This window comes from Gymnodraco acuticeps, unplaced genomic scaffold (genome assembly GCF_902827175.1).
Source record: "Gymnodraco acuticeps unplaced genomic scaffold, fGymAcu1.1, whole genome shotgun sequence".
Lineage (NCBI taxonomy): Eukaryota > Metazoa > Chordata > Actinopteri > Perciformes > Bathydraconidae > Gymnodraco > Gymnodraco acuticeps.
In genome coordinates, this window is record NW_022990097.1 from 58,572 (window position 1) to 130,660 (window position 72,089).

A 72,089-nucleotide genomic window follows, 5' to 3' on the forward strand; every position below is an offset into this window, starting at 1 on the left:
AAAGTCGGTCATGTTCCTTAAGGCAAATCCCTCAGGGGCCAATTATAGAGTTCCACAACAATGCACCTGCTCACCCTGCAATGGAGGTTTTGTGATTTATGTTTGAGCTGGTAATCCTCCTGCTCATCAAGTATGCAACAGTGGCAGTCTCACTTCCTGTTGATAGGAGGATGTAGGATCTGGCACACATCTTGAGTTTGAATGCACACAATGATGGTTCCAATCAAGAATTCTCTGACGAATGCTTCTCAAATGAACTTACTTATGCAAACACTCGGTCCCAGTGCGGTAAGTTCTAAGTTTCTGGGTAATGAGTACAGACATTCTTTATATGCAAACCAAGTATACAGCCAAAATTCCACAATCCTGAATCTATTTGGCTTCATGAAGGTATGATTAATGATAACAAAGATAATCGGATCAGTTTGAAGTCCAATTCCTGATAAGTTATCCCTGTGACCTCTAACAACTTCTGACCGCTTGTCTGGCCGTGCATTTGAACTTGGCATTCATCCTGAGTCTAAAAAAAAACACTTTAAATGTTGTGCATTTTTGCAATCCACCACGAGGCTTAAAACTGAGGCTGAACTTCAATGTTGGAGAGTTGTGAGGGTCTTCTTTAATAATAATAATAATAAAGCAACTTTTCATACAACACATGCAACTCAAAGCGCTTTACAAAATGACGCATCACAAGAATAAACAACAATAAATCCCCCTCAGATTATTTGTTAAGAACTTTAAAGGTACATGCCGCAAAATATAACATTTTATCAGGTTAATAGACACAAGGAGGTAAAAGGTATGATAATACAAATAAAATAAATAATGGTTTCTCTCCGACAGATAAGACACAAGACACCTGAGTCCATGCAACAATATAAAATATAAAACCCCATAAAACAAAGTGAACATATCGGGACAACAGAAATACAAATACAATAATAATAAAAATGCCATAATTCTAATTTAATTTAATAATTCTAAGTTAAACGATTAAAAAATAAAAAAGACCAACAGAAAAATAAATATTGCTATTGAAGCATTCATCAAATAAGATAAAATCCATTAAGACCTATAAAATAAATAAAACAATATAAAAGGTAGGTAAATAATAAAGACTAAAAGAACATTTACGGTGGGGGGTTGCTAATAATAGAGATAATCTAAAAAGATGTGTCTTTAGCGTCCACTGAGTTGGCCTCTGATATTTCCTTTTTTTGCCTGAAGTATCATGTAGGCCTAGCTGTGTTCATATGTGTATCATATTCCCAACTACTGTCACAGAGGAGCTGAATCCAGATGAAAAGTGTTTTACATGAGTTTGTACTTATATGTTAGCTTGTTAAACTGCGGGATATTGCTAGGGGCATTAGGATCTTTCACACCAACTACTTTTCCCAGGAATAGTCCCCTGGGGCCTCTTTTATAAAGGGACATACGCTCAAAAAATGGCGTACGCCTGTTTCTACGCAATGTTTGCGATTTATAAAATACTAACTTGACGGGAAAACGTGCGGTCCTCCACGCAAACTCTAACCCATGCGTACGCACTAAGCACAACAACGGGAGAGACGAGAAACTGCGACACCGTTGGCAGAAGGAAGAATGGAGAGAAATATGTGGAAATAATACCATAAATAAAATGTTACCTCTCATTTATCATATATGAAGAATTCATTTTCAAACATTGATTAAAGCCAATCTTAAAATGATTAAACACACGCCTGTTTGCGACTCCTCAGTGCACACAAACACATAACGTGGAGAAATAAATAAATACGGATTTGTTATTTAAAACCACCTCGAATATGTTGTGTTAATGTTATGAAATGTTTTCTCATAAATTATGCGGTAAGCAGGAGGACAGAATTACGTCTAAACTGACGCCGTGTTGCATTTCTATAGGTTGTAGATACGAGCACGGTTTTATATACACTATCATGTTTAATCGTGTTTTATGCCGTTTGCCAAGACTTGACAAGTCGCTCGTAAAACACAGGAGGTGGAAGCTAAGAACACCATAAAATGGTGGTAAATTGTACAGCTGATATAACACAACACATTAGTTGTATCTGGTGGATTATGGATATATAGTTGCTGATCGACAGCTGGGACACAAACCACCAAATACAAAACAATAATTCAGATCCAGTCGTCATGACTCCACTCCGGAGGGATTCCCCGATCATTTCTTACAGTCTCTCATCAAGGGGGGTCTCCTGTCCCCGGTACAAACACACTGCCTGAGGAAGGCCTTTTTCGGACCACTTATTTATTTATTTTGGTGACGATCCGACCTCCATGCTGCGACTCTGGTTCAAACGGCATCCACCAAACAATATGATTTATCTCGACCTCCCCAAAATAACCAAAATCTGACACGGTGTGAGATGTCTTTTTGAGCTGTTCTGTCGTCATTTCCTGCGTTCTCCTTCATGCAGTCAGTCAGAATGAATGAATGAATGAATGGGCGTTTCTTTGACTATTTATAGGCAAATATGGGCGTTACGTGAAGCCCGCAAAAGCTGCACCGCATTTCGAGTCGATTGTGATTTATAAAGGGAAACTGGCGTAGAAAGTGCTGTACGCACTTTCCTCGCCGGTACGCAATGTTTGGTGAATCGGAAAATGTCGGAACATTACTGTACCTATTTTTTTGCTTTGTACTACGTAAGCAACCTTCCCACGTGAATACTACGCACGGCGTTATACATGAGGCCCCAGAACTCTTTCATTCCTGAACTATCTAGTAGATCGCGTTCACACTGGAATAAGTCCCTGAGGGAGGATTAGTCAAATGAAGCCGCTGACATCACTTCTTCTTCTTCTGCTTTGAGTTTACTGGCAGGCCGCAAACAACTTCACGGCGTATACTGCAACCCGAAATCCTGGAGCACCCCCGGGGATCGGGTGGCAGTACATCTCCAGCCGCAGTCCCGAGTAAATCGCCAGAAGCGCCGGCACCTCCTCATCACTCCACCGCTCCGACGTTTTATTTTGTGTTGCCATAAGTTAGTCTCTCTCCTTTGGTACGCTGGGCTAATGCTAACGCTAATAATGCTAATATGAGAAAATTAAATGGCGGCTTCACAAGACGTTTGAGTTTTACGGGGCGTGGTTTGCAATTCGCCCAACCAATCAGAAATTGAAACAGTTTCCTCCCATGAAAGTACCACCTCTCTAGCAGGGACTGAAAAGGGGTGAAAAGGTTCCCGATAACTAAGTTCTAGTTCCAGATATTTTTGGTGTGAACGCAGAATCCCAGGAACTATCGGAACTATTCCTGGGAAAAGTACTCCGGTGTGAAAGCGCCTGAAGAAATTGTCAAATATTTTACTTTAGTGGGTGTCAAGTTTCCTGGGTTTATGGTGTATATTCCCCACTTGAAAGGGATTAGGCGTCTACCGGATTTTGGGAACAGGATTTCACTCCAGTGACACAGATTATTTTCAATACTTTTATTTTTATTTAGAAGTTCACTTTATGCAGGTGAAAAACCTTTGAAAACGAAAGAGAACATTTTAGAATGTGTAAGTTTATCACATAAATCATGTAAATAAAGCAGATTCTTTTAACTTTTTACTGGAAATGTTAACAAATTAATTATTTTTAAATAAGAAACTATTATTTCCTCCTTTAACAGAGGTATTCAATGAAATGAATAAGACTTCACTATTAACGCTTCTACTAAATCAAATGAATTATTTTAACAAGAAAGATTATTGTCTCCCCTTTTTAGCAGGAATCTTCAGTGGAATAAATTAACCGGATTGTATTAGAAAGGTTTTTAGTAAATCAAAATGTCTACTTTCTAAGATAAATAAACAGCGCGTCTAAGCTTTGAATGTGCCGCACAATTAACGCACCACATTGAAACCACACATACAAACAATGCTGCGCAGAGCTCTAACAAACCACGTGGCACACACGCAAACAATTTAACAGAACATTCACCAGCGGCTCTGCGGAGCTCTCACAGCATGATGGATGCGATTATACCGGCTGCCTGTCCTGACTCGGTAGAAATGCCTCCGGTCTACCAGCATCGCACACAGCAACTATTTAAATTCCTTCTTGAGGATGCAGCACTGAGCTCTGTAATTAGGGTGATTACACCCAGCTTGCCAGAGGAGGCAGGACCGCGATCATTTACACACTGGGTCTTCCCTATTAATTGGTGGTTTGTATTTAAACGAAACATATTTGTAGCGCTCATGATTTAAATTCTGAATAAAGTTAAGATATTTTGTTATTCTATGTATCCATATATTATTTTTCGACTTGAAATCTGTTTTTTATTCTATATTTTTTTAAAGCCTTAGGCTCTGTTTGACTTTACAGTGGGCCTTATTATGCTTTTTGGGGCTTTTTCTTTCCTGCATTCTGTTATATAAGTTTTAGTGCATGTAAATGGTATTCAAAGGCTAACATCAAACCACCTGACCTTACGATTGGAAGCCGACCACACTATCTCATAGTCACAATATTAGCTTGAAATAATTCTTTAAGTACCAAAAGTTAAAGTACTCCTCATGCAGAATGGCCCATACATGTATCTCCAAATTAAATGTATTATCAGTGGATTATAATTGTTTATGCATTTATTGTCTATGACTTTACTTATATTATTTGTTCATTAAGGTTGAAACAGCTATGGGTGGAGCTGATTTAAACTACATTATACTTAGTACAACGCCCTTCATGCGGTGATTTATATTTTGTATAAATAATCTGAAACTGCACAGTAAATAGGAACCAATGTTGTCAGATAGATGTAAAAGTACAATATTTACCTCATATAGTCAACATATAGTCCTATACACTGATTGCCTTTTACTCTGTTAAATTGTATTGTTAGTCTTGTATGTGTTTAACAGAGACAAATGTTAATGATTTACATTTCAGGAGGGCAAAAGGAAGTAAAAGGTGGATTTGCAAATGGTTATGGACGAGAGGGTTTTATGGTTTAATGATGGGATGGACCAGTTGTTTTCTTTTCATGAATATATAGTGTGTCTGTAAGCAAGGCAAGTTTATTTATATAGCACCTTTCAACACAAGGCAATTCAAAGTGCTTTACAAAAAATGAAAGACATTAAGAAAATGGCATTTAAAATCAGTCATTAAAAAGAAAAGATAATAAAATAAACATTAAAAAAAAAATACATGGATAAAAGTTACAGTGCAGTTTAAGATGTGAATAGTTCAATGAAAAGCAGCGGCAAAAAGAAAAGTCTTCAGTCTGGATTTAAAAGTAGTCAGAGTTGCAGCGGACCTGCAGGTTTCTGGGAGTTTGTTCCAGATATTTGGAGCATAATAACTGAACGCTGCTTCTCCATGTTTAGTTCTGACTCTGGGGACAGAAAGCTGACCAGTCCCTGAAGACCTGAGAGATCTGGATGGTTCATAATTTAGCAGGAGGTCAGAAATGTATTTTGGGCCTAAACCATTCAGTGCTTTATAAACCAGCAGCAGTATTTTGAAATCTATTCTTTGACACACAGGAAGCCAGTGTAAAGACTTCAGAACAGGAGTGATGTGATCCACTTTCTTAGTGTTAGTGAGGACTCGAGCAGCGGCGTTCTGAATCAGCTGCAGCTTCCTAATAGATTTTTTAGTGAGACCTGTGAAGACACCATTGCAGTAGTCGAGTCTACTGAAGATAAAAGCATGGACACGTTTTTCCAAATCCTGCTGTGACATTAGTCTTTTAATCCTAGATATATTCTTTAGGTGATAGTAGGCTGATTTAGTAACTGTTTTAATGTGACTGTTGAAACTCAGGTCAGAGTCCACTACACCTAAATTTCTGGCTTCATCTGTTGTTTTGAACATTGCAGACTGAAGCTCAGCGCTAACTTTTATACGTTCTGCCTTGGCTCCAAAAACCATTACCTCAGTTTTATCTTTGTTTAATTGGAGAAAGTTCTGACACATCCAGTCATTGATTTGTTCAACGCACTTACTCAGTGTTTGAATTGGAGAAAAAGATTACATAAACTCCTTAAATCAGAGACCAACCTCCACCATGGGATTCATTGTATGTAAGATGTCATGTGAGGATTTTTCATTTTACAAGCCGACATGCTGGCGGAGTGGAGACTAAGAGATGCATTCAGGGAACCCCTCTAATGAATGGGGATGTTCAGTTTCTATCCAGAGAATCTTGCTTAATCCTGCAGATGTGTTTTATCAGAGACTGTCTGTGATCATATTTGTGACTTTGTGTGTCTGGTGCTCTTAGTTAGCAGGGCGCCTACGAGACCTAATGACCTACAAAAGAACAGATAAGGACCTTTATGTAAAAAGACACCACTTGCTGGCAGTGACTGCGGTCTCTTATCTTCCGTGTAATAAATTCAGATAATTTTTTTTAGTTAAATCTCCAACATGTCTTCAATGTGGATGTAATTACAACATCCATTAGTGCAGTTAGCGGTTTCCCCCCAAAAATATGACTTTGTCAAGAACTTTGAGGCAGCCGACTGAATGAGAACCACGCAAAAACACCAGATTCTCTATGTGAGAAAATAAGAATTTCAGGAAACAATAAGATAAAGAATGTTGCTGTGTACAGGTTTTATGGGGTAACGGGTTCAATGTAACACGATAATGTTAACCAGGATATATAAAAAGGTAACCCTTACATATTCCCTTTGTTACATACAAAATAACAGGATTACTGGTGTATTTTTTAAATGGGGATTACTCGCAGGATTACGAAAAATAAAGATTGATTCATTATAAGTAGATACACTGCCTGACTTCTCTTTTAGTTTTTCATTATTTTTTAATGCGGTAGGTGGACACATGATTCATTAAACAATAATACTGTGTTTTCTGTCATTCATGTATTTAACTAACACAGCATTTGCAAACTATACTATTCTGCAGGCTAGCCTATAATTTAAAAATACATTTTTTATACTAAATACGTTGGTCTAAACAAAAACTAAGGTTACGTAATACATTGTTCTGTTGTCTTATATAAGTAAATACAGCTTAATGATATTTATGTTATCTTGTCTTTATTTGAATTGCATTTTATATAGAGGTAATCCAAATGTAACAGAAAGTGATCAGGTTACTTTCACATTGTGATACTCATATTGGATTACTGACTACATTTTTTACAGGTAACTCTCGCTGGCGGTGTCTAATGTGTCACTTCAGAGATAAATACTTGCAGGTGTGTTCATGAAGCTTTTGAGCCGCTGTGCACTGAAGCTCGATATTCACGCTGACATTTTAAACGTTGTGTTTTCAAGCATATAATTTGAAAGAAAGTGCACACCTTGAGGGCCAATATACTGTAGCCTATTCCTCAAAGTTCAAACACTGACATTGTTTAACTTTAGTATTGGATTACAAACCGATTGAGAAGTTGGTTGAAAACATTTAAATATTGCTACAGTACAAATAATTCTTGCTGTGAAAATCCCAAACTAATTATAAAAGTATTGGCAGTGGAACAGACTCCAATACAGAGGTTGCGCTCGACTTTTTCGCTGCCCGTCAAAATCCAGAATTACCTGTCAGCCTTTCCACAACTCTGGGGGGGGGGAAGAAGAGAAGCATGCTCGTGAACTGTCAACGGGGGGAAGAGTTCACATGCGCCGTGTTATGCATGCCTGCTGCACCTCGCGGGAGCGTGCACAGCGTAAAGACAAAACTCACAGACATTTCAATGATTCGTACGGCACAGTTAGGTTTGGAAACGGTATGATTTCCTTTTTGGAGGGCATGCATAACACGGCATAACACCGGAGCCTCGCTGCGGGGGAACTTTGGCGCTGTTCCGAGTTTGTTCTAATCTGTCAAAATGACGGACTGCTTTCAAATTTGTCCGTCATTGTTAAAAAAAATCCATCATAGACGGAAAATATTCGGTTAACGCGACCTCTGCGAGTCCAATATAAAAGTTAATCAACGTAACAGGTCCCTTTCGGGATGGATATTCATTTATACAGGTATATGTATATGCTACCTGGATACTAATTCATTGAGATGGTGGGGGGTTCATATAGAGCTAATAGGAGAATGAAAATTAGTAGGCTACATAAGCGTGAGATATACACGATATAAACAAAAGTATTGGGACACGCCTCTTAATCATTGAATTCAGGTGTTTCATTCAGTCCCATTGCCACAGGTGTATAAACTCAAGCACCTAGCCATGCAGTCTGCCTTTACAAACATTTGTGAAATAATGGGTCGTTCTAAAGAGTTCACTGAATTCGACACGCCCTACTCAGATTGGTGTGTCCCGCACCGTTGTGTCTTTTCAACCGTGCTGACGCCTTTTCGGCCGAAAACCCACCGATTCAACTTGTCGAACCGGTGGGCAGTCGGCAAAATAAATCACTCTGATTGGCTGATGGCAAGAAGGCAAATCTGAGATTTCATTGAACTCCAGCTCTCGACACAGGTTCGGGAAAGCCCCGTGAGCTTCTCCTTGTAGAGTGAAATTGGAACGCACACACTATTTGTTGTTTGTTTATATCATGCAGTCTGTTCTTCTTCTCTCGGTTATCACGCAGTCTGTCTTCCGGTTGTTGCCTCTTTTGAATGACGAATACACACTACCGCCGCCTGCTGGTAAGGAGAGTTGTTGCCACTCACTCATGCGCAGTTCGCACGTGCTTCTTGGCCGTCGGCTGAAGTCTTTGCGGTTCCAGTGCGACACATGGCCAAGACGCAGAGACGCGAGGTCACAGTCGCGGGTTGTCTGTGTCAGTTCTTTGGTGTCAGCTTGGTGTGTCCGGGCCTTTAGATGAAAATAAGGAGCCCCTCCCCACGCCATGGATGTATAATAAGAACTGGATACAGCGTGGGAGGCGGGGCCTCATTAATTCCTATGAGAGTTGTTCAATGGCGCATGATGACAAAATGGCCCAACTTTTGAGAGAGCGAAACGTCACAGATTACCCATCATGCCTGAGAAGTACCCGTACAGTATGTGCACTCATAAGAGGCTTCTCAATACTCAAATGTCCCCTCCTCGACTGCTCGACTCCTCGGTCCTCCGGTAGTGACCCGGAAATGAATTTCAGAGCACCATTTTGAAGGACGTCTCATTTCTCTAAATGCACACCGAGGACCGAGCATCGAGCGTCGAGGAGGCTCTCTGGAGGAGCTATAACCGAGGATACACTGATGGTTCCTCCACGGCTCCTCCACGGATGCATTTCCGGGAACGGTGGAGGCGTGACGCACGGCCGGACTTATCTCAGCCAATGACAGCTATGCATGCATCCCCTGGATATTATTTTTGAAACTGCTCTCATCGCGTCGCGATGTTTCCAGAGAGAACAGCTGTAAGGTCCGTGCAGAAAGCAGAGCAGTGTGTATAATATATATCACTCAGTATAACAGGCCTACTCTCTTTATTTGCTTTAGTTTAGTAGATATCTACAAACAAAGAGTCGATATTTTTCTAAGACCATTGCTTCACATAATAAAATACACAACGGCTTATGCTTTAGGTGCTGTAGGTGTGTGTGGTACAGTGTGTAGGTGTGTGTGTGGTACAGTGTGTAGGTGTGTGTGGTACAGTGTGTAGGTGTGTGTGGTACAGTGCGTAAATGCGGCGGACAGACGGGTCTCAGTTGGTTTGGTGTCCTCTGCTTACTTTTAATAGCCTACTTGTAAATACAACTTTTGGCCCGTAATTTCAATTCCCCATTTCAGCGACCAGAGAGAGGGGGGGATATATCCAGTCTCTGATTGTGTTACGTTATTATGAGAGTGCTCTCATACTTTAAATTGTATATATTTATATAAATATATGTGTGTGTGTGTGTGTGTGTGTGTGTGTGTGTGTGTGTGTGTGTGTGTGTGTGTGTGTGTGTGTGTGTGTGTGTGTGTGTGTGTGTGTGTGTGTGTGTGTGTGTGTGTGTGTGTGTGTGTGTGTCCCCGCATCTGTAGCCTGTTATTGTCTCATTATACCGCACTCTCAATGAATTCAAAGTAAATATGTGGGGGAACAATGTTCAGCTGATCTAACAGAGATACAGCGCTATGACAAAACACTCGACAGCTGATGCAGCTGTTGCCACGTAATAATGAACGGACGTCTCTTTAAAATGACCGCTCAGAGGAGAGGAGTTCTCATTTCTTTAAACGTCTGCTGCTTCCCCTCCTCTCTCCTCGGTTCCCCTCCTCGGTCCTCCGCTCGCATCTCCTGTGGGCGGGTCTAAGTCTCGAGGAGGGGAACCGAGGAGGGGAGTCGAGGAGGGGAAATTTGAGTATTGAGAAGCCTCTATAGAGCATGCGCAACTTTAACCACGCCGCCCAAAAGGCTCGTTCACATTAAGCACGTGAATTTGCGTACACGTAACAGCACCGCGCGTTCATGACAGCATGGTAGGCTACTGGATTTATATTAACGAGGCGGCAGTTAGCAGCTAGCGGCTAGCTAGTAAATTATGCTAAGTTACACATCAATCTTTATGTACTTTTATATTACGCTAACATCAGGATCTAGTGATATCCAAGCAACAGAGCTTCATTTAGCATGATACTTGTGTGGGTTGTACATGAAACCACTTGGTAATATATACAAATGTATATGTTGAAGCCTGTTATGATCAATTGTGAGTTAAAACTTTATCTAAAAAGTAAAGCTGATGATGGATTACTGTGGTGGAGTTAAAATAACAATAGCCTATTTCTTTTTGAAATGTGATGGAGTAAAAGGATAGTAACTGTGATTATTCATGTTAAGTAGCCCACAAGTAACTAAAACAATTGCAAGTGCACGTTAATCTACGTCGGTAATATTAACTTTATTTAATACAACATTTACGGTACAAGATTTAATCATACAGCCCATGTAATAATGAATTACAGCAAACATGTGCAATATATCCATTATTACAGCTCCGTGGGATGGCAGTAAGGCGATATGGGTCCGTTGTTATTGTGCATCCATGGGTAAAGATAAACGCATGTATTGCTGAACACGTAACATGAACGTGCCGGGCAGCGCGGTCCCGTGGGTTAGATGCGCCTTCATAATGCCGAGGGAAATAACTCTCAGAATAACGTTATTAGCTAATTTTTACAACTTGAGGACCGAATGTTTTTAATAAGGGCTATACAAACGTTCATACTGGGTAGTTTATTTAGTTTAAAAAAAATTATCCAACGAGTTACAGACCACTCTTTCCCCATGTAAGTCAATGGGAAAAAGTGTTTCCGGGCCTGGCAACCTAAAGGAAGTGTAGTACCGCCGTTTGACCAGCACGAATATTCTCATCAGACTCCGGCGCACTTCCTGGGGGCTTGCCCCACGCCCCTCTGAGAGATATTTGGTTAAAAAGAACACAATGGTGCTCTAGGAAGAGATTCAGGTGATAAGGTGGGGGGGGGGGGGGGGGGGGGGGGGCAAATCTTTTTTGCTGAAACTTCCAGAATCTCTTTACACAGAGGGGACACATGTTTATGTAAAATGAAAAAGTGGATTTTTTATAATTTGTGACTTTTAATATCAGCACTAAAACTGCCTCAGTATGGTCCTATCCTCACTGCTGCCTTACTTCCTCCTCTTCTAGCCTTGTACTTCACTTGAGTATCTTCACATCATGCTACATAGAACGTATACTCAACTATATTTTAAAGTTGAATGTCTTACTGCACTCCATGTATTTAACAGCTAGAGTTACTAGGTACTTTGCACATTTAGATTCTAAACGCTAAATGTAAATCAACTTATAAAGTATTTCATAATTTTAAAGGTTGAAATACCAAGCAGGGTATGAACTAATTTTAATAGACACAACCTTTACCGATTGCAACGTTAAAGTGATAAACATTAATCCAATTATAATACAGTAATTTAATATACAAATTATTCGGAAACGGGCCGCACTGCAATATGAGTACTTCTGTTAAGTATATTTTGATCTAAAAAGTTTTGTACTTTTACTCGAGTACAATTTTGATTGAAGGACTTTTACTTGTAACAGAGTATTTTTACAATGTAGTATTGCTAAATGTACTTAATATACAAGTTTTAAGTAAGTGAGCTAGTGTTTGCTAAGAAATAAGTCATACATGCTGAAAAAGATGATAATCGGCCATCCTGTGAGCTTTTTTCTGGGCTCTGGTGGCCAAAAATCAATTAATGCCGCTAATGCTTATACGGTGGTCTGATTCTCCAGACATTCCTTGGGGAACTTTTAGTACAGACAATCTTGTCTAGTCTGGTTTACACTCATTGATTAATGCAGGGGAGCCATAGTATGTTACAGACAGATTTAGCTAAATAAGCACATTATGTAACAATGCCTCTCAGACAGCAGCTCTAGGTCAGAGGAAGGTGGGCTGGGCTTCGCTAAACAATTAGGCCTCTGATTGCTAATCCTATTATTTCTCGGAAATCAGTACAAATCCTGCACCCAGACCACAAAATTATTTTCAAAGCTGAACACAATGTGTGCAAATCATCTGCAATCAGCACACACAAGAGTCCTTCTCCTCTGACGAGCCACCCCACAAGTAGGTGGTGACAGTTCTGAGCTTCAAGCAGTCATGGTACATACTACATATTTAAGAAGTACTTTCCACGAAACCAGTTTCTCTCCCCTTTAGGGCACTGAAGTGTTTTTCGAAATGTGTGTGTTAGAATTCCTTTCTTTTCCTCAGGCACTCCTGGGGCTTTACAGTGTAGGATAAATACAGTGGCCACGGTAACTCAAGAGACAAAGAAAGTGATTAATACAAACAGACAAAGTGTTAGCTGTGCCAACATGTTTGAAAATAAACTAAGTAATTTCAGATTACAAGCTAATAATAATCTATTTTATTTATAAGCGCACTTTTCATTCGAGTAAACACAACTCAAAGTGCGACAGAGTAAAAAGGGTGAAACAAAACAACAAAACTAATTAAAACAACAGAATAAAAACAGTGACATTTATGCTGGCATGGCAACATGTGGGGGTTTTAAAAATCTAGTAAAACGCTATTCTAAAAAGATGCGTTTTCAGGCCTTTTTTAAAAGTATGCACCGTCTGTGGTGTCCTCAGCTGGTTTGGGAGGGCATTCCACAGTCTCGGAGCAGAAGGCTCGGTCTCCCATGGTTTTCAGTTTGGTCCTGGGGGGAAGGAGGAGTGTGTGGTTTTGTAAATTGTGTTTAGTGTTCTGAGAAACTGAGCAATTTCAAAAAAATGTGTGATAGCAATCGAGAAAAACTGTAACTGAAGGAAGTTGTTCTTCATCCACACCTGTATCTCCTCCAGGCATGTTGTTATTGTGGATGATGGCAGAGGCAAATAACAAATTAACCATTTAAATCGAATGTGTGCACTGTAAAAATATTCACCGTGAATTCACAATAAATACCTGGCAACTTTTTGCATGACTTTCACAGTAGGTTCACAGCAATTTACTGTGAATGTCTTCACAGCAATGTATTGTAATTTCACATCCATGATATTACAATGCATTGTTGTAAAGGTAAAACTGTATACTGTAACTTCACAGCTTCAATGACTAAGGAATTACTGTGATATTACAGTATGTTACTGGGGAATTACATCATTTTGTTGTACATGCATTACAACAAGGGCCTGTACTTTTACATTTCTATTGTGAAAGCGATGCAGGAGTTGCCAGTGATTTACTGTGAATTTACAATGTGTAGTGTGAAAGTAATGCAGATGAGTTGCCAGTAATTTACTGTCAATTTACAATAATAGACGTGCATAACTGTAGTCCCCAGCTCCGGCACTTCCTGGAGGAAGCTCATACAATGGTTTCCTGTCAAATACTGTTGGATGACGTGATTAATCATGTCATCCACAAACAGCAAGCAAAAATGCACAAAAAGCATCTCACACGTGAGTCCAGTTGGGACAAATCAAATAGGCTACACTCTAAAAGAAAAACTCGTAAAAAAAACGGTCAAAGTACTGGCAGCAGCCGCTGCCAAACAAAAACCCTTAAATTAAAGTAAAATACTAACTGAAATAAAGTTCAAAAGCCATTAATTTACGGGAATTGTCCTTAAAGATTTTACAGGAAAACACTGTAATGTTACAGATGTTTCCTCTCTTTTCAAAATCCATTGTCTTAAATTGTTACATTCAAATACCTTAAAGGGGACCTATCATGCAAAATGCACTTTTGTACGTCTTTTATACATAAATATGTGTCCCTGGTGTGTCAGGGAACTCACCAAGTGTCAGAAAACACAACCCTCTCTCTTTTCCTCCGTACCTAAATCTCTAAAAATGTGGCTGCAACGTAGCTGATACAGATTTGTATTTTTCTGACGTCACAAAAGGGGAGCTCCGCCTATATGGGCAACTCTCCACCTATCAGGGGAATGAGAGGTTGGGCCACCGCCGGCCATTGCCGCTCGAAAGCGCTGGAGACGCTGTAGCACATATGCTAGGCCTGTAAGTGGCGCTGTAGTCTGCCACAAAAGCAGCGAAGAAGACTTCTCACAGAATCAGCCCTTGCAAAAACAGGGCTGGAAAAGAGCAAATAGAGCGAAATGAGGCATGGCTAAAATGCATGATCTGTTTGGTATTTTGAAAAAAAAACCTCACAGACATGTTTTATATAGGTATGGCCCTACAATATATTATTTAGGGCCGGGACTCGATTAAAAAAATTAATCTAATTAATTAGAGGCTTTGTAATTAATTAATCAAAATTAATCGCATTTTTAATCACATAAATATTTGACCTGAGAACAGTGAGAAGCAATTTTTTTCACATGGATTTTAGTATACCATTAGGCGCATTCACACCGCAGTACTTTTCCCACAAAGGTTCATGAGAACTTAGTTCATGAGAACTCTTTGAACCTGGGGGAGGATTAGGCAAATGAAGCCGCTGACGTCACTTCTTCTTCTTCTGCTTTGGGTTTACTGGCAGGCCGCAAACCACTTCACGGCGTATACTGCCGCCCAAAGTCCCCGGCCGGAAGTCCCCGGAGTTGGGGACTGGCTTCAGTAGAAGCTGCTGGGAGTCCCAGCAGCCTTCCGAGTAAATCGCCAGAACGCCGACACCTCCTCATCTCCACCGCTCCCATGTTTTATTTTGTGTTGCCATAAGTTAGTCTCTCTGCGTTTTTGCGCTGGGCTAATGCTAATAATGCTAATGCGAGGATAATAAAATGGCGGCTTCACAAAACTTTTTGGGAGTTTTACGGGGCGTGGTTTGCAATCCGCCCAGCCAATCAGACATATAGCTCTTTTCTCACAAGAGAGCCGCACGAAAGTCCCTGCTCTCTAGCAGCTCTCTGCTCTCTAGCAGGGACTTTCGTGGGGGTAAAAAGGTTCTCATGAACTAATTTTAGTACCGGCTCTTTTTGATGTGAACGCGATAAAAGAGGCTAACGTCCACGCTAGCTTCCACGCTAGCTGCTATATGTTTTGCATTGAGGTGATACTTGAGGCTTGATGTGCTGCGGTGATATGCGAATTCCTTTTTGCATAATTTGCACACAACCGTGGTCTTATCGACGCTTCCATCCGTCCGTTTTTTAAAACAACATTTCCCACTGTTGTTCACTGTGGTTTGTTGTTGTCTGAAGTCATGAACGTTAGTTGGTGCTCCAGTATAATCGGTACGCCTGAAACTCAACCAGTGAGAAACGTTCCGCGGTGCAAAAATAAGTGCGATTAAAATGCGTTAATTTTTTTAACGCGTTAATTTTTGTGTGATTAATTAATCTTAATTAACGCGTTAAAGTCCCAGCCCTAATATTATTCAAATATAGCATGATAGGTCCACTTTGAGATGATGAGAAAAACAGTTTTTAACATTTTTCTTATTAGATTTGTATGATCAAACACTAAACAAATACAGAAACTAACGTTCTACAGGTAGAATACTGTTATTTTACAGCTTTTTTCTAACATTTTCCAATCAAACACATTCAATAAAATGACAGCACAAAATGTTCTATAGGGAACAATTACAATAAAACATTTTTAATTGAAAATATAAAAATATTTGTAGAATTATACAACCATTAATAAATACAGCATTTCATATTTAAACATCTACTTATAAACAGTAGAAACAAAAAGTAAGTTACATTTTTTAAGATTACTTTGAAACATTCTCAACTGAAAATAACAGAAATTACAAAATGGCGACATATGTTCACATTGTCCATTTGAAGGAGCAGTGTGCAGGATTTAGTACGTCTAACAATGGGATGTAGGTTCCAACCAATGGATAACTTATTCACTCACCCTCCTATCCCAAGTTTGTAGGAGAATGCATATTGGCTGCAAAAAACTTGAGGCCCAATCATGTTTCCTCTGTCCATTCTGCACTACTGTAGACGTGGCAGTTCAAAATAGAGGACAAAAAGACAACAATTAGTAAACCATAATGATGATTGTTATTATCAGCAGCTACCAATAGATCCCCTATCTAGTATGTTGGACCTTTGAAGCAGGGTTGGAAACTTAAACACACACACACACTATTGATTGTAAAACAGTTCTTGATAGCATCCCAAGGGAATTGATCCTATGCTAAACCCCTTCCAGAACACAAACTTTCTAATACCTTAGAAACTACAACTAGGCGCTGGCATGCCTCAGCTTCCTACAACTTTAAAGCTGTGTGGATGTGGCTCTATGAAGAGTCGTTCATATTTTTCTCATTCATTGAATACGTTTAGAAGGGGGGAACATAGTCTAACAACAGTTAGCTTTTGTTACCTCGAGCCAAACTTGTGAGACTTGTTTCTGAAATCCCTTTCTCTTAAAGTGAATACATTAAAAAGAACAATGGAGTTTACCCTAAAACTAACCACTGGATTGCTTGTCTAACATGACCTAGTCCATAAATGTGGTAAGGGTGGGAACAATCAAACGCACCCTCCCAGGCACTGCGTGTCAAAACAAGTGTCTGATTATCTCTGTTGAACAAGGTCTGATTGTCCTGTACATGTACAATGTGGGGTCTTTTAAAATATTTTACTAAACCACATTGAATATTATGTTAGACACAAGTTAGTTATTACTCACATATCAAAGTCTTTTCATCTGCAAGATGGAAGAATAGCTGGGTGCTGCCTGGAGAGACTGATGAGAGGGACACAGGCTGGCGTCAGCAGCTTTCCACACAAAGCCATCACATCTTATCTTCCATAGTCTTCACTGCCCACTGGTGCTCTGTCAAAAGAGTGAACATCACAGCTGTCATGTTAACCCTTTGTTACACAACATACAACCAACATGTGTCAAAAGTGACCCGAATTAGTTTTACTTGTAAATATCTTTGCAATAAATTACTTTAACCATTCAGGATTCCAGGTATTCCTCAATGAACCCGTTTTGGATCAACACCAATTCTAATTTTAATTTTTCCTTTCTTACTTTTTGAATAAAAATCATGTTTGTGTCTCTACACAACATGGGTCAATATTGATCCGTATTATTTTCCTATGTTATATCATGCATGGCTGAGTGTTTCTTTACTATACATTTTCAAATCTATTTATTTAGTCATTAAAGGTGGGGTAGGTCATTTTGGAGAAACCAGCTCGAGTGCGCTAGAATTTGAAAATACACAGCCGGAACAAATCTGCCACTTCCTCACAGAGCCCCTCCTCCAACACACACGAACGAGCACATGACCAATGAGGGCACGAGATAAGTTTGTGCCCAGATGGAAGGCTGACAGGCAGGTAGGCCATCCAGTTACTTTAGCCGGGCCGGCTCAGATGATTGGTCGTGCTTTTTACAGTACTAAGGCTTCCACAGATGATATTTTTGTATGTATTTTTTGTCAAAGCACTTAATGTATTTATTGCTATCGGGATGTTAAGAGCATTCCATGGAATATAACAACAAGTGTATCTCGAGCCGGCTTCTCAAACTTACCTACCCCACCTTTAATATTCAAAGTATTAATTAAATACCTTGTTTTTGATTGCCACAAATCATTATTTTCATTCTCCCGTTCTCAATTGATGAACTAAAATAGTTTATGCCAAGTGTGATAAAAATGCAAAAAAAATACATACTATAATAATAATTTTGTTAAAAATATAAATTTTAGCAGTGATTTGGACAAAGCATGTATGATGTAGTAATACAAAAACTATTTTAGTTCACACAGTGTGACATTAGCTAGTCATGTTAGTTTGTAATATATAGAGCAGAGCTAACAAGCAAGCAGAGTTGGGTGTAACGCGTTACAAAGTAACGCGGTACTGTAATAATATTACTTCTGTGGGTAACGGAGTAGTGTAACGCGTTACTTTTATAATTCAGTAATCACACTACAGTTACTAACATTGCCCCGACACGCATTACTTCGTTACTTTTATATAACATCAGTCATAATCACACTGACAGACAAGAGGGGTTTCCGTCGCAGGTTTATATGTATGTAATCTGCGCGATTTGCGCGTCCACATCTCCACGTGCAGTGCTGCATAAACATGGCTGAGTCAGCGATAACTTTCAAGGGGTGGAGGTATGCCCATTATTTTGAGTTCGTCCGAAGAATAGACAGGAATGTTACGGTGAGGTGCAAACTGTGTCCAGGCCAGAAGCTGTTATCCACTGCTGGAAACACCACGTGGTCAAACCTCAACAAGCACCTGCAAAGAACACATGCTAAGGTGAAGCTACCGCACACGCTATTTGTTTGTTTATATCACATAGTCTGTGCTTCTTCTCTGTCTTCCGGTTGTTGCCTGTTTTGAATGACAAATACACACTACCGCCGCCTGCTGGTAAGGAGAGATATTGCCACTCACGCATGCGCAGTTCGTACGTGCTCGGCGAGTAAAGTAACGAGTAAAGTAACTAGTTACTTTATGTAGATAGTAACGAAGTAGTGTAATATATTACTTTTTTTTTAAAAGTAATATGTAATATATTACATATTTTTAGTAACGACCCCATCTCTGCAAGCAAGTTAGCCAAACGTTAGCGGTTAGCCGTTTATGCTATGCTAGCTGTTGGCTACTGAACATTAACAAACTGGATTCCGCTGTAAATAAACTTGGCGACAGCACTGTGACACCCCGCTGCATGTTTATGTGTAATTCTCCCGTGTTGGAGATGAGAGGGTCGCGGCAGCACTGCAATAAGCTGTAAGCTAACGTTAGCAACCACCTGTTAAGCCCGGTTTCCCGGGCGCAACATCTTGCAAGAAACAGCATCGCAGGGCTTCTTAACATTTAACAACCTATTAATGATGCATACCCACTTAACGGGAAAAAACTCAGCTAACTGACGATATTAACCATTTTTACCAAAACGAAACTCAAGTCTAACGTCAAGCTCTAAATCAGCACTTAGCGAAAACGGGCAAACGGGGCTGACGCACAAAAAAGCGATCTTTTCTACTTCATATTATCTGCACAATCGCCATATCATATGAAAGCTGATATTCCACAGATTCCATATGTATACGTCTCATCACTGTACGACCAAAACTCACTGAACTAGAAGAAGAAACGTAACCTTAAATTAAAAATAAAACATTCACAAACTAAGGATTATCTAAATACATGTTTAACTCCATTACAGTTGCAGAACTCACCAGATCTCAAGTCTTCTGTTCTTTGTTGACGTCCCGATGCTCATATTTAACGTGTAGATGTAAAACGATCCCAATATTAATCCATAAACTCCTGCATTAGACCTACAGACAGCTGTAGCTCCGCAGGAGACCCGCTCAAACTGACGTGGATGTTTCAAATGTGAATGACAGGCACGGACAGTTCTCATTGGCAGGTTTCTTCGATGATTTTTATATTAACCAATCAGGAGTGTTGTGGACTCATTCCAATCATGCCTGACTTGTCTGCCGTGTTTTGGCTGAATTCTATTTCAAGTGCCGTAGCTGTTGGCCAGAGACCCGAAAACCATACATTATACGTAAGACAATAAGGCGTATTACTGTATATTGACAAATGGAGAAAAAAAAACACAGCAACATAACACATAAATAAAACAAGGATAACTGTGACTTATTGTAAATAACAGTGTTTTTCAAACCTTGGTCCTCCCTAAAGAGATTTCTCCACTTTCTATGATTTAATTTTTTTTAAATGATAGTCAACTGTAGATGTTTACAATATAGTAAGTTAGGAATTTCATGAAAAACTATTTATTTACTTTATTTATTTTGTGTTTGTCGTGGATTCAATCGAATATTGAAAAAATGATTTATGTAAAAAAAAATTACTTACTTTTTCAGTTTTATGTTTACCTTAAAATTACAAAGAAATATCTTAAAGTCTTATAATGTTATTACACTTTTATATTACGAGTTACATATTTAATTACAGATAATATTTTTAATTTACGTATACATCTGCATATATTTTCTGAAAGTGCAAAAATACTGTAAATATTATATAGTACATTTACTTTAAAAAAAAAAAATGAAATAAATGTTATTTGTTGTTATTGTCAAAATACTTAAAATAATGTTTTGGGTTGTTAATTTATAGTTCATATCTGTAATTTTACAGGATTTACAGGAAGTTATTTAAAAAAACATGATAATTACTATAAAAAATGTGTTATTTCCTGTAAAATTAGGATCTTTTTTTACAGTGTATAGAATGTCTCCAAATCTTCCAGACGGCTTGAGTAGTAGGCTGCAGGACACACGCCGGTTAGAATAGTCTATTCTGCACATGTGCAATGCTGCACAATGCAAATGTTACAGTAATGGGTTGTGCTATTACAGATGATTTTGAGTGCAGTGCTTTACTATGAAATAATAGTTAAAGTGGACCTATCATCCTATATTTGAAAAATATATTGTAGGGCCATCCATCCATCCATCTTCTCCCGCTTATCCGTGGTCGGGTCGCGGGGGTAGCAGTTCCAGCAGAGAGCCCCAAACTTTCTTTTCCCTGGCGACATCAACCAGCTCTGACTGGGGGATCCCAAGGTGCTCCCAGGCCAGAGAAGAGATATAATCCCTCCACCTGGTCCTAGGTCTACCCCTTGGTCTCTTCCCAGCTGGACGTGCCTGGAACACCTCCCTAGTCAGGCCCCCAGGTGGCATCCTAACTAGGTGCCCGAACCACCTCAACTGGCTCCTTTCGACGCGAAGGAGGAGCCGTTCAACTCCGAATCCCTCCCGGATGACCGAACTTCTCACCTTATCCCTAAGGGAGACGCCAGCCACCCTCCGGAGAAAACCCATCTCGGCCGCTTGTATCCGCAATCTCGTTATTTCGGTCATGACAATGTAGGGCCATACCTATAATGTCTGTGATTTTTTTTTTTCAAAATACCAAACAGATCCCCCATTGTAGCCATGCCTCTTACTGCTCAAACACCGCTTTTGCAGCCCTGTTAGAGAAACGCAGATTTTGGGTCCTTAGCTTGAAAAAAAAAAGAGGAGGCGGAGCTAATGCCTGATCAGAATTCTACCGGAGATAAAGTTAAATTCTGCTGTGATAAAACGCCATCCTGTTCTAAAGTACATCAAGGATTATTTCTGAAACTGTATGGAGCTCAAATGCCTTTTCTCTAGCGGGTTTACCCCAAGGTGATTTCTTTTTTTTATTTCTTGCTTTTTAAACACATGTGCCTCCAGTACAGGTTAGCTCTGAGTGTTAGCGAGAATTGCTAATGTAAACAAAGACGAGATTACGTCCAAAACACGTCAGGCATTGTTTCTGATAGCAACTTTCTGTGGGTCCGCTGCCGATTTGACGTCAGATCGGATGGACACGTCACAGCGGATGGAAATCTGGATCAGCTCCGTTGTACCCCCGTTTTTAGAGATTTGGGTACGGAGGAAAAGAGAGAGGGTTTTATTTTCTGACGCTACGTGAGTTCCCCGACACACCGGGGACACATATTGATGTATAAAAGACATCACAAAGTGCATTTTGCATGATAGGTCCCCTTTAAATGATGTGATATACAATATTACTGTAGTTGTATAGATATTTTGTTGTGATATTACAGGGGCTTTTGATTACAATATTTCTCTGTAATATGATACTCTTAAATGCTGTGAAATCCTTGCAATGTTTACAATGTTGTTGTGCTATTGCAAAATGTGATGTGATATTACAGAGGATTTTGATTGCAGTATTTTATTGTGAAATAATAGTTAAATGCTGTGAAATCCAAGGATACAGTCCTTTTTACATGCATTTGTTGGGATATTACAGGGGGCCTTGATTACAATATGTTACTGTAAAATAATACTGTTAAATGTTCTGAAATGCTGGTACATTTGTACAGTGTGGTGTTAATAATTGGAATGTTTCACTGCAGCTAAACACAAGCAAAACTACTGAAGGTGAGTGTTCAGTGTGATTGTTTTACCCTGTGTGGCTGTGGCCATCAGGTGATCAAATGACTTGTGTTTCTGTAAGTTACCTTACGTTAAGCAATATTGCATGATGCAACAAATATGATCTGAGTAAATGACTTATTTGTATGTAATATATTGGCTTATTTATTTTTGTTTGATGCAATGGGTAAAATAGTCTTGCTATAGGCCTGTTTTAAGGATTAAAATAACAGCTGAAGCACAGTATTTAGTTATTTAATCTGTCACTTCTGTCTTTGTTTATCACAAGGTTTATAGTGGTTGGCCTGATCGATGTGTTCTCCATGTCTGCAGTTACATCACGTTTATTTAGCTAACTCCTCTATCCAAAGATACTTCCAATGATTTGTCTTATTTCACATAAAAAAAGTGTCCTTTTAAAAAAAGTATTAATATTATTTGTAATCTTTCAATCTTTAGTTATAGGTGGAATACATTACACAAATAATTGTTAATGTTAAAAACTTGGTTACGGTTTTGTATACATTACGTTTGTAGCTCACTCTCTCTGTAGCAGAGTGTGTTCACTGCACAGAACACCATTTAACAGACAGATTAGATAATTGTGTTCATCCTTTATCAAACCATGTGTGTTTACTGAGGTTAAATGTAATGACATGCTGTTCAAACTGAATGAAACTGTGCATGCCGTGGAAGATTTCTATCTTTTTAATGTTTTCCTTTTATAGTTTTTGGACATAATGTGCAGACTTTTGACATTTTATTGTGAAACTGTAAGGTTTTATAGATGCTGTTACTCACTCTGACTCATTCCTTCACTGAGTCACTCATTCACTAATACTAGAAAAAGGAAAGGGGAGGGTGCAATTTCACAGTTCAAAGGTTTTTCATGTTAACTCCTTTTATGAATAGCTTTAGTGTAACCGTGCAAATTAAAATCCTACACACATTTAATTGTTTTATTTATTTTAAATATAATAATAATATTGCAATATACTTTGAGTCGAACAATTTAAATGCAAAATGTTGTGCCTAAACACTGAGATATATCGTCTACAATAAAGAAAACAGATACAATGTACTTTATATATATCCTAAATTGGGTTGTTTATTTGTTTGTTGCAGTGGCATGTTATCATGCATTACTAATGAACTAAAGAATATAATCAAATAAAAATGAAAATTGAATAAAAAATAAATTAAAAACACTTAGGCCTACAATAGAATAAAAGATTATTGAAGCAAAGAAGAGAATAATTAGGTAATAATAATACAATAATAATAAGTGGTATTATATCACTTTTCCTGATGCTCAAATAAAGAAAATAACAACTAAATAAATCAAAAAGTCCTAAACCAAGTGGAAGAGGGAGAGGAAGGGGTTATTTGATGTGTGTGTGTGTGTGTGTGTGTGTGTGTGTGTGTGTGTGTGTGTGTGTGTGTGTGTGTGTGTGTGTGTGTGTGTGTGTGTGTGTGTGTGTGTGTGTGTGTGTGTGTGTGTGTGAGTGAGAGAGAGACAGAGAGAGAGAGAGAAAGTGAGAGTGAGAGAGAGAGAGAGAGAGAGAGGGGGTGCTGAACAGAACAAGAGCTCCTTCAAAGTAAAATAGTAAACGTTATGAGTTGCATGTCTACTGAAATCACTTATTATATATATTATTATAACGTGGAATAAAGTCACACTCGATGCACACAAGGTCTGGTTCTGATCCGGATCTGTTTACACTCGCAGAAGTGGTTTTGGGGTGAACCTCTTCTTCACACTCTGCTCGTCAGAGGGCGGCTCTTTGACGGTTTCACGCATCGTTGTAAAGGCTTAATGCCCTCCCTCCGCCGCTGCGAGCCCTCAGTGTCTGGATCTAAGCTGTAGATAGATGGGCTAGATGCCACACACCAGTCAGCGAGAGGTTGCAAAGGCTCAGAGTTTGATTCCTCCGTTTTTCTTATTTTTCTTCTTCTTCTTCTTCTTCTTCTAATTCTTCTTGGGGCTTTTTTCTCCTCTGCTTGGATACCACTGACTTAGGCATTGGATATGTGCACACAGGATGATGACAACCCCTTTCCTCCCCGTAGAAGTAAAATAAAATAGGCTTTCGCACACACTGGATTTACTCCTGTCGTTCCATATGAAGAAGCCAAAAGTAAGTGATTGTTTACTCTTTGTTGTTTTCTTTACTTTGAGAAAATACATGGCTCGCGCTGAGGCATGACGCACGGACACGTTGCTGCGAGTCATCAAACTCAATCAGACAAACGAGTACTTGAACTTCACCTGTTTAAGCTTTTCTTTAATTCATATCGTGCACTTTAATAAGTCACCGTTTGGGTTTAAATATCTGCATTCAAGGGACAGCGATCTTCCTTTCTCTCTCGGCGTTGCTTAATTGCCGAGCCAAGTTGTTAAGCATGCTTTCCCACTATATATTTTAGAGTTTTCCCAAAACAACCCACCTGTCCGGAGTTTATTCAGCGTGTCCACGTCTTCTTTTTTCGTTGGAAGCTCCTAATGCCTCTCCGATCAATAAGTATGTGTGTATTAACGACGCCAGTCTGAGAGCCGGTTGCAACTTGCGTAACTGTATTTATTCTTCAAATTATTGCATTTTATAATCGTGAGACAGGAAGATTTCCAGCTTTTTACCTGCTGAGCATCAATATGGACATCTCCAAGAAGATATAATGTATGCACATTTCCAGGCTGCCACAAACTATCATTTGTATATTAAGCTAGCTATAATATGAGGTCAGGGTGTCCGTTTTTTTTAGTCTTTCTTAATATACTTCTGTTTGTATCGGTGGAACTCGTATTTATCCATGAATAGATCATCATCCTCCGGTTCTGGCTCCTCTGAGAGCCTCTGAAGGGTCAGACTAGGCTCTGACTGCAAGCTGTGACTCCATAATCTCTGTCCTCTGACCTAGCTGTTCTTAAACTGTACAAATTGAAGACTAAAGACTTTACTTTACAACAATTCTACTTGACAGCAGCTGTGATTTGTGGCGTAGGTACGCATGGAAGGTTTGATCCTTAATCCACACCAGCCGAGTGGTCACCTTAAATTAAGGGCAGCCGATTTATACTGGTGGGAGAAAACCCCAGATTTGAGGTGAAAACAGACTTTTCTTTATTTAAGCAACATTGTACATGTAGGCTTTAATGTGCGCCAACTAAATGTAGGCCGGTTTAACCTGCATTACATCCCCCGGGCTGTTTGACCAAACCCTGCAGGTTTCTGCCTAATCCCTGCCTCACTCTGAATGACAATTTAAGCTCCTTGAAATGATTTAACCGGATGAAAAAATATAAGGGCATGAAACATATTAATACTGATTTGACAGGGTGTGTGTGTGGGAATGGAAGTCTTTGATGTTTCCTGGAGGAAGGGTGGGCATTTCTGCATCCCTGCCGGTGTTAATCATCCTCCGAGCAGACTTTCCTTTATGCTTTCATAATGAAATTATAGCGTGAGCAGCGCCTGCAGGCTCCATTAATTGACACCTTTCATCTGTAATTTGCTGTCTGTGCCACACTGTCACTGTCATGGATTCACGTGCGGAAAATGCATAGGGAACTTGTACTGATTTATTTAGTAAATCCATAGTGGCACAGAGAGTAAAACAGTATGTTTATGGTGATAAGATGATGGGAATATCTCTGTTATTTGTAATAAGGTTTTGATCTGCTCTAATTAAGATCATTTTAAAGCTGTACATTTTTTAGGAAAGTCCAAATTCTCTGTATCTTGTTTCTTAAATGTGAGGCGTTCCGGTTTCCTTACGCAGTATAATGAAGGTGTTTAAATTGTGGGCAAAACAAGATATTTGAGGAGAACATTTTAAGCTTTTGGAAATCTACAAAATGAAACAAGCTGTGTGTGTGTGTGTGTGTGTGTGTGTGTGTGTGTGTGTGTGTGTGTGTGTGTGTGTGTGTGTGTGTGTGTGTGTGTGTGTGTGTGCGTGCGTGCGTGTGTGTGGGGGGGGGGAGAGAAAGTGGGAAGTATGTCTATAGACCTTCACACCTTCACAGAACATGTGTGACACCAGTAGGGAGAGCTGGTTTTCTAAAGCCTGCTCAGTTTGGAAAGACGAGTCAATCAGGTCTCTGCTGGGTAACTTTGTTTTTTTTCAGCAAACATCGTGTCTGTGGCCTCCTCCTCCTAAACAGAGACAACGAGGTGTATGTTGCCACTGATCTCTCTGATGATATATAGCTCGTTGGCTCATCCAGGAGAAGTGACACACGGCAGGTGAAAGGCAGCTTATGCACCAGGATGAGGCACACACACATGTGGTCCATCCAGAGGAGCCATCCTCTAACACAGGCTGTAAATCCACAGGCCAACTTTTAATAGGCTCGTTTTGCTTCTGCTTTATCGTCGTGGTCTATTACCTCGCATGCAACATGAGAATCCCCAGGAGTAAACTAGACCCCTCCAGGGAACCTTCATAGTTTCAAATGTAAAAGACGCAAGTAGGAGAAGAGCATAAGGCAAAGCATGCATATGTCTCATACAGGAGGTGGGCGTTGTGGCACGGAGCGAGTCGATCACTTCCAGTACTCACACCTGCATGAATCAAATTAACCCAATTTGATTATAAAAACAAGATTTGGTGTCGTCGTATAATTTTGTTCTGTAGCTTTTGCTGTTTTGTCTGAAGTGTACATCTTGCTGTTGTATCATCCTACGACTGTTGAGAATAAACATGTTAAATATTAAGAAATGTATAGACAAAGAAGATATTGATTACCTTGGTCCAGTGGAAACATCCCAGGTTCAGTTTCGGCCTCGGTACCACTTCTCTTTCAAATACCTCCCACATTGGGAGGTACATTTATAAATTGACTGAGGGGTGGGACATATGGGGAAAATAATCAAATTCAAACATTTTGAATCCAAATATCTTAATAAAATTGTTGCCACAACATTGTCGGGTTGACTGTTCTCAAAAGGTATTCAAATATGATAATGTTGGTAGATGATCATCAGCAATGTGATCATAATGAGTAAGTGGCAAAAGCCAAATAATACAACAGATGGAGTTCAGAAAATGTACTTTTGCTTTACTGTAAACGAGGAAAATAAACATATATATATAAATCTATTCTCATAATATCAATATATTCTCCTTGAAAAGCCTTAAATCTGCAAATCCAGCCTCAGGGTGATGATATTTGTTAGTAGTTTAAAGTAATCAGCTGCAGGAAAGCTTCCTCTAAATAGGATATACTAAAAAATGGTGTATGTCTCTTTGCGATAGGTGCATTTCCCTGTGATCAGTTATTAATCACTGTCTCATTTCTATGCAGATATATGAGTAGCTCGCCTCGGTGATGAATGCTCTTTTGTCACTGCTGCATATCAAATGGACCCTATGACTCATGATTTAGTCACAAGATCACGTCTGGCTGCACATCTTTCTCGTTAAATGAGATTTAACACTGCCCCAACACTTTCCTAGAGATTCCTCTTAAACGTTGTTGTTCACATTCAGGTGATGTTATGTGCATGTACGTGTTTTTATGGCCGTATCATTACAAAACACTAATGGATGACTGTTCTTCCGCTAGACCAATTAAACCTCTAGCTGTCCTGTAATTAAAATGTCCACTTAATGTTCTGAAAGTTCGAACAATGTACTCATTGATCTGCTCATCAGAAATGCTGCAGTACACTATATAACAAAGGACGTGTTGGGGTTGTTGACGTTCAGTAATATTGATCATGAGTCACATGTCATTGGTACAACTAAACTCATTTGGTTTGGCTTTGAGATAATGCGTTCTTGGAAGGCTGAATACATGAAGTATTAGCTCACATATTCATTTGATATTGTACAGGTGGTAGCTCAGAGTCTCAAACAAATACTAAACCTCCAACAGCAATAAAAACAAGACGAAATACATAACAAAACAAGGTTTCAGCACTAATGGAATAAGCCAATGGCGATGTTTTAGATCCAAAGCCTGCACAGAATTAAGAGGCCCCTGTCCTTTGCACTCCAAGGCTCTGGCTTTACCATCCAGGTCCAAACAGGAGAAACTCAATACTTGGAAGAAAGCAAGCCTTTTTTCGGGACACTTGTGTTTTATGAAATTGAAAAAGAATGAAAGTCCTAACAAAATGTACTTTTTCAAAATCAGTTAGATACTAAAGAAGAGGACTAAATGTCAGGAGTGTTCAAGGAGTTGATAAAGACCCAATTTAAAGCTACATTTTGTTTCAATAGTCCCGGAAAATGCAGTCTTTCCCAATGTCTTTCGTTATTTTGCGGTAAAGCTTTGTCTTTGCACAGACTTTTTTTTAAGACCGTTAAAGCATGCAGTATCCACAAAACCAACAAAGGGAACATTTGGTTTAAAGGATTTTTTCTTCCTGTCACACATCCCAGACCTCGTGCCCTGAGCATTTCATGTTTTTCTTGGAATAGATGTTCACTGTTGCAGATCCAGGGGAAAAGACAGTCTGCAGTCATTGTGCCCACGCCCAGTCTAACTTCAGTATTCGGGGCCTTTTCATCTTGACGTGCAAGCTTGAAATTAACTGTTGGATCGGATCAAGGATTTATTATGTTGTGGCTAGTGTCATGTGAATGCGAACATCAGTGGGGGAAATCACTGTCACAAGGACGCAGAACTCGACCGGAGCCAGGATGATGGGTCTGTTCTGTGGGCTGAAGGCAAGTGTGAAGCAGAAATCACAGCGATACATTTATCAGAGGCAATTAACAGCACTTCACACAACAACCACACATTTGGTCTCCTCTGAACTCCAAGTGTCAAACATTTCCCCATTTGCTACTCATTATGATTATGTAACGTTACATTTGGAGCAAATCAGGATTTTTTTTCTCTTCTTTTGTGATTCATGAACGTCTTAAAATCTCTTTATTATTTCATTTTGACAGTAATATTGCTGTATGTAGTAAATACTGAGCAAGGAAGATAATTTATTATAACCAAAATCCAACCACCATGACTTTCTGGTTTTCTCTTTTTTGTGTCATTTTAAATGTAATAGCAATGGGTTTTAGTTTGTCTGAGTGTGGGATATAGGAAATTGCAATGATTACTTTTAAAGAAGAAATCATTAATCAGTTGCGTAATTCAATAATTATAGTTGTTGTGCTGCTCCAGTATGGCATCAATACACCCTCTTCTTCGAGGTTTTCTAACTCTTCTTAGTGTTTATGTGATACATTTATCTTATTTTCAGTTTCTTTGAATAAAAACAAGTGCATCCCTTGAAGGAGAGTGCAGCCACTTATGTTACATCTGGCAACCCCTTCAAGTGGGTCCATGAAGGGTTCATTTAAATACTCTCCTCTGCTGTATTCTCGTGTGAAATGAAACGTTGTATTTTGTGGTCTATTCTTTGTCCAAAAAACACAAGGACACAGTGGGAAGCTTTGGTCCCACAGTGCTTATTTATCATAAACCTCTTTCCCTTCACCTCTCCGTCATTTGATCATTCCGAAAACATCAACCCACATTTAAAAATTAGGCCTCTTTGCACTCTTATGGGGTTGTGATAATGTATTTAAATGCACTGGATAAACTATCAAATCGATGGTAGTCAAGCAAATCCAAAAAAAGTCTGTTTTGGTTGGTCCTTGGACGGTTGACATTGAGGGTTTTTAGGGATTTCGCAGCGTAACCACATCTTTCAAAGTCTTTTTAAGGAGCTGTGGATTTGACCCGCAGTCACACCCTTTCCGAATGTAATATCCCCCTAGAGGCTTAAGGATATCAACTTAAAGTGGAAACAGACAACATTTCAGCCCTACTTAGGCATCCCCGACAGATATTTGACTTGTCGACTCTCTGGGGGCGGCCCTACTGTTTTGGTTGCGCAATGGTTGACACACATGCTGGTAATGGAGCCTTAATTTCCCCTAAAGATCATACCTGGAGGCAGACAGAAATGTATATTAAAGCAAGGCCTTAATGGAATCTAAATGTCAATTGTTTTAATATTCTATAGGCGCTACTTTGTGCAATCAACATTTACGTCTAAGGTTAAAAACATGTAAATATGATCAAATGTTATTCAATGTTCGCTTTTGAACCTCTGTGCAGCAGTCTGCTGTCAAGTGGATGACATTTGAAGTTGTGACATGATTAGTGGATGACTTCATCCTTTCTGTAAATAAACGTCCAACTTAATTAGGAGATTCATCGTACCGTGGTTGTTCTATGCGTGCTCAGAGGCCTCAGGTCTTTGTGAATGGCTTTTTGCTCTACATTTGCATAAGTTCGAAGTGCATGCGTATTTGGGATGTGTGAAGTCATCTTAAGAATGAACCATCCCAGTGTGTCAGAGCATCTGTTCCTGGGGGCATTTAGATGGGCTTTATTCGTCTCATGCAGGGGCGGACTGGCCATTGGGAATGCCGGGAGTTTTCCCGGTGGGCCGGTGCTGTGCGTGGGCCGGAGGGCCTAAATCCTACCGGCTCATACTTGTAAGTGTTCCTGCCACTCCCTGGAGGGCTGGGCTGGGCTGTTTTGATAGGCTACCTATGATCTATCTATCAGATAGTTTCACTTTCACACATCAGGCCCGTAGCAGCTGTCACTGCACAGTGAACGATCAGGAGTGAGTCACTGAGACACCTAGCTGGCAGTTGCTTACAGGTGGATAAACAAGCTACAAAGCGTAAAGGCGTTTTTGTATAGTTTGTGTATACAGTATACAGTATTGTAGCGAGCCCTGGGTTCAGAGGGAGGGGCTTGCATAGAGGAGGGGGGGGGGGGGGTTGGCAGGGAAACGGGGTTCAGGGGGAGTGGCTGTACCCGTAGGATAGAAAAGGGGGAAGTGACGTCTGACTCAGAGGTCGCGCGGCTGTGGAGAAGAACGTGTTGCCCACATTCTGTTACTGAGTTTAGGCTAGTTAGCTAGCAGGTTTATTGTTTTGGGTGCAGTCACTTTTGCCTCCACTTGCTGTTCAAATAAAAAGTAAATATGTTTACAGTTCTGTTTCATATGGGTGTTGAGAGATGTATCCATAGATTTAGTCCCTAATGTTGCTCTCAAAGTGCACCAGATTGATGCATTTAACTTCAACATTTAAAAAAAAAAATCCCGGGGGAGCATGCCCCCGGACCCCCCTAGAGGAGGTCAGGTCCACCACCTGCCCACACCCCCTGTTAAATTGTCTCACCCACATTGAGGATGCTTCCTACGTCCATGTTTTATTCCATGCATCAAGTCAGGCAAATTGGGTCAAAATGTTATTGCATCAATGATCTGTTAACATTAAAATCACTAAATATATGCCATAACTATTTTGCTCTAGGCAACTCAAGGGCTCAGGTAATGTGATTACTACATGAATAATGGTCCAAATTAACATAAAATGCATAGGGTTTTTTGTTAAGTAACATACTTTCGTCGCCGGCCGATACATGCTGCGCATGTCCGCCCCTGGTCTCATGTGTGCAGAAGTCTTCATCTGTTTGCTAGGGAATTGGCATTTCCACATGATCAGTTCTTCCTCGAGCTATGATGAGAGGCCACAAAGGTATGTATTAATCATATCTGCTGTTCACATGGATGCACGTGGTTTTTTTCGTGAACCCATTGCTCTTAGTTTGACATGTTTTATTGTTAACTGTTTGTGTCAAAGATTGTTAACTGGTTTAGCATGCCTGGGCTTGTGAATGGATATATTGTATCAATCATCTTGCCTCATCAGCCTTAACCGCTTTTTTAAACAAAGTGAAAGTACTTAAATTCTATCTAGGAACAAGCCGTCATTTTGGGAAATGTTGGGATTTAAATGAGTCTCGTATAAAAAGAAAGTTTAGGACGAATTCAAGGCTAGATCTTATTGCTTGATAACTTTTTACTGGAAGGAAGAAGAAAGGTTTGTTACTTTTTAAGTGGGTGGCACATTCATTTCTGTCTGACTTAACCCCCATTTCAGTCGTGGTTGAATTCATTACCAGAAGTAAAACAAAACCTTTACTTCCCGTCCTCAAAAACGGTGTCAGGCATATGTTGCTGATCAGAAGGACCGATGATGCGCCTCGTGTGATCAAAGCACACGGCATAATAGACTTTTGTATTTAAATAACTGGTCCACAATGAGCTGGTTAAAATCAGCCATTACTGACCACAGTCATGCATATCCGGGAATGACTCACAAGATCAAAACTCCAATGATTTATTTGTGTGGTTCAGCAGTTTATTGACTATGAGTAAAACAGGGAGCAGTCGGGACCTTGCTGATCAGTGGGTGTGATGTTGTGAAGGTTAAAAAAAATTGGCAGGACATCCGTAAGTGAAGCTGATACAAAAGCACAGTTGTATAACTCAACTTTCTTCCTTGTTGTCCAAGCCAAATTCCCCTCCTGCAGTTAGTTCATAATACCCTGATACATCCTCGCTGTTATTTGTTGACATACTAAGTGATTTGGCTATATAAAGGGACTGTAAGGGGTTCATAAAATATCACTTTTCCCTTCCAAGGAAAACAGCAGAGAGCATACAGTCATCAAATGCATTTTATCTTCATCCTCCCCCTTTCAGATTTACTCCCCAAGTAGCGAGATCAGATTTCCTGTTTGACCCCAACGGGGAGATTAAATTGTCAACATGTGATTTCACAGTGAATAAGAGAATATCTATCTAATAGGTTGACATTACGATGTTTCCATAATCACATATTAGGACTCTAAGGACACGTCTCAGATACAGAAATCCAATTAAGCCACTGTGCCATCTCAAACAACCAGTGTCAACAAAATGTGGAATAACAAGATCTCAACACGTCAAAGGACAGTCACTGGTTCCAAGTTTGAAACAGGAATCTCGTCTCCGTCCCTTAAAATAGCCTCGCCAAGTAGGTTTTCCTCTCTATCCCCATTGTTCCCTTGTCACATTTAATTTGTGTTTCAACCGTTCAAACCCTTTAATCCTCTCAAGTTTCTTTGATTAAAAGGTCGCCCACATTTGATAAACACTGTAACGCATTGTCATTTCCACTGAAGCCATTGGTGGGATCTCATTAGACATTCGAACATTTTTGTTTGCATCCTGTTTTTCTCCAAAACATATGTTGGGCCACAACTAATTGTTTCCATGTTGTATTAAATGAGAAACTTGCTTAAATTAGACATAGCATAGTGTAGCAGCTTGCTCGTTATTGTGAGCACTATACAGTCATGATGTAGTCTAACTACAGGCAACCAATGGATGTTTATGTTATATCCCTTTTCAAGTCCATTTATTATATCAAAGTTGTTCCCTTTTTTTGCTTATCTGCCTTTCAAGCGTATAGCCATGGCAGGCTAATGACTACATCGTGCAGCAAACCCTGGTCCCAAATACTTCACTATCAGTCCCAATAAATGAGGTACCTTATTAACTTGTTTGGGTTATGGTCCGATCGATATCCGTCATCTTTATTAATGTCATTATAAAAGTCATTGTTTATGCTGTAAACGACATTATTTCAAGTGTTTCAGTGAGGTAGTTTTTATTCCGGGTTGTTAAGTTGGGGAAAGCTTACCTCCCAGAGTTATTGATATCTGTAATATTAGTTTAGAGAAAGACAGTTTATTGAATCTCCTTTTGTTGGTGGCTCCAAAGTTGAATTGCAAGAAAAATGTCCTAAAACCCTTGAGCCATGCATTACGGTTAATGTTGACGGACACTCCTTTTGTCTGAATAAGAATCTTTATTAGACATTCAATCGGAAAGGTCATGTTATTTTTTCTCATGCACATTATTCACCATCTTCATCTGGAGATGATACTACAGTATCCACCAAGAAACACACACATGTGTGCCTCAGATATGCACAACTAGTTTAAAGTGCATATTGTCCATGCTAACAACACCTTATCAAACAGCAGCACATTTACACTGTGGATTGTGGTTGCTTGACAATCTAGCGATCTAGTGTTCAGGTATCGTGTCAAGGCTTTGTTATTAAGGCCCGTTTTTGTAACATTTCATATTTAACAATTCATATTTTATTATGTAATCCAGCAGTCTTGTCAAGTTAATGTTTGACTCGTTACAAGTTCACCAGAAATGAAAGGTTTGTTAAGAAATACGGCTTATCTTTAGTCTTATATTTATTGGATTCAAGAGGCAACTTCTTCCTTCTGTATATGGAGGAAGCTTTTCTGTGCAGCTTTCTTTGTGTTCATTCTTAAAGGTGGGGTAGGTAAGTTTGAGAAACCGGTTCGAGATACACTTGTTGTTATATTCCATGGAATGCTCTTAACACCTGTGATTCTCACGAACTTGGTGTAACATGAGCCAAAACAGTTCGATGCAGATTTTGAAAATAATTGTTCTCATTAGTATCAACCAGGTTCTAAATGAACTAACTAGCCCTAGTAAAAGAAAAGTTCTGTATATGTTTTAAAACACATTTTTAGAGAGTTTTAACGAGTCATTGATCAAATAAATTCATTACCGTAACACATTTTCAATTGATGATAACTAAATATTTGAGTAAATGTTTGGCATTTTATTTGTTAACGTATGCTGCTGTCAATAGTCACAAGTAGTCACATAGTGTAATAATTCAGGTAAATATATAATAATATACTAATTTTAGTTATTAACTTCATTACCGTAACACAATTTTATGTTCCACACATTGACTTTTACTGTGGCGTAAATTGTACAATTGATTGAAAAGAGACAATTTGAAAGTATGAACAGACATACCAAACATTTCCTGTACAAAATGAAAATTTGAAGGTTTTCCATATTCCTATCAAAATATTAACTTATTAAGGAAGTGTTATGGTAATGAACAGAGCATGTCGGTAATGAAAAGCTTTTGTTATGGTAATGACCTTACATGGAGAAGAGATATACTATTGCTTTATAAATACTTTCGCTTTACGTATATATTCACACACACACAATTTTGAATTGCACCGTTACTTTTATATACTGTCTCTTTACACACACAATAGACAATAGTAACGTAACGTTTGTTACATGATACATAATGTACCTGTATAAAATCACCGCTGCCGGCAGGGACACCGCTCCTTGCATGGTCCTTGGAAAATGCGGTAGTGTTTTTCCACTGTAAACCTTTCCAGGGCTCTGTTGAAGTCAAACTGTTCAATGGGTGGTCCTTCAATGCAGATTCAGTCGAGATTTTCTGCTTTTATTCTTGCCCTGCCCTTGGTCTTTATGCGATTTTGAATGCTGAATCCACGTCCGCACCGCACCGTGCTCATTGGAATGACCGAGATTGCAGCCAGGAGCTTTGTGGTTTCAGGTAGGAAGCCAGCATGTTGTGTAGCCATGATCTTCACCAACTCCTGGAAGGAATCTTTGCTGTAGTTTGCATGGACCAGCTCCTTAAAAGGTGACCACTCTGCGCTGCAGGTGTCCGTGTCAACGATAGGTTCCCGTCCCGCTGGGCACAAGTGATCCAGGATGGTCTGCAGCTCATCGCGTCCAAATTGCGCACGTTCAGTGTTGTCCCGTGGCAGACACCATGGGTAAAATATGCGAAAAGCGGAAAAGAGGCCGATGTCGGGGAAACGATCTTCAATATTCTGGATGAGGGTGTCGAGGAAGCGCTGCCTTACACCATCCACGGCCTGCCGCATCGCCCTGGTGGCCTTTATCTTTTCTCCCTTAAAATACATCTCGCCGTTTTTTTCCGCAATGTTGGCCAAGAATTCTTGGAATTTTAGGCCGCCTTCATCTCCAATCTGCATGGCTCACAGCGCATTGATCGTTGAGGTTACAGCAGGCTGAACGTCATCAGTGTCCAGGATGACATGCATTTCTTTAAGCCGTGCTTGCCGAGAGCTGCTGTTGGAGAAGTATCCATAGATGCTGCCCACCGTCTTCTGGTAGCGCTGGAGGGATGGTATCGCCACAGCAGCCTGCTGGGCACACAAGTTTAGCTTATGTGCAGCGCAGTGTGTGCCACCGATGGCTGGGTTTTCCCTTTTTAAAACGCGCCACGAACCCATTTTCTCTTCCAGTCATAACCGCTGCCCCATCTGTACGGACGCCAGTTATGTCGTTCAGGTCGATGTTGTAATTTTGCAACTGCTCCTTAATGGTTTGTGTTACGGTAGCAGCGTCGGATGCAGTATCTTTGTGTTGCACAAGTAGTGGGTTTCTAAGTCACCGTCATTTATTAGGTTAACATATGTGCAAAGAAGCTTTTCCACCGAAATGTCTGTGGACTCGTCAGTCATGAGCCCCTTGAATGTTGAGTTATTTAACTTTGCAATGAAATCCTCCTTCAGCACATTACGGCGCACTGCATGTCCTGCACTATGTCATTGTGAGGGCGTTCTCTGAAACTCGCAGTTCTGCCAAGGTTTCACATCCCTGCAGAATGCACAGTTCATTCAAGCTTTTGTTTTTGTGTGTCAGCAACAGTTCTTTTGCCAGGTAATACACGTTCCTCTTGGCCGCAATTACCGCCTTTGATCTGGCACAGACCATTCGATTAACGGCAACTTGAACGTTGTTTCTTCGTAAATGCTGTGCATCTAGCACTGCTTTGTGATCCACCCCCTTTATGTGCATCTCTAAAGTCTTCACCCTGAAGTTGGACGTCCCCGCGGTGAACACGTTGTGCTTTTTTTCCCTTACACATAGTGTGCAATACATTTTATGACTTTGTTTGTTATAGCACAACCACGGGAACTTCATTTTCCAGGTTCCGACAAACTTCCTTTTGTTGTGGCTGACCGGTTTCTCTTCGTGGCTTACGGGTGTAGAAGTGACATTGTCAGATGGCGTATGCTCTGGATGGGGTGGGAGGCTAGATGACGACAACTCCGGCCCCGGGGCACCTGCACGGGCGGGGGATGCTGGCGGAGACTAGGATGGCGGCAACTCAGGCTCGGGCTGAGAGCCAACGGCAAGGCTCGCTGGCAGTACACTTTTTTCCGTCACAGGAACCGGCTTTGCTGGCGGCGAAAAAAAATCCCACCAGCCTCCTTTGCCCCTCCAACAGAGGGATGTCATTTTCCTTTTTGTCATTTAAACCAGGGGTTCCCAAAGTGTGGGAAGGTGAGCCTCCCCTCAGAGAACATAATCACAGCCGTGCCCCCCCTCCCAATTATTATTGCTATTATTATTGTTGTTGTTGCTATAATGCAGGGGTATTCAATTGCATTTCAAAGAGAAAATGTAAGGTGAGAAAATGTCATAAAATGCTCTGTTTTCGCTACCTTCCTATTTTTTGATTGGCTGAGCGTCACCTCCTTAAAACATTAAACAATAGCTTTTTTAAACCTCTTTATCTTTATGTTTTAAACATGTTGAGGTTAAGGATGGCAGCTTCCTCATACGTTGCACTCGGAGAGAAATAGTTGAGACGGAGATGTCTTTAGCAGCAGGGAGGAGTAACGTTTCACCAATGTTGTGAGGTTTACCTGCCTTAGCTATCCGTAACGCCACTCGGTATGATGCTTCGGTTGCCTTTGTATTCACAGTGCTAAATGTGTCAATGACATTTTTCTGTGACTGCAATTCCTTGAGCTTCCGGTCAAAAAACTCCTGTGGCTTGGTCACCAAACATGGGTGTTTCGTCTCAATATGACGCCGGAGTTTACATGGTCTCATACTGTCATTAGCTAGCACCTCGTTGCAGATAACACACTGTGGCAGTGGAGTGTCATCAGGACCGGTCCATGAACATCCTAGCTTCAAATAATCATTGTCATACTTCCTTCGTTTTCTGACAGACGCTGTCTCCTCTCTCACTTTAGGTAACTTCACTAAAAATCTATCCATATTTTGCCGCTCGCATAAAGTTAGCTGAAGTTAACTAGCTAGATTTAACTGTTTCTCTTTATTTTTTTCTGGCGGCTGCGCCTCCCTTGAAGCTCTCTGGCGCCCCCCAGGGGAGGCGCGCCTCACACTTTGGGAACCCCTGATTTAAACGATAACAATTGTCGATCTTCTCTCGGATAAATCTTTTTTTTGGGCCGCCTCGGCTCGAGTTGAGGGCGCTCCGAGCTGAAAAAGGGCATCCAATGACGGCAAGACGGCCCCCTGGCGGAAACACTGGCTCAGTCTCTCTCTCTCTCTCTTTCTCAGTCTCTCTTTCTCTGTCTCTCCCTCTTTCTCACTCACTCTCTCTCTCACACACAATGTGAAGATGTCCTGTTCTAACCTCTCTCTTTCCTTCCTTATGTACTCTTCCAGCAGCTCTGGGTTGCTGTACACTTTCTCTCTGTGCTTCACCACCCTCACCTTGGAAGCTGCCCTTTTCCTTTCCACCTTTTCTGAACTTAATTTCAAGAGGGATTCAGTATTCATTAAATAAATTAGATTCAAATAATATATATAAATTATGTATTTATAGTTAAAGCTCACCATACATAGCTGCACACATTTCTTTCATTACCGCAACAATTTTGTTCATTCAGCTTTGACAACAAATCCATAATAAAAATATCACCTGTGGAAGCCGTGGCGCTGTAAAAAGCACGACCAATCATCTGAGCCGGCCCGGCTAAAGTAACTGGATGGCCTACCTGCCTGTCAGCCTTCCATCTGGGCAAAAACTCATCTCGTGTCCTCATTGGTCATGTGCGCGTTCGTGTGTGTTGGAGGAGGGGCTCTGTGAGGAAGTGGCAGATTTCTTCCGGCTGTGTATTTTCAAATTCTAGCGATCTCAAGCTGGTTTCTCCAAAATGACCTACCCCACCTTTAAGGAGTCAAATATTATAACGTGAATATAGATCACGTCCTTCCTTAAAGCAGGGTTCTTGGTCTCAATACCACTTTCTTGAAGCAATTGTTTTGGACTCAAGCTTTGTTGGACTTAATGCAATTGAGTAAAGATTATAGGCCAATAATCTACTTCCTATATTTGCTATTCATACCTTTGTCACAACTATTGTTGTTACTGTTTGGCCTTCATTATCCAAGATGTTTGCATTCAACTACACGGGAGAACAGAGGTTTAGAATTGGAAAGAGGCTTCTCTAACGATAAATATAAAATGGTCATTCACTATTCATCAAATTCAGAAGTTGGTTTATTGCAAAGTGTGTTCTCCCAAACAAAGACTTTCTCTGGTGTATAATGATGCATACAAACACATTAAGAGAATTTAAACATGTAAAATAAGAGCAGAAATGTAGCAAAAAGGAGACAAATTATGAAAAACATTTAGTCAATCTATTATTAAATCCCAAAATGCAATCATAAAAGAAGCTCAGGAAGAAAATTACAAATGACTATGAAAGGTTTATCTGGATAAACAAATTGTAGAGTTGTGCAGACATGTTCAAAATTCTCAGAGGGATAGATCGCTTCTGGGAATCAAGTGGGATTGTTAAACATTCAACGTTCATTTTCCAAAACACATTTTTTTTTATTTGACCGGATTACCGGCGCAAAACTAAAATACAGAAAAGTGATGAAAAACATCTGAATAAAGTATTTTAAACCCTCATCTCAACAACAACAACAACAACAACAACAACAACAACAACAACAACAACAACAACCGCTTGGTATTTTCTTTGCACATCCTTTATCATCTGACATATTTGAATCCTTATTATAAAACATGGGAACTAATATCACATGGCAAAGTTCAAAACAATGATCAGGACAAAAGATAAGAATAACATCTCTCTGACAAAACAGGCTGCCATGGTGCAGGCCCTGTGTTCCACTTAATGAGATGATGCGGTTAGGAGAGCCACGAGGCCAGCCGTCTGAGAGCCGGTTCAGATAATGATACCTTGGGTTCAAAGTGGTGGTGGAAAATGAGACGGGGTAATCATCCTCAGCATCTAAATGATGAGAGTAGGCAGGTCTCGAGAGCCTTAAAGCACCTGACAATGACGGACAAGAGGTTTTACTTTGGAGGGTCGCATCTGGCTGTCCAACTCTTGTGGTTTAAAGGTCTCCTATTAAACTGTTTTTCATTCATATATTACAGGTCTCAGATAAATACAAACATTTCTCTGAAGTGTTTGGCTCCAAACACCAAACAGATCATTGCAGCACTACCCATAATCCCCTCTGTTTCAGCCCTGTTTCCAAAGTGCTGATTCTCTGTCTGTTACTTTAGATGAAAATAAGGAGCCCCTCCCCACGCCCCTCTGAGAGACATTTGGTTACAAATAACTCAATGGTGCTCTAGGAGGAGATTCAGGTGATAAGGGGGGGGGGGGGTTACCTTGGTTGCTGATTGGCTAATGGTTACACAAGCCAACACATCGTTATGACATCATAAAGTGGCCAAAATCTGATCAGCTCATTTTCAGACAGGTTTTTATAGAAATGGATCAAAAAGAGAGAGAATTTTTGTTCCTGAAACTTTCAGAGTCTCTTTCCACAGAGGGGACACATGTTGATGAAGAAGAGACATGAAGAAGAGGGGACACATGCTGATGAAGAAGAGACATGAAGAAGAGGGGACACATGTTGATGTAGAAGAGACATGAAGAAGAGGGGACACATGTTGATGTAGAAGAGACATGGAGAAGAGGGGACACATGTTGATATAGAAGAGACATGAAGAAGAGGGGACACATGTTGATGTAGAAGAGACATGAAGAAGAGGGGACACATGTTGATGTAGAAGAGACATGAAGAAGAGGGGACACATGTTGATGTAGAAGAGACATGAAGAAGAGGGGACACATGTTGATGTAGAAGAGACATGAAGAAGAGGGGACACATGTTGATGTAGAAGAGGACATGAAGAAGAGGGGACACATGTTGACGTAGAAGAGACATGAAGAAGAGGGGACACATGTTGATGTAGAAGAGACATGAAGAAGAGGGGACACATGTTGATGTAGAAGAGACATGAAGAAGAGGGGACACATGTTGATGTAGAAGAGACATGGAGAAGAGGGGACACATGTTGATGTAGAAGAGACATGAAGAAGAGGGGACACATGTTGATGTAGAAGAGACATGAAGAAGAGGGGACACATGTTGATGTAGAAGAGACATGAAGAAGAGGGGACACATGTTGATGTAGAAGAGACATGGAGAAGAGGGGACACATGTTGATGTAGAAGAGACATGAAGAAGAGGGGACACATGTTGATGTAGAAGAGACATGAAGAAGAGGGGACACATGTTGATGTAGAAGAGACATGAAGAAGAGGGGACACATGTTGATGTAGAAGAGACATGAAGAAGAGGGGACACATGTTGACGTAGAAGAGACATGAAGAAGAGGGGACACATGTTGATGTAGAAGAGACATGAAGAAGAGGGGACACATGTTGATGTAGAAGAGACATGAAGAAGAGGGGGACACATGTTGATGTAGAAGAGACATGGAGAAGAGGGGACACATGTTGATGTAGAAGAGACATGAAGAAGAGGGGACACATGTTGATGTAGAAGAGACATGAAGAAGAGGGGACACATGTTGATGTAGAAGAGACATGAAGAAGAGGGGACACATGTTGATGTAGAAGAGACATGGAGAAGAGGGGACACATGTTGATGTAGAAGAGACATGAAGAAGAGGGGACACATGTTGATGTAGAAGAGACATGAAGAAGAGGGGACACATGTTGATGTAGAAGAGACATGAAGAAGTGGATTTTGCATAATAGGGGACCTTTAATATTAGCTGGTTGTGCTGTTATAGGGTTAACAATGGTTGATTTTATTTATAAATTTCACAGAAACAACATCGTTTTCAGTGATCAAGATAGAAATGGGGACCTTTTTACAGCATGGGAAATAATTTCTGTCCCTGTCAGTGCAGCTGTGAGTCTCATAAGGTCACTCAAAGAGTATGAGGGAAACGTTCAAATGAATGACTTGAAATCTTTTCTCACTGAAGCCGTGTTGTTTATTGATATGTTTGGCACAAGCTGTGTTGGGAGTTCATGAGCATTTGGTAACTTGTGAATACAAGTTATGTTTGTTTTTACACGGGTATTATTTAACCAAGATGTTTCCCGTCCATGTCCTTGTTGAAACAAGACGGCTCAGGATAAGATAGGAATTATTGTTGCTTTCTGCATCTCTGTGTTTGTTTGGTCCTTGGGTTCAGTCATGGATCATGTAATGTTATAATGTGTTGTCTGAACCATGGGAATATGGTTTTCCCTCAATACTGTCCATACATGCTTTACAAACATTGTGTGTGTGTAACAAACAGCACCGAAAATATATCCACTTTTGTATATTGCTAACTAAAATAGATTGAAAGGGTGGTAACCACAGAGTGCATGCATGATGGGAATACATATTTCCCATGCTTTCGCCGCAGTATGTTAGCTGACACACCGGCCTGCAATATCTTTAGAAGCCACACATAACAAGCTGAATTTAATGGGATATTCTGAATGGATTCACGTCATGCAAACATAACATTTGACATGCAAACAGTTTTAGCAATTGGATGCTTATTACATTACCCTTTATATGTTGACTTTCCATAATGTGTTTGTATACAATAAATGTTAACCCATAATGTTCGGCTGTAAGCACTTTATAAATTGTACATATTTGGTTTCACACAATTTTTCTAATCAACACTTACATAAGAAATTACAGAAAATATGTTAATAGCTGCTTTAAAAGTGGTTTTCTAATGTGAGGGTGTGTTCAGACACATTTAAAGTACTATCTGTTGTCTAGTACTTGTTTATGGACAGCCATGCAGTGCACCAATACTATCTCTTAGGGTTAGGGTTGTTCGACATAACTGCAGATTTCAAAACGTACCAGCTTTACCTCCGATCTTTCCTCCTCTGCAAGTCCATAAAGGGGAGTTACAAAGCTTTGGCAAGAATGCACATGTTTCACCCAAGGTTTACGCCTCTAGTGCCTTATGCTCCGGGCGTTTTTCACTTTCATTTGTGACTTTCCATTAACTTTTACTACCTCTAGAATATGCTTCACTCGAGGACAGTTTTGCCCTGGAGCAGACAATTAACTAAACTGTTTGTAATTTGGCATTACCAGAATATAGTTTATTGCTAAGTAGGATTTCACATTAAGGACTTCTTTGGTGTATAAGTGCTAGGTTGGGCCATGATATATGTGTATTAAATTGATATCGCAATACGTTATTTATGATCATATTAGATTTTTGTTTAACCCACCTTACCCAAAACCATCATAGCCTAATAATAATAATATGTTACCTGGTTTTAAAGGCGGCATTGCATTAGTGATGTAATTTTCTGAATGCACTAGACATGTATTCTTTAGTCGACAAAAACCTTTTTCAACAATGTTTGAAAAAGCATAATTAATTTAATTTACCCAATATTAAATATTGTAGAACTGCACCAATGCTGCACTAGCAGAGACCGGACATGAAGGTAAAAAGGCAGGAACAAGTGGTTAATCCGGACCAGAATCAAATCTAATGAGTAGCTTTATTCCCCAAGCTCCACCTGCCCACAACATTTTATGATAAGCTGTTTATGTTTCATAACTTTTCAGCACCAAAAGCAGTGAAATGTTAACCTCCCGCTCAACGTCAGAACTTGCGTTCAGCTGGCTTGTTAAATGGGCTGTGAATCTGTCTCATAAAGACCCGGGGAAAGTCAGTCGATATTGCTGTCATCACTCACACATCACATCCTGCTCTGTATATTGCTGTGTTTACTTGGCCCTACTTGCCCTCAGAAGAAAAAGCCACGGGGATGACCATACGTTTTAAATGAATAATGTCAGTAAATGGCAACTATGAGCTCAGCTAGCAACTCACAGCTGCTCCGCGCTCAGCATGAAGTGTGCATGTTTCCCTTTACTGGCTTTCCTCTAATGTACATACTCTCAACACATGTTCAGTGAATAATCTATGGTTTCCTGTTAAGAGAATGCATGTGGTTTCATTGAGCGTTTTTCTTCAAAGTGAGAGAAGACATATGAAGGCTAGCGTTGTGGGACTAACAAGTTAATGTCATAGCAAGTAAATTTAGTGAGCGGCAGTTTTCTCAACTCTCTTCCTCGTTGGTTTACCGCAGTGTTTCAAGATGACAGGAACCTTTCTTCACTAGATTCTGTGTCATGCCCTGGCTCTTGGCCATAACAAATAACGTGGAAAGGAGACGATATAAGGATATATTTATTAAAACAAACTCAACTTAACCAAAAGAGCTACCACGATGGGGTGTGTTAGTCAGTAAAATCAGTAGTGTAGGTGTGGGTGTGTGAACATGGTGTGGTGCGAGGTGTTGAATGCCAAACTAAGATAAAGGTAAACCAAAGCATAAATAAGGTAGCTGCTCTCCAAACGAATCCTCCAACAGAGAGACTCTGGCTCGGGCCTTTCACTCCTCAGCGATCAATCAAGGCTGATGCGAAGAAAGGGAAAATCACAAAGGAACATACTCACACTACAGGGAAGACGCAGGGGTCGTCACATCTGTCCAAACCAAATTGGCGTGATATAATTTTGTTATGATTATCCAGCCGCTCGAAACTGAATATCATATAATTTTCTTTCAGATGTTTGTTTAAGGAATTAGTGGCCAACACCTACTGAAACATTCCTTAAACAAACTTCACAGACGAGAAACAGGGTAGTGCCGGATAAGGTGTTGAGTGAAATTCCCATTCATTGAAACCAGATACAGTAAACAAGTCTTACATATGAAGCAAAGTGGATCTGACATTTCTGAAAAAAAACTTGAGTCAGATCACATGGAGAAACCACATGGATTAATTATGTCCTTCAGGCTTTCATGCATCTATTTTTTCCTGCATCTATTTTTGATATAGCACAGTTGTGCAGAGGCATGTGCTACAGTAAAACAGGCTTGTTTCTCATTCATTCAGTTCAAGTATCAAACACAAATGTGCCTTTGGCGTAGAGAACATTTCAAGAGTAATTGCAGTAGATTATACTACTCAAAAACTGTTAGTGAGTTTGGATATGCCTTGAAATTGTTCGTGACTGGTCACATCTGGAAGTTCTTTGATACATATGTCGGCTCAAAGCACCACAAATGTTCTGAAGAAGACAAACACAACGTTGTGTATTTTGTCTGACATTTGCATTATGTGCATACTTTTCATTGAAGATGAAGAAAGAAGTGAAATCTAAGATTTGGTCGTGTTCTCGGGGTCAAGTTTTAACTTGCTGAACAACTTTTTAAATGTTTACTTGCACTGGTGTTGTGTCAGGGGCTCACTACTGCATCCTGTACAAATGTGACATGAAGATGTTGAAACGTAAAGGATTAGTTTTTGTCTAATCTCTCCTAAAGCATTGTCTGCCATTGAGAGATGATTCGATTTGAATTGAATTGCATCCCATCTGTGCTTAACATGCCGCTTCCCTTCGGCCTTTCCTGCTGTTGATGGATCATTGTTCCATTCTCTTCCTGTTGTGGCTCCGTATGACAAATATATAGTGACAGGAGGACTGTGGGCGGTGGACTCTGCCTTGAAGATTTGACGATCTTAATAGCCAAACTGGCAGGGAAAGTGTAGATGGCAAAAGTATGAATGTAACTGTGAATAAGAGGCAACAAGCTGTTGTAAAAGAGCAGGTCATCAAACCTTGCTTAAATAACCTACTGAACAAAATCCTGTCATACTTGTTGAAGTGCCTGAAGATTAAACATGGCTCAGCTCGCTATTATATGTGTATCCCTCTTTGTGCAACACTTAAGCTTTATTTACCAAAAGGGAGGTTGACATTAAGGCTGCTGCATAGTTTTTCCAGCCCTAATCTCTATAACATAGAGAATGATGGCTCTGTTGCGTAATATGGTCAGATTTGGTAGGAGGTTAGCCAAATGAATAGCAACTGTTGCAGAAACCAAAGCTAATGCAGCTCCATTAGGCCCTGACGACATATGGTGCACCAAACTGCCTGCAAGACGCATAAACCAGTGAGTTCTGTTGCGTCTTTTTCTAATATGTAGCACCTGAACCCCTCTAATGATTGCAAACACACACCATGAACCAACTAAAAGTTTAACAATTAAACAACTTATCAGAAGTACCGAACTTATTTACCTAAAGGCTGTTTTCTGTTCGGTTTATGGTGTGTCGTTGGTTTTTTTGTGGTCTTGGTTGAAGTGTTTTTAGCTCGATTGCTAATACTGTATCGTCAAAAAAAGCGACGACAACAGCCACTGTCAGTTTGGTGCTGACTTGCATAGGCTTGAATTTCATAACAAATAATGACAAAGAAATGACGGTTCGTATCAATAGTAATTTGCTTATTGACTATGACAATAATGTGTCATTCGCACACCTACCACATTAGCTAAGACATCCAATCGTTGACAGATCTCTTCATATTCTGTCAGTGAGCAATCCTGTTGATCAAAAAGATTGAGCCATTAAATAAATCATGATTATCAGGTCTTGACATCTTAATCTTGATGATATGTTTGATATAGAATAGTATTGGATAACCTGTATGTTACAACACCATCAAATGTCAGTTATACAAAGTCTACTTTTTCTCACAGCCTTAATATTGGCCGAGAGCCAGGTACAGTACAGCAACTGAAGACACATTCAAAGCCCAAATAGTTTTAATCCTGCAGTGCAATGAGGAACTAGAGACAGCTCACTTGTTGTTGGGAAATGTTGGTCCGATCAGTTATAATACACTGAAAGCTGCTACACTTCTGTCATCTGTATGAAAAGACACGATGTTAACTTCAAAATCAATGTTGCCTGATGGAAGAATATCACATTTTATAATTACTGAAAGGAATTGGTTTGCATGGAATATCGAACTAGCTATCATTACAATATTAAATAATCAACATTGTATCCAAATGTGATCAGTGGTGAAATGATCCTACTGATGTACCTAACTTAAAAATGAGCACAGGTCTACTTTATTCAAACAAACCAAACAAAATTCCAGAAAGACATCGGGCACTTCTGATCAAAACAAAAAGGCCTTTCCATAGAAGCCATTTCGAAAATGTCACACAAAGGAGAGGTAGAGGTGAAAATAGTCAAATGAACTCTAGTTTGCGTCTTTGGTTTCTTGTATTGTTCATGTTAGCTCACCGTCACACATGTCAGAATGTCTGCTTTGAAAAGGGCTTATTGGGTCTTCTTCGCTTGTACATTCAAAACTTCTATTGGATGACTTTTGCATCAAGAAGTCTAAAGTTTCAACCTCAAGAATGAGGCATCCATTCACTTAAAACAGGCACAAACATGTAAACAAACTGAACTTTCAGTGGGCTGCATTTGTGCCAATAGTACGTTTTTTTATATTTTGAATATGCTGCTTGGATTATAAACTCTACCTTGCATCCTCTTATTGGTTTATCAGGTCCATTTAGAGTGTTTCTATTAAAACGTGAGACTAAATAAAGTAATGTAAAACACATATGACCTGGAATCTAGACAAAACTGATAATGTGCCGTCTTCTTTGCAATACTGGAGTGAGCCCTTGTGAAATACTCTTTATCAGAATGTATTGTTTATTGCTGACTCACTGAACAAGAATAGATGGTTTCAGCATATCAGCAGTGAGTTGCATTGTCATCATGCGACTTTGATTTACTGCGTCATTGTCAGGTTCAGAGGAACTGTCCTCAGTTAACCTGCCAGTAACAATACGTTGACTATTATCTATCGATCTAACAAAAATATCATGTTGTTTTTGTTACTATGTGTAGAAGATGTAACTAATTTCCAAAACGTCTTGTGTTTGTCTCTTTTGACCTTCAGATTTGGATACGCGTCTGTGTCCATTTACTGCTGTTCGTCACTCTTGGGGTACATTCAACTAGGTTTGACGTCAACCCAGTGACAGATGACATCTCTAGACTCTCTATTTTGGTAAGGACAATACTGTAATTTAAACATTTCTCGATAACCCTAACCCGGAGCGTCCACACTACAGCTCCAAAAAAAGCTTGGAGCTGGGCGTGTCTGAAGCTTGGGGATGTTATTCAAGCAACACGACCAACAACCAATCACATGAATCTCCCGCCCCCGACATACAAAGCAAAAACCCCCGGGGATTTTATGGGAGCAATATATATATAAACTCCCCAAACAGGCGAAAACCTACCAGTTTCACTCACTGTCTCTGCCACCTCCCTCCATGCCTGGTTCCTCCGGTTTGTATCCCGGTAGGTGAAGAGGGTCTGGTCATACAAAACCGGGTGATTTGCTACGGCGATAATTAGTTTCTCCTCCATCTTTTTTTGAAATATAGAAATGAACGGCGGGATATCTCTCCCAGCTTAGACGCGGTTTGATTGGCTACGGCTTGATCTGTCAGATTTTCCGAAATGGGATTTGATTGGCTGGCGCTGGCTACTCCGGCGTCTCCGGCGTCAGAGCGCCTGAGACGCCGGAGACGGACCGCTCTGCTACCCACAATTCAGTTCGGCGAAAAAAAGCGGCAACGTGACGTCACCCCATTCAAAGTGAATGGGCAGATTGAAGCTCTCGACGCTGCAGACGCTGTAGTGTGGACGGGCCGTTAAACCCAACCAGGGCCGGCCCTCGGCATAGGCAGTATAGGCGAATGCTAAGGGCGCATCAACCCATAGGGGGCGACGAAAATTGGAGAAAAAAAAGAAAAAAAAAAAGTTAGAAATTAAAAAAATATTTTATTTTTTTATGACAGTACAAAAAAGTTGTTATTAATAAACAAGAATACAGTTTGAAAGGGGAGTGATTTGTAAAATATCCATAAAGTAAAAGAAAATCTACTTACAGTTCTGTTTCATCTGGGTGTTGAGAGATGTATCCATATATTTCCTAATGTTGCAAAGTGCACCAGATTGATGCTTTTAACTTCAATATTACACAATATACACCACAACCGTGCACGCGCGAGTCATAGTAGGTGTAAGTGTCTGCATTTGGGGGGGGGGGGGCGCCAGCTAAAATCTTGCCTAGCAGCAAATTGGTCAGGGCCGGACCTGAACCCAACCATAACCCTAACCTTAGCCTATTAATGTTCATTGTATATATCCTGGACCAACTCTTTACCATACAATCAATAACTATTATATGGTGAAATCATATCACAAATTCCTTTACTTTACCCATTCTATGTCTGGGAGAATATACTGTATAATGTTATAAGTTATATTCTTTCCTTGCCTGGGCCGGACCTTTGAATCCACCCAACCCTACCGCCTAGTTCACCAATTCGTCTGGCATTCGCTCAAAAAACATCTTGTCAACCAAAACAGAACATCTACCTGTCTAGAGCATGTGAACACATACAAGGAACTGGACGTATTGGCAAATAATTTGTTATCCACATGATGCACAATATTGGTCTTTGTGAGTTTGCTGTTATTGCTTCTAAATGTGCTGCATGGATATTTTGTAGGATCAAAATGCAATAATGTGTTTGTACTTTTTCTATTTACAGAGACAAAATATTCCTAAAGATTACAAAATTCCTGTACACTACATTCCAAAAGAAGAGGTAAGATATTATGGTTTCTTCCAACAGTGAATCTTATGGAATAGTATATTGGGGTGTAATTACCAAGATCTAATAAACTCTTTGTAAGTGAGCCGATGTCCCATTACTCAAACTGATACGTCTCTTTAACACGTGTTCACATACGTGCTCTCACAAGCAAGAACCTGTTGGATAGCATTTCCTCTGCTACACCTCCATGCCAAACTTTGGCTGACCTGTATTAAGTGCAGTCTTAGCTGTGAAAGTGACATCTGAATGGGAGGATTATTAGACTTTGGTGGATACAATCTATTGAAAACCTTCGTAGTGTTGTTTTTGGTAATTCAGTACTAGTATTCAGTTAACTAAAATACTAACTACATCTCATTTAATGCCATTTTTCTGCTCTTTTCTTTTAGGCAGGGATGTGTTGGGTACAATTAAACGTCTACTACTTGGAGGATAGTTTACAAGATGTAGCACATAAGTTTGGAAACATTTCATCGAACAGAAGAGATATTAGTATATTCATCCAAATGCTGCAAGAACTGCGGCTCAACATGGGGTCCGTGGTGAGTGCATTTTGTTGTTTATACTTAGCTACTGATTGTGTCCAATAAAACATTCAATACATACAAAAAAATACCCTTGTTTCTGATAGAGAATAGTTTAAGTGTTTAATTATTAATTCAATAAATGTGATGTTATAGATTCAAGTTTTAAAGCCCAGTGTATCCTCCCAACTGCTCTGCCTCAAGAGAAACATGAATCTAAACTGTGTGTCTTTTTGTTTTTCCAGGAGCTGATCATGTATGATTTTGAGTGCCATTACAGGAAAGAGCGGTGGCAGACCGCGCGATACTTTGACTTTGTCAAAGACTTCCTTATAGCTGCACAGAATAAAGAAGATTCAGATGACTGTGATCCGCCCCCCTGTCCCACAACACCATACCCAGTAACAACAACAGAAACATATAGAGGTGAACATTTATTATATATGGACTGATTGATGTGTTTGAGATGGTATTTTGCAGTAAATCTTGGTCTGCATCTGGTTATAAAGTCAATCATCAATAATCATAATTCGTTTTAGTCAATTATCAACAAATATCCGCTTTTTTACCATTTGCCACTAGCTGCAAGATACAACATGTTTTGTAAAAAGTCAAGCATGAAAAAAGTGAAGTATTATATGATTATCTATTGGTTATGATGATGAAGATCCTTAAGATAATTGTTGAGAGTACAGGATGAAATCAGTCAGCTCAGATCATCTCCTAAAAAAAGCCACGGTTGAAAATAATACTGTATCTTAGTGCTCAAATGTTAGGTTGAGTAATTGATTGGTTTAAGACGACTGAAGGTTTAACATTTATGACAATTGATTTGTTGTTGAAGCATCTACAACAGGGGTGTCAAACTCAATTTAATCACGGGCCACATCAGCATCATGGCTGCACTCAAAGGGCCGGTTGTAACTTTAAGACCATATAAAAATACATATATAAATATATATATAAAATAATGTATTATATTACATTACTGCCTCTGCATTGGATTATTATGGGATAGCTTCATAATTAACTACAAAAGCAGAAGTCTGGAGCAAATACTTGCAAGTCTCTTCAGTGAGAATGTCACAAAATGATTTTAAAAGAAAAGCCAAATTCTGGAGAAAAAAAAGTCAAAATCAAAAGAAGAAAAAGTAATTACATGAAAAAAAGAAGTGACATTTAAAAAACAGATTCAAATTCTGATAAAAGGGCACATAAGAAAAAAGGCATATTTAGAAGAAAAAAAGTCTAATTCTGAGAAAAAAAAGTCTAATTTGAGATGCATTGTGGGACATGTAGTTCATGGGCAACGTGCTTCTGTAAATCAGCATGTAACCGTATAATAAACATATCATATTATTTGCAAGCTCTTGTGAGGCCACAGAAAATGAAGTCACGGCCGGGGCCGGATTTGGCCCCCGGGCCTTGAGTTTGACACCCCTGATCTACAGGATACCAAATTAAGGCAAAATGCAAATCAATGGCACATTGGGAGCAATTTGGGTTCAGTGAGTGAGAATATGTATTGCCTGATGAGGGCCAGTGGGGGGGGGGGGTAATATTTCGTCTCCTCATTTTTCGTCAACGAAAGTAAAGAGAGATTTTGGCATAGTTTTTATTTAGTAAACTACATTTTCGTCTCGTCACTTTTCGTCTAGGATATTGCATGTTGATTCAAAACTGTCATATACTGCCAGTGATAAGTGAGTAAACTTGTGTTTCTATGTCGTGGATTTACCACCTCTTTCAGGGTTTTAATTGTTTAATTGTAGAGAACAGCAATTGACAATTTACAATTGACACACACATTTTCTGAGCCGTTCTCCAGATTCACATTCCAGTCACAAGTTCACTTTTGCTTGTAAAACCCCCACCACCCTCTTTGAACAATTGTGAACAGGCTCTATTTAGGACAGATCTCTTGTGGCCGTTTTGAGAAGCTTTTAATCCAGGAACCATTATTTCTTCACAAGAACTTTGCAAGATAAAAACTCAAAACGGTCTCAGTGCGTAGACGGCCCATTGAGGCCCGGGTGAGTCACAGCACTGAGGGAAGGTGTCCCCAGGTAGCACATGTGAAAAGGAAGAAAAGGCCCGAAACCTGATTGTGTACGTGTTGATTACAGAGCAATCTTCCAATCTTCCCAAGCGATTGGCTTTTCTTTGCCAGAGTGGTTGGATTATATCTTGTGTGTGTTTGAGGGAGCTAGAGGGGGTAAAAAAAAAGGCTCTGTTGAGTTAATTTTTGGGCACCTGACAATGAAAGGTTTTCATTCGGCCTTAACTCTTCACCTTTTCCCTTTTTCGCCCCTTCCCTCATTTTTGCTTGTCTCTTCCTGAGATAACTCCAAACTAACTAACTCATCTTCTTCCCCAGAATCAACACCACCCAGCAGTAAAGCCTCAGTGTGTGAAACAGGCTGCGGACCACGTAAGTTTGCAACTGTCGGTATTTCTGAGAAGTGTCCGGTGTGTGATCGGCTTGCTAAATCAGCCCAGCTGGGGTGTAAAAGCGGAAACCTTTGCCAGCTTAAATAATTGCGACATTCTCTAGCAAGTCAGCCCATTTCCCACAAACTGATAGCACTTGATTTATGTTTCTCTGCAGGGCTATATCGCATATCTTATCTGGCTTTTTACTATGCATCTTGCTCAACCCCTTTCAATATGTTTTATGTAACATTTGTTCAAAAAGGCTCAGCTAAAAATGTGTGAAATGGAAAATAACTGATAAACTAGATAATGCATGCTTATGGCCTGCTCTTGTGTCATGCATACACAGATTACAACTAAATGGTCATGTGACACGACTTGAATGTCTGCTTATTGTTATTTATGTTTGATGTTTGAATGATGCATATGCAGAGTTTGACACACTGTTTTCACATTGATCTTATGTAGCATTGTGACTATTTTAGAAGCCAATGATGGTACAAAATTAGATTTATACAAGGGTGATGTTGACATTTAAAACCTTGAGAGCACATCAAGTGGACAAGGGAAGTATTGTACTTAGATAGATAGATACCAGATGTATCAATAATGGAGATGAGAGGAGTAGATATGCTTAAAAAAACGTTATTTATAGTAAACGTTAGTAATGGTCTCTAAAAGCCCATTGTAAACTGACGTCAGACAGAATTAATAATATGAAAGACAGACAATAAAAGTTAGGTGCTAAATCCTTAGCACCGTTACAAGGTGTGTTTTTTGTATTTTGTAAATTGTGTAACTTGCTGCTGTTAAATACCATCAAACTATGTGCTATATGTGCAATATATACATATGCCATTAATAACTGTGTAATATATACCTGGCTGCTAAATCCTAAGAACTGTTACAGGATTTGTATTTTGAAAAGTATTTTTTTTACTTACATTTTTTTACTATATTTTTTATTATATCATAACTTAGTACTTTTTTTAACATATGTAACATTAAGCTGCCTGTGGCTCCTTCCTGCTGTAACGAAGTTCCCCTCTGTGGGACTAATAAAGGTATTCTGATTCTGATTCTGAAAGTAACAAAGGAATGAAGTTACAACATTCCCAAAATTCCTTCAACATTTTTAACCTGAAATGTTCTGGTGAAATCCCTAATCTTCAAGGCATATCAGCTGTAAAAAAGTCTCTGTGTGAAGAGCCAAAGAGCTGAAAGTGATGTTTTGTTTTGTCTCTTTTCTCAGAGCATGGCGACCTGCCTGGAGTGTTGGAGCAAAGCCTTTTATCCTTACTCTTCATTCCACTCCTAGCTTTCGTATTCCTGCTTGTGTGGAAGGTGAGCTGACCTTTGACCCCCAGCTATTAGGCTGCTTCACTCCCTGAGCCACTACAGAGATAGGATTGTTGTTGATGCCCTATTTTATTGGCCGGAGGTACCGTTTTGTAGCTTGAGTTTTATGACAGCTTGCCACAGTCTTTTAACTTCCTGCAGATGACTGTTGATATGACTTGCTTTCAGCTTGGACTGAGTTTGAAGCGTTGGTAGTAAACATGATTTCCTGATGCAGGTCCGATCACGGAGGAACGTGGAGGGTCTTCAACAGAACCCTGGAGAAGTTGGACTCTTCTCAGGAACAGAAGCTACTGCACCTCCACTAGATGCTGAAATATTGGAAAAGTGAGCAGTTTTTCCGCTATGACTCGCATTCACAGTGCAAAAGTTCACAAGGAAACTATTCCCCTTTATGTGACCTACTGACTGTTAACTCTGCAAGTAGGTTTGGCAGTTCAAATAATAATAATTGACGTTTTTTTGTAGTCTTCTCAATACTTGAAATAGAACTCAAATCTTTATTACTTTAAATGTTATCTTGACAAGCTCAACTTTTATTTTAAATCCTTCACAAGCATTACAACGAAGCATACGAAATGTGATTGGCTCGTGAAAGCTTCTGACCATGAAAGCAAAATAAATATCCGCAAAGCCATATAGATAAGATAAGATGGACCTTTATTACAGCGAAAATCAGGACAGTACAGATTCACACAGGTGTAATACAATGTAAGATTACATTGAAATGATATACAGGGAAGCAGCTTATAAAACAAGAAATGAATTAAATGAACATGTATACATATTTGATTCCATATAGGAAGTGAAGTTTACTCTCTAATGTTGATCTTTCCGTCCTATTACAGAAACATGTTGAACGTCATTGAAATAGTGTAACGCTTCTACTCTTGGATGTTCTCCAGCATAATTGGTGAGATTCTTCATATCACGTAAAATAAGTGCTAACAAATAAAACAGAAATTCTTGTTTTAATGTCTGTCACTGAGCTCTAAAACCTCTCCCCACCTGTGTCTTCCCACAGGGCTCTATTATCTTCTCCTCGTGGTGTCCAAGGTGATGAAAAAAATACTCAAAGCTGAATTCCATAGATAGTTCTCGAAGGTAAAAGGCTGGATTTTGACCACTCTCCAGATTATCGCTTGCAGGTTAACACCTGCAATGAACAAGATTCTTCTGGATGAACCATGCCTGCTACCATGTGGATAAGCTTGCCTTTCTTGTAAGACTGCATTTACCCTATGCTTTTGAAAAAGACAGTGAGATTTTGGCAGTGAGAAACCCCTGGACCACACCCCTACTGGGTCCACGGGTTCCTGCGAATCGTCCATCAGAACCTGCTGCATCATGAACTCTTTGGGGAAAACGTTCCCCCCCGTCAGCAAGTTGCTAAAGACTGCCTGTGTTTTAAAGGCTCACCAGTTCATCTTCAAACAGCAAACCAGAGAGAGACGGACACTGGTTATCTCCTCTAAGAACTGAGGCATGAATTACTACCTCCGGTCACACTTAACCACATCTTCAACAGCTCTACTCATTCGTCCTAGTCCGGGTTTTCCTAAAGAATATCATGTTAAAAAGTGTATTCCCAAGGTGTAGTCACATTGTCTGGTACCCATGGGGATGTATGATGTATTTATTTATTGGTGGCAGCACTGAGCTGCTGCTGTTGATACAACTGAACTGTTTCAAGCTATCAGTTACGAGCACCTCTACTAATGGGTCACATTTAAAGAACAATCTATATACTAACACATCGTAAACGCAACACATTCTTCAACAAGTTACATTTCCTCGTATGATGTTGTCGGTATATATGACTTGGGTGATTAAGCTTATGTGTGTACATGGAGAACAAAACACATATGTACAAAATATGCTGCTTTGACTAACTTACATTTAGACCATTGACATCTGCAAGCTAATGAGTATCAGGGATGACTTCCAGATTCATTTTTTTTAAAAGATACAATTAGAACGTAGTGATAGACGCATGCAAGACAACGATGGGCCTCGAATAATAAATACTTGCTCTACAATGCCTTTAATTAATACAAACAAAATAATACGACTGAATATAAAAATGCTATATAATATAACATTGTTAAATTCTTAACTGTTCACTTAACTCAACCAAATATACTCTCAAATCAAACCCATTAGCTCAGAATGTTCTTTCATATGGTTTAGTCTGTTCTTACTGACTTTGCCTTTGTCCAGTATCAGTGTTGTGCTTGCATAATAAAACCTATTATAGACAATCTGACAAAGCTAGTTAGTGCATTTATCAAGACTCAAATGCTTATGAAATGTTGAAGGGCGATACCACTGTTTATGAAATGTACAGACCTTAGTTATTTCCACAATCCACAAAGATCAGCACATGGGAATTTCATGAAGGCCTAAAAATCAGTTTTGCCTTAATACACTGTCAAAGGAAGTGCACTGTCATCTCCTTCACATACTGAACGGTCGCACAATGGTATTACTTTTCTTTTGTGAGTTTTCGATTTGTTTCTCCCTGAGCAGAAAACAACTGGTTGTCAAATCCAATCAGTTGGCATGATGTTGTTAATTGCTAGCTACTGTATAGTAATTGCCTAAGCCCTCAGGTGCATTCCAATATTAAATCAATGTGCCCCTCCACGCCTGCTTTCCTTCAGACAGATCTGATAAGTTGGGAGTTTGAGATGTTTCCCATGTCTGCTCTTACATATCTTATCAGAGGAGTTAAAGGCAACAAGTTTGAAATCATCTCAACATGGTTTGTCCACGCAGAGCCTCGCTCAAAGTAGCTCAATAGATGGATTAAATGATTAAGATTGTTAATGACAATTAGCAAAGTGGTAGGAGTGTGAACAGGGCACGCTGGCTGTGACCTTCTGCGAATAACTTACTATGACAAAGTGGCCGGACACAAACATCTGTTTCCATATCTAGTTTTTCTATCATGTTTATGGTCTTACATTGTACCATTGTCAATTGGTTTTGTGCCTTGTTTGATTAGTGTCACTGACCCTGTGTGTAAATGTCCAAAGCCTGTCTATGTTTCTGTGTGGTAGCAGAAAGTGGAGAGATCATTACAGTGCAGATTAAAAACCTCTCCCCACAATAACAGATATAATCACCAATCTCTCTATTTTAAATAAACTCATGACAGTTTAGTTGGCTTGACCTGTGCCCAGTTATAACAAGGAAAACGCTTTTTTTGAAAGAGCAGCATGTTAAAACTCAGAATAAACATCAGTGGTTGTGACATTTCTCTACCCTGTGTTACATTTGAGCTATTGTGACCTTTAGGAGAGTTCAACGGGTACCTCTGCTTGTTTCTGGGACTATTTGATGGGAATTTGTCTTATAGAATGAGGAGTATATTGTGCAAAATTAAATCTGTGTTTGAAAAAAAGTATACCACATTGGTGTTCATACAATTCAATACCTTCCGTCATCAATAGCTGGATATATTTGGTGTGATAGACTATTGTTTGTTATTTTGAACTGCAAGACATTCATTCAAAAATGCATTTTTGAAGAAAGTGTATTAGCATTGTCGTGCCATATTCTCTATGGCAGTTTAGATCGAACTCTGTGTTAGAAAAAGTACACCACATTGGTTCTCGTACAATAACTTTCCAAACAATACTTTTAGAAAGAATCACTAAAATCAGTGGTGCGGTAAAATACTGTTTATTTCTTAATCTCAAATCCAACTATTCAAAAATGCATTTTTGATCCATATTCAAGCATTTTATGTATGGCAGTCTAGACCTGAGGCTTTTTCAACAATTATCTTTTATATGACATGCAGTCCCCAGTATTCTGACAGAGACACAGGTTGGTCTAGCCACAACCATACTAACAAACAAGGTATAGTCTGTCAAAAGTTGCTTTTTTTACATAGTCTATGAATATCATGAGCTGCAACAGGTCTAAGCTGTGAAAAAAACAAAACATGGTCTCCCATTTTCCTGTCTACAAATAGTCCTATGTCTATTGCATGGAAGTCAGAAACACAGCAATTACATGCATTAGCTGAGAGAAGGACTGCCCTTAAATACTGTTCTTGTGTGGGTAGTCGTGTGGTCTGAGAGTGAGCAGAGCTGCATCCTGAACAGTGCTTTCGGGCTTGAGTGATCCAATCCATCCCACTTCAGTGCGGGAATCAAATGGCTTTAGGCAGGAAATTAGTCTGGGTGCCAAAAAGCAAAATGTAATTATTGCCCGGTTGGTATTCTGGGTGAAAACTCTTCTGTTTTCTGTATTTTTGTATAAAGGTAAAGAAACATATATGAGATATGAATAAAGTACACGTATCCAACTATTATTTATTGGTGTGGTGTTATGTTTTTTTGGCGGAGAACCAAACACACACACGGTCTCATGAACTAAACATTTCTTTAGGCAACATGGCTAAAGGTACTGACTGCCCACATGCCTCTTGGAAATAGATTTACAAGTTTACAACTACTTGTTTGTAACCATTTAAATACAAAACTAGTTGATCCCGTGCTGTCCTGATTTCAAACGGAAGTTCTTTTTTTTAACATGCAGTAATGGTAGGACTTAATTAAAAGGATTTGTAATTTTCTAAATAACATTATACATCTAAAGTGCTGTAGGAAGAAAAGGGTTGTTCAGTATATGTATTTAGTATAGAATAAAAAATTAAAAAAGTCTTCTTAACTCACATAGCATTAGTTAGAGGATCGAGAAAAACGTATGTCAAAGAAAAGCTCAACAATATACTTTTTAAGGTCTTCTGTCCGCTTGAAATAACGACGTATAATCTTGTGTTTTGTTACCAAGATAAAGAAGAAAACATTTCCTCTCCTGCACATCAATAAATCACTTTCACCTTCGCTGCTCACCCTGAAGGTTTCAACTCTCCAAGAAGTGTATAAACACACATTGCAAGTGTTTTTAAGTCCTTCAGGGCCATCCTTTAATAAAGCAATATATTAGGGAATGCTTGGCATGGCCAATTCACACTGCCAATATCTCTCTGTTTAGTTGAGTGTGTTATTGGTTTGGCAACATTTAGTACATTCAGTATCAGAAGCCTTACTTCGTTTTGATTAACTGATTTGTATTTTCTGTCATGAAAGAATGAATAACACATCCCTGATGTTCTAAAGTGCTACAATGTTCTGATCTCTGATTGTGAGTTCTGGTCCAATTTCAATACAATCAATCTTTTATTTTTCTTCTGTGATAATGGTTCCTGTTTCTTTTACGGTCTATCCTCAATATATCTTTATTAATATGGAATACGTTGCTTTAAAAGAGCTGCACTTAAAAATGTCAAATGACTTAGTTTATCGCTTATCAATAATATATATCTTGAGCTATAAAGACATTTCACGCAGATTTACCCTCACAGGCATTTGGGGGAAAATATAGCTTGTGTTTAAAATCCCTTAGAACTTTCTGCCAGTTGTCTGGCTCTGGGAAGCTACACTGCAGGTGTCGTGAACGTGAAATGTGTTAACTCTGTTCTTCAAAAGGTTTGAGGTCATAAAGAAAACTGCTTTGTTTTATGGTAGCAGCCAATCTAAACAGGACTCTTATAAAGAGCTGATGGGCCATCAATCACCATGCTTATTGTTTTTTCCCCTGAAATGTAGCATTTTGAAAACACTTTAAGTATGATAAGGACATTTCCAGACTGATTATTGTGTTTCTGTCACGGTAGAGCGAAGGAAGCAGGACCCAAATGCAGATTAAACTGATAATACCTTTGTTTCAAGGATAATGAAAATAGAACTTGGACAGACAGAACACTGACCGGTGAACACAGTCAACAACAAAAGACGAACCGACAAAGACAGACAGAAAAACCAGAACTTAAATACACTATACGTATCACTAGGCCACCAGGGTGGGTGGAGGGGGTCAGGAGGACGGGACTGAGCTGACCGCCCAGAGGCACAGCAGAGGACCAGGAAGGGATCTCGGGCGGACGGCCCGGGGGCAAGGCAGAGTTCAAAAAGGGGGATTCGGGCGGACGGCCCGGGGGCAAGGCAGAGTCTAAGGTGGGGGACTCGGGCGGCTGAGCATGAGGGCGAAGGCAGCGGCAGGAAGAGTCAGGGGGCCGGGCTCGAGGACGAGGGCAGCGGCAGGAAGAGTCAGGGGGCCGGGATCGCGGGCGAAGACCACGGCTCACAGAGGGCCGGGATCGAGGGCGAAGACCGCGGCTCTCAGGGGGCCGGGCTCGAGGGCGAAGACCAGAGAGCTCCGGAGGCCGGGCAGGAAGGCGCTGACGGGCCAGCGCCGGAGGCCGGGCAGGACCCGGTGTCGGCCGGACAGGAACCGGAGCTGGTGGGACAGGCCTCGGCAGGATCCCCCACGGAAGAGGACCAGGACACGGGATTGGCAGGACCCCCGGCGAGACAGAGGATGGCGGGGCCTCCAACGGGACAGGACATAGGGTTGGCAGGACCCCCGGCAGGAGAGTAGTCGGCGGGGCCTCCAACGAGACAGGACAAGGAGCTGGCAGGACCCCCGGCAGGAGAGTAGACGGCGGGACCTCCAACGGGACAGGACAAGGGGTTGGCAGGACCCCCGGCAGGAGAGTAGACGGTGGGACCTCCAACGGTACAGGACAAGGGGTTGGCAGGACTCCCGGCAGGAGAGTAGTCGGCGGGACCCCCAACGGGACAGGACATAGGGTTGGCAGGACCCCCGGCAGGAGAGTAGTCGGCGGGACCTCCAACAGGACTGGACATAGGATTGGCAGGACCCCCGGCAGGAGAGTAGTCGGCGGGACCCCCAACGGGACAGAACATGGAGTTGGCAGGAGCCCCAGCGGAACCTCCAACGGCACTTCAGTAGGGACTTGAGTTGGGATTTGAGAAGGGACTAGGGAAGGGACTAAAGGTGGGACTGGAGATGGGACTAGAGATGGGACTAGAGGAGAGACTAGAGGAGACACTTGAGAAAGGACTTGAGAAAGGACTAGAGATGGGACTAGAGGAGGGACTAGAGGAGGGACTAGAGCAGGAACTAGAGAAGGGAACTCGAGAGGGGACTCGCGAGGGGAACTAGAGGAGGGACTAGAGGAGGGACTAAAGGAGGGAACTCGAGAGGGAACTCGAGAGGGGACCTGAGAGGAGACTGGAGAGGGGACTCGGGTAGGAACTTGAGAGGGGACTCGGGTAGTAACTTGAGAGGGGACTTGAGAGGGGACTTGTGTCGGTCGGTACGCCGACAGGACACGGGGAGCTGGCGTCGTCTGGGGAGCTAGCAGGAGACGAGGTGCTGGAGTCGGCCGGTACGCCGACAAGACTCGGGGAGCTGGCGTCGGCTGGGGAACCAGCAGGAGACGAGGTGCTGGAGTCGGCCGGTACGCCGACAAGACTCGGGGGAGCTGGTGTTGGCTGAAGAGCCAACAGGAGACGAGGTGCTGGAGTCGGCCGGTACGCCGACAAGACTCGGGGAGCTGGCATCGGCTGGGGAGCCAGCAGGAGACGAGGTGCTGGAGTCGGGACCATGACTGCTGGTGCCGGTACTTGAGCCGGAACCATGGCTGGAACTGGGGCCTGTACTGGAGCCGGAACCATGGCTGTTGGGGCCTGTACTGGAGCCGGAACCATGGCTGCTGGGGCTCGGGCTGCTAGCCTGGCCTTGCGACGACTCCTCTTAGCAGCCCCCTGAATGCTCCGTGGACCTCCATAAGCCTGACGAGTTCCGGAATACGACTCCTGGACAGAAGCAGGAACTGGGGTAGAAGCACGGGTAGACTTCAGGCGGAACCCACCAAGGCGTATGGTGCCAGGTTGGGAATTGGGAGACAGGGAGCTAGCATGCCTGGAATCACATGCTTGAAGGAAGTCCAAAATCCAGTCAGGTAAAAACTCAACAAAACATGGTTTCTCTGCTGCCAACCGGAGCGCCTCTACCAGAGCGGCCCTCTTCTGCCGAACACTGGACGCTCCCTTCCACCAATCGAAGCAGCAAGCCAGATAGAAAGTTAAATGCTGTAATTCAACCTCCCATGGATCATCTGCTGGGTCCATTTTGTGGTCGGTTCGTTCTGTCACGGTAGAGCGAAGGAAGCAGGACCCAAATGCAGATTAAACTGATAATACCTTTATTTCAAGGATAATGAAAATAGAACTTGGACAGACAGAACACTCACCGGTGAACACAGTCAACAACAAAAGACGAACCGACAAAGACAGACAGAAAAACCAGAACTTAAATACACACAAGACTAATCACACAAACAAGACACAGGTGAGGAGGGAGGAGAAAACACAGGGGCCACAGGTGAACACAATCGGGTAATCAGACACACCAGGGAAACTAACGACAGGGAACCACAGACAGATCCAAACAAGACAAAACACAACGCAGACAGAAACCAAAGACAGATCCAGACAAGACAAAACACCACAAAGACAGATCGTGACAGTTTCACTTTCAAAACAATTTACATTTCTCTTTAACATCATTGTCAAAAAATGTGGTGTACCACAAGGCTCAGTTCTTGAGCCTGTGTATTTTGTTGAATTAAACATACATTGTCGCAACAATTACATCCTCTGTATAGGAAACCCTAACCCTACCTGCTAATACAGTACAGTTGTAGACTTGCAATAGGGTTGTTATGGAGCTGAGTCTTGTCTCTATGCTTAGTCCTGTGTGCATATATGCGTACCGTTGTGTTTTCTGTTGGTTTGTCAATGTTTCCCCCGGCTAGATTCCATCTGTCATCATTTTCCTGTCTCTGTTTCTTGATTTTCCTTGTGGGCCCTCCTGGTTCTGCTATACCCGTGTTCCATAAATTATAAACAAAGCGGCTTAGTTTTATGGTACAGTAGCAGCCAATTTAAACAGGACTCTTATAAAGAGCTGATTGGCCTATTGTTGGGACCATCTATCAACTTTCTAAGTGGGTTTTTTTCCCTGAAATGTAGCATTTTGAAAACACTTTAATGTTTTGGTTTTTTATTTGTACTATTCTAAAGACATTTCCAGACTGATTATTGTGTTTTTTCCCTTACAAATAGTGTACATTTCTCTTTAACAACAAAAAGTGTGGTGTACCACAAGGCTCACTTCTTGAGCCTATGTATTTTGTTGAATTAAACATACATTTTGGCAACAATTACACACTTGTGTTCCAAAGTTATGTTTCACCTTACTTGCTTCCATTAGTTTCATGTTTATCAGCTTTAAAAATGCTCACTTTTTGTTATAAACCTGTTTCCCTTTTCTTTTTTTACTGCATTTGTGTCCTGAATTCCTTAACCCTGTGACTCTCACATTCTTTAGAAAAACATTGCAGTTTTGGTCAGGATAAACTTGTTTATTATTGCCACTGTATTGACTTTGCAAACTATTTTGATATACATTGCATAGTTTTTGTTTAAAAAACATTTCTGCCACAGTTTATTTTCTTATACAGCTAAAGGCAAAGTTGTAAGAGTTTCTTATTTGGCACAATATATCTCATCACTTTGCAAGTGCTGTGGGATTTCCATGTAATTGATTTATCAACTGTTTAGTGGACGCGGAGGACATACGTCAAACTGACCAATGTTATGATTTGGCCTTTGCTATCAGGAAACAACAGGAAGGCACTGAAAGATCCATTGTTCATAGACATGTTACAATGAATATTTCGGGACGGGTGGCGCAGTGGTCTGTGCATCCGATCATCAGATCAAGGAGGAGTGCTGGGGAACTCCAGTTCGAAACCCACTCCTGCCGCCATTGCTTCAGGCCGTTGTGTCCTTGGGCAAGACACTTCACCCGGACTTGCTCCTGTGGGTATTTTCCACAGTACATGTATGATACTAATGTGTACTTGTAAAAGCGCCTCGATGACCTCGAGGAGTGAAGATGGACGGTGTGGCGCAGTGCGCTGTGCAATGATCATCAGATCAAGGGGTGAAACCCGCCACTGCTGCGTCTGTAAAGCCGGTGTGTCCTTGGGCAAGACACTTCACCTGAACTTGCTCCTGTGGGTATTGTCCACAGTATCTGACCATTGCATGTATGATATATGTGTAATGTGTGTATATGTAAAGCGCTTTGAGTCATTGAAAAAGCGCTATAATAAATGTAAGGAATTATTATTAATTAATATGTAATTGCATCCTTGTGAACTGAAGCATGCATTTAGTGCCGTGTGTGACGTGATGAAGTGGACTGACCTCAGCCATCGACATGTAAGGACGAAATGTGGATCAGCTGTTTCCAAGGGTCACACAGGTCGCCTCCATCATGCCGTTCCAGTTTAAAGACTCTCTCAGAACAAATGATTGGTTCAAAGGGCACTCCCATGACCATGAGTCATTCAATTGCACTTTAATAATTACATCCTGGCAGCGACCGCAGCTTCATGACTTTAGTTTTGCCCCTAGTGCTATAAGAGGAAGCTGATTACGGATTCTCATGGAGTTCAGGAGGGCAACGAAACAGAACGAGGAAAATGGCAAGTAAACCATAGAAGCAAAAATCAAAACAACTTCAGCTTTGATTGATAATACCGCAGATTATATCAGCAGAATACCTGACAAAAATGTAAAGCAAAATAGACCGAATTATTTATTAGTAAGGTGTGTCAGTGCAGTTGTAGAAACAACATCTCTCTGAGTTTGTGGATCCGTGGGTTTCCAGCACAGCAGACAGGACCCCATGGATTTGGGAATTTGGGTAATACCTCACAGCCAGGAGCTTCTATATTCCCATTCCTCCCCTCAGACGGCTCCCAGCTGCACAGACTGATGAAGGAACATCATTTAGCATTTGATTGTTTTCGTGACTGTGCGTTAACTGAACTTGGACCACAGTGTTTTGGCTCCTTGTGTGAATGCACTTGATGGATCTGTCCCTTATGTATCCATGAATGCTACTTGGATATGTGTTCAAAAAGGGGTTTTGTTTTTTCTTCTTCTTTAAAAAAATGTGTTTGTGCTTTGTCTCGGACAGAATTCTTTTTTTGTTACTCATGTTACTTCAACAAGTTCTGGTTTAGATAACAGCTCAGAGAAACAATTAAGAACAATTGACTGACAAACAGCAGTTCAAGTGGAGTCAGTGGAAAGGGATTAAACTGTTTGTCATGTCCAGAAATAACAACGTGTGCATCTGAATAGTGATAGCCAACGGCTTGAAGGCTAATGGATACTTAACACAATGAGAGAACGTCACTGCTCACGTAGGGCTTTGTATCTTTTCCCCAAACACTCATATATAAAACAGAAATATCTTATGAAGGAAAAGGCAGTTGTTTTGTATAAAAACTGCACAAAACTTTGGGGCATGTGGCCCATGTGTCAATACTTGTGATTTTATTTTGTCCTGCAAATAGCTTGGTTTGACCTAAACCTGGCTGAAAGAGATAAAGTGTATACAGTAATATATTTCTCAAACAGCTTATTAGTAATGTGGACCTATAAACACACTATTTGAGTTAGAGCAGATGGAGTTCATTCACATGAGTGTGTTTGTCTTTTTTCTCACTATGTTAAAAGTACTGAGCTGATCTGTGAAGTGAACTGCACAACAATATAAATATTGGTGCTCTTCCTAAATAAGAAACCACAATTCAAAGTATCTGACATGATTACCTCTTGCTCAAAATCCACTGATTACAATTCAGTCTAAAACAGGGTAATTTAGTAAAAGTTGAGCTCAAAATTCTTTGTACATTCAAAAATGTAATATTTTGGGAGGATTCATATTGGATGCCAGAAGATAATATGAGTAAGTTGGACTTGTATAACTGCCGACATGTAATTGAAACACTTTTAATCTCATTCAGCGACCGCATCAACATGTGTCAGCATGTGTCATCATTTGAATATTTGGCTGTTTGGTTTGTACACATTTTTCTCACATTTGTGTCACGGTCTATCACCCTAGTGAAAACTGTGGGTGTGAATTTTTACCGGGTGCGTCAGAAAGTGTTTACAGATGTACTGTTTTGAGGAAGGGCAGGTATCAAAGGAAAAGACAGGAAAAGGCGTCAGGCGAGGTGAATGATCACTGCTCTACTGTGTTAGCACATACATTAACAACAGAAAACCCCACATTCTGCACTCTCTTCAGTGCATGACAAAGCTCTTTATCGTCATGAACTGTCTTTTTTTGTGTGTGTCTATGAGTGTGTGTGTGTGTGTGGGAATCAGCACAGGACCCTAGTCACAGGTCAGGGGCTCTAAGGTTACTAATAGCCCACACCAATAGACTTGTGATCTACGTCTTGCCCTTTATGGCGCTCTTCCCTGCGGCCAGAGGAGAATGCTTCCCCCCCAGGTGGGGAGCGCGGGCCTGGCCAGCCCCGTCCCGAGAGATCGTAACAGGAGGCTTATCGGAGCGCCGGGCTGGGCTGTAATACTCCTGTGAAAGGGCTTTCAGGCCGCCTCCCAATATTGATTTTTCTGGGCAGGAGGGAAATCGAGAAGGCCCCCCTCAGAAGCAGTGGAGCTGGGGAGGAGGAGGAGGAGGAGGAGGAGGAGGAGGAGGAGGAGGAGGAGGAGGAGGAGGAGGAGGAGGAGGAGGAGGAGGAGGAGGAGGAGGAGGAGGAGGAGGAGGAGGAGGAGGAGGAGGAGGAGGAGGAGACGACGACGACGACGACGACAGGTAGAGATAGAAGTTTAGGAGGGAGGAGGGGGAGAGAGTGAGAGGGACAGACAGTAAGCCTTAAAGAGATGAGCAGGGTTGGGACAGTTACTTTAAAGTGTTCTGTTCCAATTACAAATTAACTACACAAATACAAATGTGATCAGTAACCTTTCTCCCAGCCTTAATATCAAAGGCTCTGCAAATATTCGAAAGAAATATCAATAAGATGTGTTTATTTGTAACCGGTAGATTAGCCTTCACACTTGAGAATGATTTCTCTTGGTGTTGTGAGACTTGTAAATGTGTGCCTTTGTTTTTAAATGTATTGCAACATTGTATTTTCCTAGAAATCCCCATGTTTGTAATGTATAGGTAAACTGATTACATCTTTTTTATAGCTTGAGAGAATAAAGGCATTTGTTTATATCCTGATGATGTAATCCTGTAATTTTAGTCCCAAAGCCTGGAGATGAGCTACTCATGATTCCTGACTGTTCACAATAAACAAAACAAAAACACTTGCATAACCCGGTCACCACTGATTTGTTTTTTGTAGCTAACAGACTACTTTCAGTTTGTATCCAAAAACAAAGCAATTTGTTTCATCACTTGTTGACTATAAATAAAAACAAGGTAATCCTGTTACTGCTGGTGTGGTCTGAATTCACTTTATACTCCACATAGTGCTTTCAATAATGGACTGACCTTTGGTATCCATGGATTATTTCCATAAGTAAAACAGTATTACCTGACAGTATCCAGTCGTTTAAATGTATGACCAACAGATATACAGTGCTGTAGATATTTGCAAGCAATAAAAAGTGAAATAGTGCAGTATGCTGTCATCGGTTAAATCCCTTTTTATCACGTTTTACAATCATGGATTTTGCAAATGGAGCGATCTTTTTTGACAAGCTGTAAATTACTTTGTATACCGGACAGAGAAAAGATGATGATCCACAGTGATGTTAACCTCAGTTTGTGACAAATTGTAATGAAAATGTTTCCCTGCCAAAACAGTCCATTGCAAATTGATTGTAAACCATGCATCTGCACCAATTATATTCTAATTTGACTATAGATTAGTGCATTACCTTGACTGACTAAAAGCAGCTGTGACCACATGTGACCAATGTAGAACAACCGCTCTCACGCATCATCATTAGGCGACCCAACCGTGGAAAACTAAAAACAGAAGACAAAAAACGTGCATTTACTGGTGAGGTAAGTTGTGTTTACAATTTGTTTATTACTGTAACATTTATATGTAACAGTGCAGCTGTTCTTATCGAATCAACCCCTCCCAACTTTAGTTTTATGAGTCAGGAAAGAATGCATAAGAAAGGAGGTGGAGTTGCTATTCTGTTCAATGATTCCCTTTAATGCAGGAAGACATCGTATGGGAACTTTGCTTCTTTTGAATATGTGGCCCTTCAGCTGAAATGCTCCTCTCGAGCTCTGTTCCTAAATATCTATAGACCACCCAAATACTGTGCAAGCTTTTTTGATGACTTTACTGAACTGCTGTCTATAGTGTGTATTGACTTTGACCGTCTAGTCATTGTTGGTGATTTTAACATCCATGTTGACAACCCCCAGGACAGAGGGGGTAAAGAACTGTTTTGTGTTCTTGATAGCTATGGACTGACTCAGCATGTGACGGAGCCCACGCACAATAAGGGGCACACTCTGGACTTAATTATCTCAAAGGGTCTGAATATCTCTAAGGTTGTGGTGACTGATGTTGCACTCTCTGACCATTCCTGTGTTTTCTTTGAGAGCTCTATTTCTGTTCACAAAAATGTTCAAAAAGAAGCAACCACAAAGCGATATTTCACTGAAAAAACTTTGTTTCTATAGGTGAATACACACTGAGTTGACAAATATGACATGTGGGGTACCTCAAGGCTCCATCTTGGGGCCTCTTCTCTTTAACGTCTACATGCTACCACTGGCTCAGATAATGAAAAACAACAACATAAGTTACCATAGCTATGCAGATGACACACACATTTACGTAACCATTTCACCAGGAGACTATGCTCCAATTCAAACACTGAGTAAGTGCATTGAACAAATCAATGACTGGATGTGTCAGAACTTTCTCCAATTAAACAAAGATAAAACTGAGGTAATGGTTTTTGGAGCCAAGTCAGAACGTATAAAAGTTAGCGCTGAGCTTCAGTCTGCAATGTTCAAAACAACAGATAAAGCCAGAGATCTAGGTGTAGTCATGGACTCTGACCTGAGTTTCAACAGTCACATTAAAACAGTTACTAAATCAGCCTACTATCACCTAAAGAACATATCTAGGATTAAAAGACTAATGTCACAGCAGGATTTGGAAAAACGTGTCCATGCTTTTATCTTCAGTAGACTGGACTACTGCAATGGTGTCTGTTACGGCTGCTGTTACTGCCTGCTCGGTAACCTGTCTGGGATTGTCTGCAGCTGTGTGTGATAATGTAAATGAGCTGTGTGGTTGCCCCAACGTGATTGGTTGTCATCGGTCCACTTCCGAGGACACTGATTGGAGCACGCCGGGCCCGACGATCTCCAATCGCAGCGCACAGCCGGCGCACACCTGCTGGAGACGACTACAAAGCTGGGGACAATCATCACTCTGGAGGGGTCTGTTGAGTGAACAGACGCCTCTCGCTACTTGCTTTTCGTTCTGTGGTTAACTTGTGTGGTCTGTGTCTGGGGGGTATACGAAGCAGGATTTAAATTCAGGGAAAACTCCGGCTTTCCGGTCCTACGAAGCTGGTTCTCTTTTTAGCGGGCTAGATCTCCATGGTAACTTATGCTTAGCGGCTAACCTGGTCGGGACCAGGTTAGGTTGCAGGCTAAGAGCGCAACTCAGTGAAAGCACCACCTGCTGACCAATCAGAGCTCAATGTGCGGAGTTTAAAGCGATCAAGTCATATTACAGGAGAAAGGAAATACAGAAAAGCTGCCGTCGCAGGAAAGACGGCCGGCAAAAATCACCGACTGTGTGAACGTGAACATTAATAGAATATCACCTCCATCTTCAGAGCAATCTGACTATTATAACATTAGCGTTAAGAAAGCTTACTTAAATATCTGCCACAACATAAGTAACCGGATCAGAGTAACATTAAGTAGGCCTACAGTCCGCGGCACATCACTTCATAATGTATCATATATTTCCTTATCTGAGTCAGCTGAGCCGTATAGGGCCGTGCAACACTCACAGTGTCACATACAGTGCTGGAATTGGGCCGGTACTCACCGGTACGCAGTACCGGCACTTCTGGTTCTGACCCATGGAGTACCGGCACTTCTTGCTCAGTACCGGCATGCTGGCGGTACTCCGGTACTCATGCACCGTGCCAGTACTCAACACTCTCCCGCCGTTCTTATTATACATCCATATATATATATACAGCCGCCCGGTACTCAGTAGATGCGTCATGAGGTGCCGAACGGACATTCTCATCTCTCTAACCGCTGGAGTTTCACAGCGGCTGTCAGCTGTTTACTCCTGTCATTCAAACAGAACGTGCTGGAGAGGGGGCGGGGCTTATCTTCTCCATGTAAATACTGTGGTGGAAACGACTATGTCAAAATTAACCTATTTGACCGTGATTTAATAGTAATACACGTTTCAAAATAATAATAATAATAATGCCGAAGTAACAACATACTGAAAACTGTTAGTAAAACCATGTTTTAATGCTTTACAATTTACATACCTAGATGCACGTGTGTTGTGTTTATGCAGTGCAACTCCCACCCAGTGGGTGGCTATGTAGAGTGATAGAACAGAGCAGGCACGCCCCCGAGAGAAGGAAAGCAAGTCACGTCACAAATTAGCATTTCTAAAATGTTAGCGTGGATTAATAAAAGTGCAAAAAGACAGCGGTTGTCGCCGGAAGAAACTTCAAATACAGAGAATGCTGTGCCTGTGTTGGAAATTGTGTCTGATGGGGAGCTTTCTTTGGTTGATCCTCCTGCTCCAAGTTCTAGTGCATTAGCATTAGCACTAGCTCCGCCGCCTCCTCCAGAGCCTCTAACGTTAGCTGCTGCTGGCGCAACTGCCACCACCAACACCGGGCAAAGCGATGCACCTGACTGCTGGACAACGGACCAGGTGCAATATTTTTGCAAGACCAATGCATGGCTCCTTCTTAAAGATAAGAAGCTAGGATGTCGGATATGCAGAGATGTCAAATCTTTGGGAATACACACTGGACAAGGACTGAAACTGTCAACGGAATGGGGTGAGTGTGCAGTGTCTCATTTCGGTGTTGACAAGGGCAAACAACAAGCTAGCCTGATAAAAAAAATCAAAGAACATAAAGAATCACAATCCCATGTAAAAGCTGCTGACATCCTTACATCTGCTTCACGTGAAACTATTCAACATCAAGTGCAGTCTATGCATAAATCTGAATTAGACACCACTATCAGAGTTTTTCGAACGGCATATAAAATTGGCAAACATAGCCGGCCATTCACAGACATGCCAATTGATTTGAATGTACAGAAACTGAATGGGCTGAACGTGGGCAGGGTTTTGCACTCCAATAAAACCTGTGGCGAAATCATCGACCACATAGCTCATGAGCTGAAGAAAAAAATGGCAAAAGACATTACAGAAAACCAAAGAAAAACTCTGTGTTTTGGTCGATGCATCTACCACTATTAGTGGTAAAACGGTGCTTGTTGTGTGTCTACGCTCAGCATTAGCTGATGCTGAGCCCGAAACGTTTTTTTGGAGCTGATCGAGTTGGATGGAACAACGGCTGATGACATCACAAAGGCGTTAATGGAGTGTCTTGGAAGATATTTTAACGAGGACTTTTTAGGTCAGTGTTTCGTTTCTTTTGCATGTGATGGGGCTTCAGTCATGCTAGGGAAGAGAACAGGCGTTGCTACCCAGTTGTGTAGTAAATTCCCAAGCCTGTTTGTGTGGCACTGCTCCAATCATCGTCTAGAGCTGGCAGTTGGGGATGTGGTCAAGGAGGTCTCAGGGCTCAATCATTTCCAGATCTTTTTTGACAAACTCTATTCCTTGTTCCATGCCTCCCCCAAAAATCAGAGGCAGTTAGCGCAGTGTGCGCAAGCAGTCGGACAGCGTCTCCTGGTGATAGGGCGTGTTTTGTCCATCCGCTGGGTGGCTTCAAGTGAAAGGAGCGTCAGAGCAGTCTGGGAAAACTACAGAGTGCTTCATGATCACTTCACAAATGCTGCAAACGACACGAGCAGGGATTCCAGAGACAGAGCAAAGTACAAGGGCCTGGATGATGTGCTCACATCTGCAACGTTTGTCAGCAATCTGGGACTGATGTACGATGCGCTCACAGAGCTCAGCGACCTCTCTCGGCAACTCCAAAAAAGAGAGATGACACTGCCTACAGCAGATAGGCTCTTAACTCGAGAAATACGAGTTTTTGAATCCATGGTCACCATGCCTGGCCCACACATGACTACAGTTCATACAGCTCTAGCTGAGAAGTCCTTCAAGGGTGTTGCCCTGCGTGAGAATGGCAGGCTTGTACAGATTCATGCAGGTCAGTTTTTTCCGCAGTATGGTAGAGAATCTGAGA

The 72,089-nt window shown here is 40.7% G+C and overlaps 1 protein-coding gene across 1 annotated transcript; it reads left to right on the forward strand.

Annotated features, from left to right (window-relative positions):
* Positions 1-24,108: 24,108 nt before the first annotated feature.
* On the forward strand, positions 24,109-58,264 carry kitlga (kit ligand a). Its single transcript, XM_034216402.1, has 10 exons — positions 24,109-24,407; positions 47,890-48,000; positions 49,559-49,615; positions 50,014-50,166; positions 50,394-50,574; positions 52,526-52,579; positions 53,834-53,925; positions 54,158-54,267; positions 54,789-54,853; positions 54,965-58,264. Exons 1-9 carry the CDS (start codon positions 24,393-24,395, stop codon positions 54,817-54,819), a joined length of 804 nt encoding a protein of 267 aa, XP_034072293.1. The 5' UTR covers positions 24,109-24,392; the 3' UTR covers positions 54,820-54,853; positions 54,965-58,264.
* Positions 58,265-72,089: the final 13,825 nt, after the last annotated feature.

What these genes read in the sequence shown, in the direction of transcription:
- kitlga (XM_034216402.1), top strand. An exon ending in TCTCTAGACTCTCTATTTTG is followed by an intron (nt 48,001 to 49,558) that starts GTAAGGACAATA and finishes TTCTATTTACAG; the next exon opens with AGACAAAATATTCCTAAAGA. An exon ending in AACAACAGAAACATATAGAG is followed by an intron (nt 50,575 to 52,525) that starts GTGAACATTTAT and finishes CTTCTTCCCCAG; the next exon opens with AATCAACACCACCCAGCAGT.